The sequence below is a fragment of the Macaca mulatta genome, chromosome 15 (genome assembly GCF_049350105.2).
Source record: "Macaca mulatta isolate MMU2019108-1 chromosome 15, T2T-MMU8v2.0, whole genome shotgun sequence".
Lineage (NCBI taxonomy): Eukaryota > Metazoa > Chordata > Mammalia > Primates > Cercopithecidae > Macaca > Macaca mulatta.
This window is the reverse complement of record NC_133420.1, coordinates 74,619,913-74,692,001: the sequence shown is the minus strand read 5'-3', so window position 1 is coordinate 74,692,001 and position 72,089 is coordinate 74,619,913.

Genomic DNA, 72,089 nt, shown 5'->3' with positions numbered 1-72,089 from the left:
ATGTGCTGTTCTCAGATCTGGGCAGGGGTGGTTGAGGATGGGAAGGGACTTCCTTTGAACGTGTAAAACAATAGGACTACCTCCCCAGGTCATGTGATGTGTCCATTATGGATTTATTACATGGAATTTCTTTCCTCTTTCTTCTATTTTCATAGTGTCTATGGGGTTTTTAAAACATGGTCACAAATGCTCTGAACTGCTCTCACGAAGTGGTAGATTATGTATTGGAATCAGTATGTGCTTGTGATTACTTTGACAAGGACCAGAAAAGTTCAGTGGAAGTGACAATATGTGACTTCATAAAAGACCTGGACTGAAGTTCTGCCCTCTGCTGCTGAAATACTCATTCTTGCAAACCTGACAATCATATGAGAAGTCTTACTACTCTGAGATTGCCATGTTGTGAAGCAGTCCTCCTCACATGGAATGGCCAGATATAGAAACCCTGGTTGGTAATCCTAGATGAGTCCCTCACTCCCAACCCCCAACCACAGAGAAAGTTTCAGGCACATGAGTGAAGAAGACACCAGATGGATGTAACACAGAGCTCTTTATGAATCACTTCCAGACACGAATTTTCCTAGCTAAGGTCACAGACATTGCAGAGCAGAAACAGAAAATCTCTCCTATGCCCTGTTTTGGATTCCTGAACCATAGAATTCATGAACTTAATAAAATGATTGTTGTTTTATTTCACTACATTTGACATGGATCATTCCAAAGCAAAAGATAACTGGAAAAGACTCCATTTTTCCAGGCTCAGATTGCCATAATGGAGATGTGTTCATGAATAAAGTTCCTGGCACTCCACTCATAAAGCTGGTGAGAAAATAAGGGATTGTACTGCTGAGGTTAGGACAAAAAACTCATAGTGATGCCTCCCAGGAAGTTATGAAAAATCAAATACAACATTCCTAAATAGTTTGAAAAATTCAGTTGGGACAGGGTATCTTGTGAAAGTATTTATTGGGGAAGATAAGATCTTACAAGTGAGAATCCAGGAAGTAGATGATTTTAGAATAAAAAGAGATAATTGTGTGATGAAAACGGAGGTCACTTCATAAAAATTTTACAGATAGTACATCAAAAATGGGACCCATGTATATCCATACTCTGGTCAGTTTAAACCAACGAAGCTCAGAGTTATGGCTGCTCAGTTTTCTGGATCATATATCATCCCTCTGTATTTGAATTAAGCTTATAGAATAGGGGAAAGATGATGTATATTTCCATTTTTCCAGCAGATGGGCATAAGTGCTATATGCATTATTCTGAGGAAGAATATTTCAATTAACTATTGCAGCAATATTTCTGCATAACAGACCACTCTAAAACTAAGTGATTTTAAATGACAGTAATTTATTATCATGGGTCTGCTTTAGGCTGTGGAGGCTAGGGATAGCTTACCTGGCTGGTCTCTGCTTGACAATTTTGCTCCATGTATTTCTTATTCCTCACATGGAATTTGCTGCATTGTTGGGACACATTTTTCGGGTGATGAGAAAGGTGCATGAAGTTAAGCAGAAACCTGCAAGGTTTCTTAAGGCCACGTCTCAAAGGTTTCATGTTTTCCCTTCTACTCTACTCCATTGACAAGTTACATGGCCAAGCCCAATAATGCACCATGGAAAGGGTGTGTATGATGAGGGAGGTTAAGAATCAGGGCCACTAATTTGATCTACCACAGAAGAATTGCAATGTCTAACAGAGATCTAGTTTAGCAGATTAAATTCCAAAAACTGACAAGACGACTTGGTACAGGCATTTAGATAAAAGCTCAGCCATGTGGATATAAGCTGTGTTGTAGCAGTTTACATATGCCTAAATCACAGGAATATTTAGATTAAGCTTATTGCTGACCCTATTCTAGATTATCTGGTTCAAGGTTCAGATGCAAAACATTTTATTAAAGAAGCAGGTCAACAGTTAGGTGAAGATATGGCTGTAGGTGTGCACCCCTGATGCCACAACCGCCTCTGCAAAAGACAGATGTTCACCTAGCAATTTTCAACTCATTTTTATTCCACTAGATTTTATACTGAATCTTCTTCATATAAATAATGTATTTTTCTACAAACAAACTGATAAAAGTAACCTACCATAGTTAAAGTGAGTGTTGGACATCTATTTTTACTGTTTGTGCAGTAAAAATGGATTTGTGTCCATACCATACTCTAGTGTGACATTTTAAAACTTCTAGGTCTTATAAGTATGCTTGAAAAACATAGTTCCTTTCTCTCATTGAATCTTTCCTAATTATATGAGCACTTGCTATTGAATTCCTATTTCTCTTATAGCACATATCACATATTTTGGTATTTCAGTGTCTTACTTTTTAAAATATTGAGGTAAAATGTACATAGAAATGCACACGTATTAAGTGTGAAATTCTATGATTTTTGACAAATGTGTATAGATTTGTAACTATGCCTCAATGAAGATACAGAACATTTGCACTTATCTACTTGGAAATTTTCTTTGCACCCCTTCCAATCGTCATTCCCACACCAAGACAGTACTGTTCTGATTTCCATCACCATAGGTTGATTTTGCCAGTTAACCGAACTTTATTTAAATGCAATCATGGATTGCATATTTCTATGCCTAGTTTCTTTTGCGGATCAAAATATTTTTGAGATTCATATATGTTATTGCATATGTCAGTTGTTTATTTTTTGGACTGTTTATTTTTATTTAGATACTGAGTAGTATTTAATGGTGCGAATGTACCACAAGTTGAATATTCATACTACTGATGAGCATTTGGATGATTTATAGTTTGCAGCTATTATGAATGAAGTGGATATAAATATTTTTGTATATGTATTTTTCTGGACATATATTTTTACTTATGCTGGATAAATATCTAAACAAGCATTTTTTTTTGAGTCATGGGATGCATTCATGACACCAGCTACAAACTTTATTCTAGAGTTTTTGTATAATTGTGCACATCTATCAAGAAAATATCCTATTTATATCAGTTTCTTAACAGCTCTGATATTGGCATTAACAATCTTTTAAATATTAACCATTCTAGTAAAGTAGTGTCTCATTGTGATTTTAAATTTTTGTTTTACTGGAATTAATGATGTTGAGCACCTTTTCTAGTACTCATTGACCTTTCACATATTTTCTTTTGTGAAGTGTCTATACAAGCCATCTGTTTTCTTCTATTCTTTATCTTCATCTGTTTTCTTATTGTTTGTCTTTTTCTTATTGAATTGTAAGAGTTCCTTATATAATCTGGATAAAAGCCCTTTGTCAGATGTACATATTGAAAGTATTTTTCCCAATTATATGCACCACATTTTTAATTTTACTATTGCTCATATTTTCTTAATGGAAGTTTTAGTATCAATAGAATCCAATCCAGCATTCTCCAGATGTGTTTTGTTACCCATTTAAGAAATATTTGTCTATTTCAAGGTGGCAAGGAAAACCTAGGTCTTTTTCTAGAAGCTATGCATTTAGCTTTATGCTCGGTTTTCTTCTTCTTCTTCTTCTTTTTTTTTTTTTTTTCCTGTCCCTTTCCTGACAGCTTGTCCTGGAGAGGGCAGAGACCACATATACAGCAGTGGTCCCCAACCTTTTTGACACCAGGGACCAGTTTCATGGAAGACAATTTTTTTTTAAAATTTATTATTATTATACTTTAAGTTGTAGGGTACATGTGCATAACGTGCAGGTTTGTTACATATGTATACTTGTGCCATGTTGGTGTGCTGCACCCATCAACTCGTCATTTACATCAGGTATAACTCCCAATGCAATCCCTCCCCCCTCCCCCCTCCCCATGATAGGCCCCGGTCTTCTTCTTCTTAAATAAATTTTCTGGTGTGGTGTGAGGTAGCAGTCAAATGTATTTCTCTCCATGTATTTATTTTGGTACATCAGACTCATTTATTGAAAAGATTTTCTCAGCGTATTGTCTTGGCAACTGAGAGAAATCATTTGACAATATATATGTGAGTTTATTTCTGAATTTTTCTGTTATGATTTATTAATCTATTTGTCTATTTTAAAATCAATAAAATACTTGTTTGATAGATGTGGTTTTACATGAAGTCTTTAAATATGATAGAATACGTTCTCCAACTTTGTGCATTTTGAAGAATCTTGGATTCTTTTTGCATCTTCATATTAATCTGTACACCATGCTTGTCTATTTCTACAAAACATCTTTTATAAGTTTTATTTTGAATATATTGAATATATGAATAAATTGAGAGAGAACTGACATTTTAACAATATTGAGTCTTCCAATCAATGAATAGAGTATGCTTTTCCATTTATTTAGTTTTTTAAAAAAATTATGAGTTACTTTGTAGGTTTTGGATGGAAATCCTGATAAGTTATTCATAAATGGCTCATGTTTTCTGATATTATTGGAAATGACATTTAAAAATTTATTATTCAATTGTTTGTTGATAATATGTAAAAATATATTTAAAAATTGTGAATGTATAGATTACAGTCTTGTTAAGTTTACTTACCAGTTTTGGTAGTTCTATAGATTTCTTAGGATGTTCTAAGTAGCTAATTATGTAATCTGCTATAGAGACTATTTTAATTCTCTTTCATATTTACTTGTCTGTTATTTCTTTATCTTGCTTTACTTTCCTGGTTAGGACTTCCAAGACAATGTTTATTAGAAGTGGCAAGAGCAGAAATTCTTGAATTGGTTGAGTTTTGAATTTGCTCCAACTTTACATATTTGAGAAAGAGCTCATTTCATGTGTCAGTAGAACTTATTTATAGATTACTTGGTTTGTTAATTTTTTTTTTGTTTTTTTTTTAACTTAGTTCAGGGGTACATGTGTAGGATATGCAAGTTTGTTACATAAGTAAGCATGTGTCATGGTGGTTGCTGCACGGATAATCCCATCACCTTAGTATTAAGCCCAGCATTCATTAGCTATTCTTGCTGATGCTCTCTCTCCCCCTACCCCAGCCCAGACAGGCCCTAGTGTGTGTTACTACAGTGTAATACCATTATTCAACTATCCTTTATGCTATTGTCATATTGCCATGTGTGTTACAAATTTCATAACATGCTATTGTCTTAGTCTGTTTGACCTTCTATAACAAAATACCTTAAACTAGGGAGCTAATAAATAACATAAATTTCTCACTCTTCTGGAGAATGGGAAGTCAAAGATCAAGGCACTGGTAGATTTCCTGTCTGGTGAAGGCCTGCTTCTCCTATATGACACTCTTCCCATTGTGTCTCATATGGTAGAAGGGACAAACAAGCTCTCTGGCCTCTTTCGTAAGACACTAATCCTGTTAATGGTGGCCCTACCCTCATGACCTAATCACCTACTAAAAGCCCCACCTCTTAATGTTATTACACTAGGGATTAGGTTTCCACATATAATTTTTTGGAGGGTTGGGGGAATGGACATGCAGACCACAGCAGTTATTTTGTGCTTTAAACAAATCTTTCAATTAAGAGAATATATGCTCACATATTTGTCATTTTTTCCTCTATAAATTCAAATTTTTTCTGGGTTTTATTTTAAAAGGAACTGAGGAACTATTGAATATTTTAATGCAGGCCAGCTGGCAATGACTTTCTCAACTTTCACTTATTTATAAACATATGAGCCTAAAAATGCATAAAATGGACGAATTCTATAAGCTTACACATAATTAGTATTTTTTCTGAAGTCCTTGAAACTATTCACGTTAACTGTTTCAAAGTTCTTTTCTATAGTCTGTTTTTATTTATTTGTTTTCATTCTTGATTTGGCATTGCTTTTCTCTGCTTTTTCTCACATGCAGTAATTATTATATAATGGCCATTGCCAAAGCTATGTTGTAAGTAGTCTGAATTATGTCATCTTTTAAAAGTTTTTGAACTTTGTTCTGAAAAGAAATTAACATCCCAGGGGCTTTTTTTTTTTTTTTTTTTTTTTTCTCATTCTGGCAGACTTGGTTTTACTCTTTATAAGAGCAAGTATATTTTTCTTTTGTCTTTATTACTAATGTGTTCTGTGACCTAGGAAATGACACTTCTAAATTCTAACCTTTTCATGTCCCAGCTAAATGCACAAGGTGCTCATTAGGGTCTCTTTACTCTTGCAGAGCTGAAACTCCAGTATTTTCCAACACCGTGAGACCTCTGGTATCTTTTTCAGTCTTCATCTCTAACTATTACTCTGCTAGTTCTCACAGTATTTACTTACATGTTTGAAACCCAGACATTGGCAAAAGACATGTCACTAACCCCTCCGAAGTCTTCCATGCTTCTTACTCCTAGCAACTTTCCCTTCTCTAAAACCTTGCGTTCAAATTCCAGTAAGTTCAATATTTTCTTCCTTCGTTCAAGAAGATTGTGATTTTTTGGGGGGCTCTATTCCTCTTCTGTTGTAGAAAAGCAGGATGTTAGAAAACTAGGATGACTGTTTGCTTTTGTGTCTCTCAAGATTCAGACAGTCAGAACTGTCTGATGTGAAATATGTAAAAAGAGTTATCTTATACACTGTGTTCATGTTTACAGTTAGTAGGTGTGTATATCCAATATAAGTTATTTCATCATAGCCAGATTTGTTCATTAGTGGTTTCTTATAGTTTTAACTTGATTTACTTTTGACTTCATAGTTATAATATAAACTTTTTACCAAATGGGCATGCATTTTAGATATTTGTAAAAAATATTTTCCAAACAACAGGCGCTTAATAAATAGAAGCCCGGCATATTAGACAAAAGTCAAATGACTTTTGCTGTTCTTTGTCCAAGAGACTGTCTCAGACCCCTGAGCTTTAGCTTCTCAATACAGATTTTTAAACCACATGTAGGAGTCTTTGTTACTATAAAACATTTCTTCGTTTTGTTCCCTCTTGCCTTAATATCTTGACAATTTCTAGTATAATCTTCCTACTTGCCTCTTTAGTCCAGACGTCTCTCCACAGGGACAGATCGACTCTTCACTTGGCATATCACGTGATTACTGAAATGTACATTTTTTCAGGGTAACTACATTTTAGTGGGGATTATCAGAGAGAATAAGAATATTAACATTTACCCCTTGCATTTTTTGTTAGTCCTATAACAATATAGAGAGTTAGGCTGTATTGTTCCTCTTTTGCAAAGACAATCACAATAAATAATTTTCCTGGGAGATAGATACTGAACTGTTGGCACCTATCTTTTCTAACCCCCTCAACTGAATTTATTTAATTTCATCCGAACCTTAGTAATGTTATTTTAAAAATACAAATAATACTACCAGCCTTATGGGGTGTTTTAGAGCATTAACTATTATAATAAGTGCAAAGTTTCAGTCACATATTTGATTAGTTTCCTCCTTTCTAGAAAATTTTCTTGAGTGCCCAGTATATGCGTAGAGTGAGATTTGAATCAGTATTTCATCAGTGCCTCTTAATTTATAGCCTGCACTCTTTGCAAAGTACAATTTAAAACAATTTTTTTCCAGGTAATTCTTAAATGTTAGCATAGGATTAATTTTCTTGACTGTCATTCTCTGAGTCATTCAACACATTTTTTGGTAGTCACTCCAATTGGGTTAAAAGCTTTTCAGTTTCATTGGGTAAAATCACTATAATTCCAAACACCATTATTAATAGACACTTTAAAGACACTTATCAACTTTTTAACATATTGAGCCAGGTATCATTGTAAAAGAAGAGTCAGTTTCAAAGTTTAACAATTTTTGAATCTGCGACCACTATTTACATCTTACATCTATGCTCTTAAAAAATGGCAACCAAATTAAATGGAAGATTTATTATAAGGTCACTGTCATTGTATACATGTATTTCCATGTAACCTATGATAACTATTTCTTGTGTTCACTACCTCTGACTGTTTTAAGCGAAAGCACACAAGGAACGTGTTAAAGGTCAGCTCAATATTGCTATGGAGCATAATAACATTTATACCTTAAAGAATGTCTAACATTGCAACTGATTTTTTTCTAGAACTTTAGAACCTTTTTCATTATTCAAATATTACAGCCCTATTTGCTGAACGAAGGAATGAGTGAATAAATTGCATAGCTTCTTATTCTGCAAAAGCATGATAAATTGTAATTGAGGAGCGTCCACTTGTTCTACCAGCTTTGAGTTAATATAGATCTGACTTTGCTACTTACATAATCATAATTATATGATCATAGTTCCCAGGAATTATATCTATGTGAAATTATAAATAATAGTATTTTGGTGTAAAAATTTAGATTTTAGCCCAGAAAATAATATTAACAAATGAAGAAACCTATTAACCACTGCATTTAAAACTTCATGTTTAAATAAATGATCTATTAATAGATTAACATATTTTGCTGAAATGTAAGAAGGGTCACATAGTTTTCCAACGGGCTTATTTTAGACAATCAACATATATGAGAAAATCTGTGACAAAAAGGACAGCAAAATTACAAATAAATTAGAAAACTATACTTGTGAGCCTGGAAGTACATATCACATACCTGAGTCAGCATTAACTATCTGTACTTTTTATGAAAATAATTGTTATCTTTTGTAGCCTCAGAAAATTGTGTTAGATAATGTTTCTGCATTACTATTTAGTTTCTAAAACTTCCATGACTCAGAGAACACTTTCTCTATGCACTGTGAGCTACTTTGGATTATACAACTAACCAAATGGAGTTGGAAAGTATAATGAATTAGGTTTTCTCAGTTAGTGATATTCATTCTAAAATTTGCTTCTATTAATTTCTATTCAGTATCCCTTTCATATTCACCCAGAGATCATTTCTTAAAGTTCTAGAAAAAGGGGGCCCAGGTAAAAATTCATGATTTAGCTTAATAAAATATTCTTCAAATTTATCCTATGCATAAATAACATGCATAATTTTTGAGTTAACACCTCTTGGATTTTTTAAAATAAAACTAAGCCTAGAATTTAGACTTTTATGATTTATAATGAGTCTAGGTCATTCCACTGCTAATTCTTACCTCTAAAGCATCAGTGCCTTTTGCTATGTGCTCCTTGGGATTCATTTATTAAGAGGCTGAGATGTGAACATCTGTCCATGTTCCAACAGAACAAATCATTCCGAATAACCTTTCTAACCCAAAGTTCAATGGATGAGGCAGACCATGATTTATATTTGAGTGATTTTGTTTTGTTTTTGCAACAAAAGCCATTCTCTTACTGTACTCTCAACAACTGCCTGTATTGCATTAATCAGACCTTAATTAACAAGGAAGAAAGGTGATAATTTACATTTATTTCAGATTGACACATTGTACTTTATTTAGCAAATGAGACCTGTCAGGCACTGCCAGTGACGCTTAGATTGAAGACAGAGTGTCGAAAATATGTCTTCCACCTGCCTGTGCCTTTGTAGGAGGGAGCTTTCAGTATGTTTACACAGGGATCATTAGACGTACCTCATGCTAAGCTTTCATGAATCTTTGAATAAGAAATGCTCAAAGGTCATCAGGTATGAAATATTTTATAATAACACAGTGCCATAAGGCATGGGAAACTGTGATTTATTCTCCAAAGTAAACTCAAAGAGGATAAAGGAAAGAGAACTGCATAGGACTCAAAATAACTTCAGATGTATCAAAAACAGAAGAGAGGAGAGTTGAAGCTATGAGAATGGAAGCTGAGGAAAAGTTTATTTACTCAGCATCATTGTGCAATTTAAAGTAAGAGATGGAGGATGGAAGTAAATAGACGACCACTGTAACTGATCATCAACTTCTAAGAAAGAACAATAAGTGACTATCAAATGTCAGGAAGAGAGGAGAATTTAGGAATTATGAAAAACAGTCTTCTATGGGATGAAAACTGTTAAAGAAGATAAATAATTTCTCCCATTCTTTCTTTTGATTGGGCACATAGGTAAAGGTTGAATTTGAAATACAAGTTTAAGATAATTGAAAAGAGGCATATAGTTAAAGCCCATCTTCTGCTTTCATAAGCTTATTTTCATGACTTTCATTAGCATATATTTCAGACCACAGTTTAAGGCGGGCAGTGAGGGGAAGTCTTATAGGCTCCCTTCTTGCATGTCTGATGAGCCTGGATGCTTGAGCATCATCCAGAGCATACTGTGCCCATGCAGGCATCCACGTCTTTGCTCATGTGGTCTCCTCTGTTGAGAGGACCACTCCATCCACTCGATGTGGAAATTCTGTTATAAGCTTTAAAGTGTGTCTTGGATCTTCCCTCCTCTCTGGAGCCCAGTACCATTGCACTCCCAGGGTACTTTAAGTTATACTTATCCCACTGCTTATACACCTCTGCTTACCTGTAATTCCTATTCATCTTTATTTCCCCATCACTTAGTAGAATGTCTAGTGCAAGGAAAAAATTTTGGTAGTTGCTAGTCAAATTAGGTTAAATTTTTAATGAAAATTCATATTTTTGTAGCCAGTAAATAGTATCATTTTAGGGTGAAATCTTGTGTATTTGCTCTTTTAACTCTAGCAATTAACTGGTGCAGGGATATGCATGTCTACCATGGAATGTGCATTGTGACACTATTTATATAGTTTATGTGATGTGTATAAGTTTAAAATATTAATGTATGTAAACAGTATATTCTCAAAAATTCACCCCCATTTATACAGTTTTTGAAATGTATAGACTCTCTTCCTTTTTAAAATTAGTTTACATTTTCATTGACATAAATCATTAGAAGAAATTAAACTTTTTATTCACTCAAACCATAGTTTAAATGCTGAGTTTTCTCTTTTATAATATAAAAACTAACATATATTACTTTTGGTAAACTTTTTAAAGTTTTATTTTCTTTGTCTAGAGATTAAAAGTTAATAACACCTACCTCATTTTTTATTTCAAAAGGTAAAATAGATCCTCAAAGTCTCTAGCAAATTTTAATTATCTGATTAAATGTTTACTATCTTCTCATCACCTTTAATTAATACTCTGGCAAGCACACTAATTTATAGGTCAAGGGGCTGACATTTCCATCAATTAATGATGTTAAACAATCCTCTTAACCACTGTTAAACTCAGTTACCTCATTTAAAAGTATGAGTAATTTTGTTGAAATAGTAGCTGCCATTCTATGAAAGAGAAATAAAAGCTCTTTTGAGGAGAGGGAAATTTCCTGTTTGATATATGCTGTTGTTAAAATTATGCAGCCAAATGTAGATGGAAAATATGTTATAAGTCATGATAGGATCCATGATGCCAAATCTGCATAATCTCACAACACAGCACAGAATTAATAATGATGTGTCTTGAAGTGGAAGATATTTCTTATTGCTGAAGATCTGTGTAAAAACAACATTAAGTTTTATTACGTTAGGTATGCCAAAGAAAGCATATTATTCATGGATTAGAGTTTCAAATTCTGTTTCGTGTGTGACTCAATAGGAATTAGAAAATTCTCATTATTATGAATATCTTGTTTTATGGTTGTTCAATGGCAGAGCTGAAGGGGAAAGTGGGTTCCTGTCCATTTCCATGTCTTAAACTATTTCCTTTAAGGTAATAATTTTCAGATTTAAGAATCCATTTTCAAATTCTCTTGCAGATTTTAAGGTCTATTTTCCAATTGCTTGCTGATATCTTTACAGAGGTTTTTCTGCTAAACACAATACAGGCATATCTTGGAGATATTGCAGGTTCACTTCCAGATAATTGTACTAAAACAATTATCACGACAAGGCAAGTCACACACATTTTTGGGTTTCTCAGTGCATATAAAAGTTATGTTTACACTGTGCTCTATTAAGTGTGTGATAGTATTATGTATAAAAAACAATGTGCATACCTTAACTTGAAAAGACTTAATTACTATGAAAATGTTATCAATCATTTGAGCCTTCACCGAGTTGTAATCTCTTTGCCAGTGGAGGGTCTTACCACAATGTTAATAGCTGCTGACTGAATAGAGTGGTTGTTGAAAGCTGGTGTGGCTGTGACAATTTCTTAAAATAAGACAACAATGAAGTTTGCTGCATTTATGACTCTTTTACAAAATACTTCTCCGTAGCACATGATGCTTTTTGAGAGCATTTTACTCACAGAAATTCTTTCAAGATTGGAATCAATCCTCTCAAATCCTGCCACTGCTTTGTCAACTAAGTTCATGTAATATTCTAAATCCTTTGTTGTCATTTCAACAATGTTCACGGCATCTTCATCAGGAGTTGATTCCATTTCAAGAAACCACTTTATTTTCTCATCTATAAGAAGCAACTCCTCCTTTTTTATAGTTTTGTCATGAGATAACTTGTCTTAATGTTTATGTTTTGATTTCCTCCCATAAATCACTAATGCTCTTAATGGATTCTACAATGGTGAATCCTTTCCAGAAGGTTTTCAACTTAGTTTGCCCAGATTTGTCAGAGGAATGATTACCTGTGGCAGCTCTAGCCTTATGAAATTTATCTCATAAATAATAAGACTTGAAATTCAAAGTTACTCCTGGATCCATGGACTACAGAATAGATATTGTGTTAGTGCATAAAAACATTACTGTCCATGTACATATTCATCAGAGCTCTTGAGTAACCAGGTGCATTGTCAATCAGCAGTGATATTTTGAAAGGGATATACATTATTTTCTGAGCAGTAGGTCTCAAAAGTAGGCTTAAAATATTTAGTAAACCATGCAGTAAATAGATGTGCTAATCCAGTTTTGTTGTTCCACCTATAGAGCACAGGCAGAGTAGATTTAGCATAATTATTTAGGGCTCTATGATTTCCAGAATGGTAAGTGAGCACTGGCTTCAACTTTAAGTCAGCAGATACATTAGCTCCTAACAAGAGTCTTTTGAAACCAAGCATTGATTCCTTCTCTCTAGCTATGAAAGCCTTATATGGCATCATCTTCCAGTACAAGGTTGTTTTGTCTACATTAAAAATCTGTTATTTAGTGTAACCACCTTTGTCAATGATCTAGATCTTCCAGATAACTTGCTGCAGCTGCTACATCAGCACTTGCTGCTTCCCCTAGAACTTTTATGTTATGAAGAGAGCATCTTTCCTTAAACTTCATGACTGAACTCTGCTAGCTTCAAATTGTCTTATGTAGCTTTGTCATCTCTATCAGCCTTCATAGAATTAAAAACTGAAGGCCTTCTCTGAATTAGGCCTTGGCTTAAGGGGATGTTGTGGCTGGTTTGGTCTTCAACCCAGACAAGAAAAACTTTCTCAATATGACCAATAGGGCTGTTTCATATTTTTTGTCATCTGTGTATTCACTGGAGCATCACTTTTAATTTTCTTCAAGAACTTTTTATTTCATCCAGAGCATTGCTAATTTTTGGTGTTGGAAGCTGAGATTTCAGCCTTTCTCAGCTTTGACAGGATTTCCTCACTAAGCTTATCGTTTCTAGATTTTGATTTAAGCGAGAGATATGTAAGTAACAGTCTTATTTTCACTTGAAAAATTAGAGACCATTGTAGGGTTCTAAACTGGCATAATTTCAACATTATTTGTTCTCACAGAATAGGGAGGTTCAAGGAGAAGAAGAGATGGGGGAAAGTTTGGTTGGTGGAACAGTAAGAACACACATATTTATCAATTAGGTTATTTATCTTATATGGGCACAGTTACTGGTGCCCTAAAAACAATTAAAATAGTTAAATCAAAAATCACTGATTATAGATCACCATAACATATTTAGAAGAATAAAAAAGTTTAAATATTGTATCAGCAAAATATGACATAAAGACATGAAGTGGGCATATGATGTTGGGAAAAAATGCCCCCAATAGACTTGTTCCATGCAGTGCTGTTACAAGCCCTCAGTATCTGTAAAGTGCAATATAGTGAAGCTCAATGAATAAGGTAAACCTATGTGTTACACATTCTGTCATGGTATCCTCCTGCCCCCCATCTCGTTGTTGTTCTGTATACTCATTTCCTATTCTCTTGGTTACAAATGTCTTCTAAAATTTGTTTCATTTCACTCTATTTCCAAAATCCATAGTATCTCTTTCTGGAATGTTGATTGCAGGCCTCTGTTTTATATTCAATGCCTACATGGTTGTCGATGATTATAACATATACTTGCTACCTCTGGACCTTCACTAAAAATATCCTTTCCACATAACTTATTCATAGAAATATTTCCCAAAACTATAAGCCTTACTGTGGCTTTCCATTGCTTGGAGGATTAACTTTAATTTCTTCAGTCCAGTACACAAGATGGTTCAAAAATAGTCTAGTAATTTCTGATTCTGAAAATTTAGAAAATACTTCCCATAGAGCATATCTAGGATGCCTGGACAACATGTAAGGTGTATATGTTTGAGAACCTCAGAGAGATAACAACATATTAAAGAATTCCTGAGCCTTTCTTGGAAGAAGACAAAAATCCAGGGAGATGAGCCTGGAACGTGTCTTGGAAATACATTCATATTGTGGCAAAAAGTTATGCTGTTTGAGAGTCTGAACAGTACTTTTGACAGACCCATGAGTATATAAGCACAGAGTTGGAATTCAGGGCCTAATATGGTTCTACTAACACATCTGTGCTTTGAGGAGGAATTCCAAAGAGCTTTTCCACAGAAATAAGTCTCAGTGATAAGAAGGCAAGTCCTCAAAGAGTTCAATTATTCTGTGATTGAAATTCAACTAAAGTGAGCTCAGACTCTTGTTGTCCTCAGAAGCCTGGCAATTGCAAATGTAAGTCATGTGTAGAGGAAGAAGATATCTTTGTGGTCCTCCAACTATTTCAGCAAATAATTTTTAAAGCATAATTTCTGAGAGCCAATAAAATATGACAAGAAATATAAATAGATTAAACAACTTGACTAACGAGGAAGCAAGAGAGAAAATAGGGATTCAGACAGTGGATATACTGACACAAGCATTAAAATTCTGTGTAGTCGTGTACTATATAAAGACATTTTGGTCAACAGTGGATCACATGTACAATGGTGGTCCCATAAGATTATAACAGAGCTAAAATATTTCTATTGCCTAGTGATGTAGATCTTTCAGTGAGACAAGATGTGGAGGTAGAATTCAGTGATATTGATTGTTCTAGCCCTGTGTAGGCATAGGCTAATGTGTGTGTTTCTGTCTTAGTTTTTAGCAAACATTTTTAAAAGAATAAAATTTGAAAAAAATTAAAAATAGAAAACAGTCTTACAGAATAAGATATACAGAAAGAAAACATTTTTTTACAGCTGTATAACATGTTTGTGTTTTGTGTTACTGTAAGAGTCAAAAGTTTAAAAAATAAGTTTATAAAGTTAAAAAATTACAGTTTCTAAGGTTAATTTATTAAAGAAAGAGAAGTACTTTTTCAATTTAGTGTAGCCTAAGTGTATGGTGTTTATAGAGTTTACAGAAGTGTACAGTCATGCCCTAGACCTTCATATTCATTCACCTCTCAGTGACTTGCCCAGAGCAACTTCCAGTCCTGCAACTCCATTCATGTTAAGTGCACTGTAAGTGTGCTACTTTTTAAATCTATTATACCGTATTTTAGTGTAACTTTTCTATGTTTAGATTCACAAAATCATACAATTGTGTTACAATTGCTTACAGTATTCAGTAGAGTAATTTGCAATATAGCCTATAAAATATAGTTCATACAATAAAACCTAGGGGTATAGTATATTCCATTTAGGGTTTGTGTAAGTACACTCCTTGATGTTCGCTCAAAAACAGAATTGCATACTGATGCATTTCTCAGAATGCATTCCTGTCATTAAGCAATTCATGACTGTACATGAAGATTATATTCAAGGAGATTAAAAATAACAAATAATTTTGATAAAGAACTAAAAGCTACAAAAAGAACATGAAAATGTAAAACAATGTAAAACATAGTTTATAATATTAAAGATAGTTGAGTTACACAAGTAGATGTTTGTTCAAAAATAAATGAGTTATCCACAGTGAAGTCAAAAATAGATTAAAAATATCAAAATAGATATGACATTTTTAGAATATAAATGAGTAAATATCATTAGAATATAAATGAATATAATTGAGTATAAAGTTCTCAATTTTATATATATATGTGTATATATATATATGCTATTGAAATCTCAAAAATAGAGAAGAAAAAGAATGGGGGAAAATTCTATATACAGAAGTAATGTTTGGAAATTTTCTCATACTTTTGAAATCATTCAGCCATACATTCAAATGGTCTTATAAACTCCATGTTTTATAGCCCATGGGTTAAATATCAAATCATAATGGATAGAAGAAGGTATTTTTTACCTAAAGAATGATAAAAATTCCACAAATAAAAATTTGCAGGGTAAAGAAAAAATCATGCTTAGAAAGATTCTTATAGGCTTAAGTGTACATATTAAAGAACAAAAAGACTGACAATTTTAGTAACTAAACATCTTCAAGAAATTAGAAAAATAACATTAAACTATAATATATCTAAAGAAAGTTGGAATAGAGGACATAGAACAAAAAGTAGAAACATAAAACAAAAACTGGAGAGGATCAGCAAAGAAAAATATATTTTAAAATATTAATATAATTGGTAAATTGCTGGCAATCTAAATTAAGAAAAAGGAAAGAAAATACAAAGAGCCTAAGCATAAAAAGGTAACACTACTAGACAACTGAAGCCTCAAAAAAGATAGCCAAAAGATATTATGGACAACTTTATGACCATTTCTTGAAAGTGTTATAGCAATGAAAAAAATTCTTAATAGACTAAAACTGTGGAAACTTACATGAAAATAGAAAATCAAAATAATTCTATAACAATGAAATTGAATATATAATTAACCTTTCCACATATACTTTACACATATATTTTTATATACATATATATTTTCACATAGCAACAGTAAGAAATTGGAAAAGGAAATAAAAAGGATATGTTTTAATAGTATAAATAATATTAAATGTATTGGAATAAATTCAATGAAATATATACAAGACCTCAACAAAGAAAATTGTAAAAAAAATGTTGAAAGTAAAATATGCCTTAATAAATGTAATAAATGTCATGTTCATGAATTGGAAGATTAAATATTGAAAAGTCTAAATTATCCCAATCCAATTCTAACAGTTTTTGTTTTTCCTTTGTAGAAATTATTTATAAAATGTATGTAGAAACGAAAGGTTCAAAAATAGCAAAGACACTTGAACAACAGGTAGGAAGGACTTGTTCTACCAGCTATTGATCTATTATATTATTACTCTAATTAAGACGCCGAGATTGTCATTGATATTGAAAAATAGATCAGAAGCAATGAATTAAAAATCCAGGTAAGACCCATATTTTTGTGGACAATATTGTTTATAGAGTTGGCACTGCAAAACAATATAAAAACATGAGTCTTTTATAGAAATTGTGTTAGTACATTGGCATTTCTATACCAAAACAATGAAATCTGACACCTAAGACATGTAACTCATTTTTCTGTGATACTTAATTTTCCCCTGATTTAACCTGTCTTAACCTGTCTTGGCCGTATCTTGTTGATGAGGCAAACTACTTATATAAACAATAGCTACTCCATAAGCTATAAGCTGGCCACAGGTTTTTAGAGTCTGCTCTTCAATATTTGGTTATATTTTTTTCTCTCAGGTTTTTGAAATTTAACTACAAGAATATGTCAGTTAGCAAGTGCTTTGCTCCTAATTATACTCCATTAATTAACTCCTGGAAAGAAAACTTAATCTGGTTCAATTTAAAAGTTGTTTTCCTACTCATGTTCCATATATAGATGCCTCAAAATTTCTAAAGTGTAAATTGGCATAATGCTGTAATTCTTCTGGTAGGATTTATATCAATTTTCTTTAGACTCAATCTTAATTACATTTGAATACCAAAATCTATATTTTGTTTCTAATTGTAGCAGAAAGGTTTACCTAAGTTAAAATATATCTGATCATTAAAAATATGTATGGAATTCAAATAGAAATTTCAATTTAATTGCTTTCTTATTGTTAAAAATATAAATATTACAAGTTCAGATGTCTAAAAATGGTTAAACCAGAAAGTTCAACACAAAGAAATGAAAGATAAAACAATTGAATAATTGGACTCACAATAAACTGGGGGTGTTTAATATAAATGCCTTAGGTAATATGCCATACACATTTGAAAAATGAAAAATGATAACAAGGTCTGAAGTTTCCAGTTATAGAAGCATTAAAATATGAAGCCATTAGTCAGAATGAATCATATTCCTATTTTATCTTCATATTGAAGTATTCAATATATTCTAGTAATTCAATATTTATCTCACATTTAATAATCTTCAGGAAATTGCCAACATGATCTTTGCAATGTACCAATTTCTCTTTCACCTCTATGTTTCACTTCTTAAATTCTGAAAATCAACAAGTCTTGTTTACTATTCTAAAATATTAGCATTTCAGCAAGATTTAAATGTTCAATCTTAATTGATTCAAAAGGTCTCTAGCCACCTCCCACCCATTTCCAAGGTGCCTTTTTGCCAACTATGGGTAGATCTTATCCCATTTTAATTCTTGGCCCTAAAATTTCTAATTAGCAGAGTATTGCATGGTATTTGAGTGCTGCTGATTAGCATCTAAGAGACTATACCCAATAACATTCCCAGTGTGTATTAATCCAAATTTTGATAGATTATTCTTTTCTTATTTTACAGAAACCAGCCATTTTTCCATATTAATTTGGTCTCAGTGAGAACAACATAATTGTCATTCATCTCCCTATAGAAGTTACATATTTCTAAAGTGGTTCAAATCTACTAAAAGCCAACTCACCACTAGGAATTAAATTAAAATGGACCCACAGACATACGACATTACGTTTGCTGAGATGATTTAAATCAGTGGGCCACAAAATAAAAATTGTATGCTCCCCAAACCAAAGCCTCTCCTTCAAAACATATTGTTGTTTTTGTTGTTGCTGTTGTTTTCCCATTTTGTCACAGTTCTTAAGTAGTAGAAAAGCAAGTTGATAGGAATCACTTTATCTTGTAGTTTCATTTTCATACCACAGAGCTTCAGTTTCCTTCTAGGCAAAAGTCATCAGTGTAGTAACAGATGCATCTTTTTCTGCCCTAGGATCTTAGAATCAATGGGATTATCAAGATGGAGATTACCTTAGCAATGAGTGAGCACTATTTTGTGCATAAAGGCATTGAGATTCATATAAGAATTGACTTGAGGTCCGCTGTCTAGTTACTTTAATATATAAAGGTTTATTCTAGCTAATCTGTGCCATTTCCAGTCAGCTCTTTGTTTTTCCTTGTTTTCTCTTACATATTTGCTTTTCTCACACCTAGGTAAAATAACTGCTTTTTGGGGTAATGTAGCAGTTCTCCTTATGTCTGCCTCATCCATACTTTCTCCAACAACATGTGCTGAGTGGGCAGTTGAAAGTGTGAGGCTGCCCTAGGCTCCAGTTTATTGGTCTAAAGTTGAGCAGCTAAGTCAAAATGAATCAGTCACAATCTCTATGGTGTGAATTAGAAAATGTGAGATGGGGACTTTTAAAACATACCAACTCATCAGGCCCTTCTAGAGATCAATTAAAGCAGGAATCACAGGGTGAGGACCACACTGTAACTCTCCACTTGTTTCTCATGGTCAGGATTTGGAGCCATTGATCCAGATTATAGTTATTTTATACCTATTTTCATAGGCTGTCTATATTCTGGTTGCATATATGTGAATTTGTATGTATATTCCTATTATGTACTTATAGACCTGTGGTCACATTCACGTATATGACTCCAAAAGCATAATCTTTGGCCCTTACCTCAATTTAAACAATTCTACAATATCTTTCACTAGCCTGAATAAACAGTTTTGATTTAGTGTTCATGTTCCTCCAGCCTTCAGTAATCTTCATTCCACCATAGTACTCCATATAATATTGTCATGTGTCAACTAAATGCTAATTTTTTAAAAATTATGTTTCTGTTGTATAAAATATAATTAGAAATCCAAGTAGTAAATTAACCCTTAAAATAATGCATAATTTGTCATGTATAAAACTTTTCTGATAAAAATATATCTCTATAAAATGATAAGCACTATTTTGATTAATTGGTTAAATTGACCTTTTCCTTTAATTAACTTTTTCTATATTAAATTTATTAAAAATACTCCAGAATTTAATTAATGTTTAACATGGAAAATTGTTTGGTAATTGACTTAATTTTTTTACTAATTGGTTACATATTAAATCCTCATTTTCATAGAACACTGCTCATTACTAAGAATAATAATTCTAGTCAAGAAAATATTCATCACTTTGGTAGAGGTTTTTTTTCCTAAATTAATAACACAAAAGTTAATTTTTATTGAATTACTTCTGGTTAGGGATATTAACTTAATCAGGCAAACTTCTTATCTTCTCTAGCTTACAGTTTAATGCAGTGGTTTGTAATATATCACACAATGCAGTAAGCATTCTACACATATACATGTTTGTGTGTGCATGTGTGTATATATACACACATATACATATTTACACAAGTGTTTTATTTGAACAGAGATAATTACTATTCGTAAATGCCCATTGGTTAATTGCTTAATAATCGTATTTAGTGACTCAAAGTAAAACACTTGCGCATTGTGTTTTACAATATTAAGAGGTAAGTTATAACCAAATCCTATGCTGACAAGGAACACCTTCCTTGATGAACTCTAATAAGACCTACAAAAATAATAATTCAAACACCAATTATTCATGTTTTATAGAAATGTTTGCCTACACATAGCCTGGGTAATAATCAACCTGAACGTTTATATTGTTAGAGGCATGTCAATCCTAACTAAGGAGACAGTTCTCTGATTTTATGTCACTATATATATAGAAATGATACATTCTAGTCTATTTATGAAAATATTGTTAGCTTCATATTAATTTAATAAACCTATAGTCTTTTAAAATATTGTAAGTTTATGTTTTCACTGAGAACTCTTACTGATTCCAAGTTTTTATTCGTGAGGTTCCTTATAGTTTGATTAAAATAATTTGTTACAAACCTGTCACATTCAGTTCTTCATGATCCACCACAAATAGAAGTTCTCACCATCTCAAATGTAATGGTGCAGATAAGTTGTAAATATAATTATGATATGCACTTATATAAGGAGAGGAGAAAAAAATCCAGCCTCTTATTTGTGTACCATGTCCTTTAAGATTATATCTAGTATTGCAGCTTGGACCCCTTGACTGTCACTTCATTGCCAGGAAATTTTTGGCAGTGCTTTGAACTATTTTCATCAAAGACAGAAGAGTGTGGTGACATGGGAGTTAAAAGACTAGATAGTCTCAATAAGAAGGGTGTGATCCAGTGAACTAGGCAACTTGAAAAGTACAGTAAGCTATGAATTAAAAACTTCTATTAGTTTTGGAAACTTGAAAGGTATTTTTGAATTTATGGAAAGCAATATTTTATGAACTCAGACAGTAAAAGCCAAATTGCCATAAAGTGAGGAGTAATAGGGTACAGGGTACAGTCAATTGTAGACAGGGTATCAATGTTGAGGACTTGTGTTGAACCACTGACCTTTGTGGCTGGAAATGTCATCAGAAATACTATGTTAAAGGAAAAATCTGCATGACAGCTCTGGATCACAAAATGGAAAGCCAAGCGGAGTCTGGCCACGGGCGGCATTGAGAAGAGTAAGGTTGTTGAGACTTGGGGACCAGCATAGGGTTAAAATAGAGACACAACTGACCTTGATGCTTCTTGAAGTATTTGTACTTGTTCTATGATCTTAAGTCTTCAATATTAAAATAAATTGATTTGTCTAGTTCTAGTTCTATGTAATGTTCAGAGTTAAAATGACTAGCAAAGCCTCTTAAGTGTATCAAAATCCAAAATAGAATTCAGCCAAAATTTTCTCTTGCTCCAGGAATAGGCTTTTAAACTAAGACTCAGTTACCTCATCACCCTTAGGGAAGTTTTGAGTTGAATAATTTTGAAAATCCAGAAGATAGCCTCACCTAAACTGAGTTTTGTTTTGTTTTGTTTTGTTGGGAGGGGTGGTAAGATAGTAAAACAATGTCTCCGGAAATCCTGAGTTTGGCTAGCATAGTGTAGTGAATATGTTTCTTCGTAATGTTGTGAATTTCAAAGTCAAAAAAACAAAAGCATGCCCTAAATTACTTTCAATTTTGAATAAGTTTTTTGAGACGGTCTCGCTCTTACTCTTTCGCCCAGGCTGGAGTGCAGTGGCCTGATCTTGGCTCACTGCAACCTCTGCCTCCCTGGTTGAAGCAATTCTTCTGCCTCAGCCTCCTGAGTAGCTGGATCTACAGGCACGTGCCACCATTCCTGGCTAAATTTTGTATTTTTAGTAGAGAAGGGGTTTCACCATATTAACCAGGCTGCTCTCAAACTCCTGACCTTGTGATTCACGCGTCTCAGCCCCCCAAAGTGCTGAGATTACAGGCGTGTGAGCCACTACACGTGGCTGAATAACTTCTTAAATACTTTTAAAAAAAATTCTTCTAATTCTTACTGTGGACAGTTCTTATGACCCTGGAAACTGAGTGAAATGTTCAGTGTGGAATTGCCTGCATTTTCATGAAATTTCTTCAACTATGTTTTTAGAACAGTAATTTTATAATAGTAATTTGTCAATAAATTTGTGTTGATTAATCACCTGATTTCAAATTATTTTCCTAACTTTTAATACCTTTTAAAACCTAAAATTTTAAAAATAATTCATATAAAACCTCAACATCCAGAACTACAAATTGTTAACGTTTTGACACTTTTGATTTCTCTATCTCCATCTTTGTATATTTTGAATTACTTATAAGTTACAGATCTTGAGAAACTTTCTTCCCTAATTCAGCATGCATCTCTTTCTAAATACAACCCCCCTTTTTTTTTATTCCAGAATCTAGTCAAGGTTCACATATTGCTTCAAATTCTTTGTCTCTAGTTTCTTCTAACCAAGAGAGTCCCCCCTGCCTCTTTGTTTTTCCTCATCTTTACTTTTTAAAGGATATGGATTAGTTGACATAAAATGTTCCGATTTTTCTTTAGGTTTTTTGATTTCTAATTAGATTGTTTTCTCTATAAGAATACTACATGAACCATGTTGTGTAGTTCTGATTGCTTCTTACTAGTCATTAATAATGTCATGTTTATTAGACATGATGTTAAGTCGCTTGGTTAGTGTAATCATTACCAAATCTCTTCAACTGTCTCACATTAAGAAATGTGAATATCTTGTCCTGATCCTCTCCACCCCCATAATATTTCATAAAATGGTTTTAAAGCCCTTGCTGATTATGTATTTAAGCCATCAGTGCATTAGTGGTTACGAAGTGATTTAAAAATTCTGTCTTTTCTTTCACATTAATTATTTGGCAATCTCCTCTATACAAATATTTTCTTCCCACTGTCCCTTTGTCCCTGACCTCCAATAATTACTTACACAGGAAATAGCAGCTGGGGCTGGCCAAATAGAAAATGTAATGAGGGTAAAATCTTTCTCTAGCACTTGGTTTTCTTTTCTAGATATTTTTCCCCCACGAGGTCTTCTCAAATATTCCTTCCACTTGAGGACCCAATGCCTTTATGCATTCTCTTATTCTTTCCTAAATATTATAGTGACTAAGACTTAGTAGCTAGTTTAAGACTTTAAACAGACAACTCATTCTCTTTGAACAGAGGTTTTTCATCAGTTTGAGGTATCCTTCATTGAGCTGTAAGAATTTCAAAAGATAACAGTAGAGTGTGATACATGGTTAAAGTTTAAGAAATTTCCATTAGCAAATGTAAAGCACTAGGAAGAGATCAGTATCAGGTTCCTTCCTGCACTACATTTTCTACTGTTCTTGTGTTTTAGGAGTATTTATGATTATTTAGCTAATGTTATTTATTCATAACATAACTAGTTTTTATGCTTATATACCTTTACCTCATTTTTGGCAGAGCATAAAATGTATTTTATATATATCATATTTCAAAACATATGGTTATTGAATAGAAGAAATTACCACATAAAATAAACTCTTGCATAAAGTTGCACGTTTATAAGGTCTTTGTTAATTGTCTTTGTTAACATTTTCTTTGTTAATTGTGTTGCTTCTATCTTATTTAGAATAATTTAAAAATTTTATTTTAATGTCGAATATCACAATATCTATTGGGGTTTAAAGGTGATCATCGCCCACAGGTTTAAAACAGAGATTGATGGAGTTAGAAAAAATGGAAATTAAAATGTGGATGACATTATGCACACTAAGTCGGTTTGCACTGTGGCCAGATAGGCTTCCTTCCCCACCCTCACTAAGTATGTACATTGGAAAAATCCAGCTAAGAGAGAACAGGACTTTCAGCAGAAAGATTCCTTCAGGTATCAGTGGGACTTTTAACTCATATTTGAGCTTGAAGAGCAGTGACAGAGAAATAAACATAGATTTGACTCTACAAACCAGACCCTGAGCCCTGAGGAAGAACCGGGTTAGTGGGAAATGAAAAATGGCAAGAGGAGCAGCCCAGAGTAAACCCCAGAGGGAGGGAGTGAAACTACATAGGCCCAGTGCTTTTTGCTGTCCTCAGAGGGGAGTAAAGAGGGGGATTACAAGAGAGGGAAGAACATGTACAAAGAAGAAAGAACCTGCAAAGCAGAGAGAGAGAGTTACAGTTGTTCCAAGGCTATTGAAAAAAATTCTAGATGGGAATTGATTGGTGGTTGCTGTGAAGTTATTGAAAAATGGTCAGATTTTGGATGTATTTTAAACTTCAAGTCACTAGAATCTGCTGATGGATAGAGTAAGGAATATAAGACTATAAGAGAAAGTCTAGGATGACGCTGATGAGGTTTTGGGCACATGCTAGGTTGGAATTTCTTTGCTATGATTATGTGCCAAACTGTATTTTCTGCACATATCACAATGTTTTATATTGCTTATCACTCTTTTAAAATAAGTTCTAATTTTATTAAAGGCACATCTTTTCTTATTTTTTAAATGAAAATGATATTACATGACTTTGTCAGAAAGGTCAATCACAAGCATTTTGTCTCTTCATCCCACAAGATTACTACCCTGATGGTATCAGTTTTTCTACTATTTTAAGGTATTTTTTCTAGGATATTTTTAAAATTACATTTAAAAATGTTAAAACATTACATTTTTTAAAATAATGAAATTATATTTCATTTACTCATTTTAGTAACCCTTGATTTCCTGTTATGGTAGTTGAAGATTTAGCTTTCAATCCGTCCTCACACTCCTGCTTTCCCTTTTCTCAGCCTTTTGAGTAAGGTGTCTTTAAACTCATTAATAGATAAATAGAAGATATTTTCATGGTGATGACTATGTAAATACAATTCATTTCTAAAGGACATATTGTGCTATGTTTACCTTTCTTTTCCCATTGCCTCCCTTCATCACTACACACTGGACTTAATAATTGTTTAATTTACATTAGTTTCCTATACATGTATGAACATTTTCCTCCAAAGGCATTGATCTGTCAATAAGAAGGGTTCCTATTCCTTCTCCTTGAAATATTTTTGCCCATGTTTTCCAGTCCATATCGTTGAAGTCTAGGCTTGAAACAAAGATGTTATTTGTGTATTTCTCTCACCTCTCTTACTTGTTTTATTCCCACTTTCTGGACCTTATCTCTTCCTTTTGAGGTTTTCTGCATACACATTTTCTAATACAGTGTTTCTGAAACTTTAGTGTGCATTGGAATCACATGGAGATCTTTTTAAAACACAGTTTGCTAGGTTTAAACCCCAGTTTCTGATTTAGTGTACCTGGGATAAGGAGAGTGAATTTGCCTTTTCAACAAATTCTCACGTGCTGCTGCTAATTCGGGAAATATGCTTTAAAAACTATTCCAGGGCACAAGGGACATAAAATTTTGAGAGCTTCCATGTCTTTCTATTTTAGCTAGTATGATAAATTGCACTGTTGCCTAAAAGCCCTCATGCCTGCTTTATCCAAGACTTTTGGGGGTTTTGTTTGTTTGCTTGCTTGCTTGCTTGCTTGTCGTGTAACTGCAATTCTTTCCACTAGAAGTGGAGTTCACTTCCCAATTTTACTGGTAAAGGGTTTGGTAATGTTCCTTGCTTAGGCCATGGTGTTTTAAGAGATGGAACTCAAGCAAATGATTTATACTTGCTTGCAGGATGAGTTTCTCTTATGTTTTCCCCTTCAACAACAACAACAACAACAAAGAAAGTAAGAAAGAAAAAAGCCTTAGGTAGTGTTGTCATCTGAAAAATGAGAGACATCTGAGGCAAACCCAGCTGAGCCTAGCATATAGAAGCTTAACCACAGATAATCTGCAGAAGCATGGGTGAAAAATATATGCTTGTTTATATAAGCCACTGAATTATGGTGTAGCGTAACAGGGCATTACTGTGAACGTAGCTAAATAATAGAAAGCCTGGGAAAGAAACATTTTCTCTCAGAATGTTCATTTGTTTAAGAGCTTACATTTTTTCCCTTTATGGAACATTTTAGAGAATTCCCTTCAAATGATTTCTCTGAATTTTGCAATGATGAACACGGTGAAGGATCTTTTCTCATTTATTGTGCTGACTTCATGATTGGCCCTTTAGAGATACAAATTCTTAATCTCCCAGAATTTTCATATATTGCTATTATATTTTCTTCATAATCACCCAGTTCTGTTTTATTTGCTTTTCCTAGAACTCCTATAATCTAGATGTTAAACGTTCTGGATTGAGTTATCTTTTCTCTCATATTTTTTATTTATTTCTGGAATATTCCGTTGTCTTTATCTTCTAAACTTGCCAGTGAATTAAAAATAATAGATGGTTTTATCCCTGAATTCTCAGTACTCCTGGTTCTTCTTTGAACATTTCTTTTAGAGTCATATTTTCATTTTACAACGGCATTTTCATCTCACAACTGCATTTTATCTCTTCTTTCTTTTTTGTTTTTTTTTTTAATTTTTTTTTATTATACTTTAAGTTCTAGGGTACATGTGCACGACGTGCAGAATTGTTACATATGTATACAAGTGCCATGTTGGTGTGCTGCACCCATTAACTGGTCATTTACATTAGGTATTTTTCCTAATCTATCCCTCCCCCCCGCCCACCCCACAACAGGCCCCAGTGTGTGATGTTCCCCTTCCTGTGTCCAAGTGTTCTCATTGTTCAATTCCCACCTATGAGTGAGAACATGTGATGTTTGGTTTTCTGTTCTTGCGATAGTTTGCTGAGAATGATGGTTTCCAGCTGCATCCATGTCCCTACAAAGGACAAGAACTCATCCTTTTTTGTGGCTGCATAGTATTCCATGGTGCATATGAGCCACATTTTCTTTTTTTTTTTTTTTTGAGATGGACTCTTGCTCTGTCACCCAGGCTGGAGTGAAGTGGCCGGATCTCAGCTCACTGCAAGCTCTGCCTCCCGGGTTTATGCCATTCTCCCGCCTCAGCCTCCCGAGTAGCTGGGACTACAGGCGCCTGCCACCTCGCCCGGCTAGTTTTTTTGTTTTTTTTTTTTTTTGTATTTTTTAGTAGAGACGGGATTTCCCCGTATTAGCCAGGATGGTCTCGATCTCCTGACCTCGTGATCCGCCCGTGTCGGCCTCCCAAAGTGCTGGGATTACAGGCTTGAGCCACCACGCCCGGCTAAGCCACATTTTCTTAATCGAGTCTGACATTGATGGACATTTGGGTTGGTTCCAAGTCTTTTCTATTGTGAATAGTGCCACAGTAAACATACGTGTGCATGTGTCTTTATAGCAGCATGATTTATAATTCTTTGTGTATATACCCAGTAATGGGATGGCTGGGTCAAATGGTATTTCTAGTTCTAGATCCTTGAGGAATCGTCACACTGTTTTCCACAATGGTTGAACTAGCTTACAGTCTCACCAATAGTGTAAAAATGTTCCTATTTCTCCACATCCTCTCCGGCACCTTCTTTCTGAGAATAATGAGGATCTGTCTACAGTAGCTATATATCTACTTTTTGTCTACTTTTTGTTTTGAGGTTTTCTTTACACCATTTTTTACTTATTTATTTTGGGATCTCCTTTTTCATAAGTTGGTTATTTTTCCTACTGGAGGGCTTACTTGGACTATATGGTCTTTGTAGCAGTGAAGCTTTGCTATAGGAGAGCAGGTTGTTAACTTAGGGTTTTGTTTGAGAACACTCAAAATTAATAGGAGTCTATTTTTTCTGGATTTTTTTTTTTTTTAAATTTCCTAGTGTCACTTAGTTTCTTGTCAAAGAATCTTTCAGGCCAACTCCTGGGTATGTGTTGGTCAGATCAGGTATTATTGAGGGGAATTTATGCCTGGCTGCCAGGATTCTGGGAAGGTTAGAGAAAGATCAATTAACATGTGTCAGTTCAACATGTAGTTGTTCAATTTATTTCTCTATTTTCAGCTCTATTCCTCAATTCTGCCGTCAATTGAGCATGAGTCTGGGGTCTCCCCAGCTCAATTGTCTCAAAGAGGAGGAGGAGAATGCCTTAGCTGTCCTTTGCCCTCCTAGGCATTTATATTACTATTTCCTTGATCGTTAAGTCTGTAATCATGTCTCCCCACATGCTTTCTGCCTTCTAACAACCAGAAATAACTTGCCTGTTGTTTTCTGTTCTCTTGTTTTCTATCCTTGGGTTTATAGTAATTTATCATCACTTTCGTGAATTCAGGGGTGGGAGATGAGAGGAATGGGGAGGGGTAAATGAGCATCCATGTTCAAGTAGAGGTATAATTCGTTAACTGTGTTAGCTGAACTCCATGAAGAGAGGATGTGTAGCTACCTTATTCACAGCTCTATACCCATGATCTAGCAGAGTGCCAGGCACATAGTTAGCACTCATTAAATATGTGCTGAATGAATGCTTCAAAAAGAAATATGTAATATTTAGATATCTGTTTGACAGAGTCCGTGGATTTCCAATTCAAAGGAGAAAATGCAGAGATGTTGTGGGAAGCAGGCAAGACCATTATTTTGACCCACCATAATGGCACGGATAGACAGACAATTACTATTTAAAAATTCAGTTCTATTAGCCTTGTTCTTAGTTAATATATTTTGCAGGCACTCTTTTTTTTTTTTTTTTTTTTTTTTTTTTTGAGCCTGAGTCTCACTCTGTCGCCCAGGCTGGAGTGCAGTGGAGCAATCTCAGCTCACTGTAAGCTCTGCCTCACGGGTTCATGCCATTCTCCTGCCTCAGCCTCCCGAGTAGCTGGGACTACAGGCGCCTGTCACCACGCCCGGCTAATTGTTTTGTATTTTTAGTAGAGACGGGGTTTCACCGTGTTTGCCAGGATGGTCTCGATCTCCTGACCTTGTGATCCACCTGCCTTGGCCTCCCAAAGTGCTGGGATTACAGGCGTGGGCCACCGCGCCCAGCCTGCAGGCACTCTTTACACTTAATTTTTTTTTCCCCCAGGGAAAACACCCTTCTCTACTTCAAGGATATATGGATCACATTCCTGGGCCATTGCTAAGTATTATGAAGTGATTCTTTATTTTGTAAAACAATGGAAGGTCAAATAAATAATTTTTCTTTTTCAAATATTTGTGGTGTTTTGTCATGGTAAATTGAGAGGTTATGCTCCATATCACCTGGCATGTAAAATATGATCTGCTTAATTCTTAAAAGATAGTTATCTTCTATTTGAACAAATACACTGTCTAGTAGCCTTGTACCTTGCGTTCTTGAAAAACAAACATACACAAGTGTGATTGTGAAATACTTTGGGAAAGAATACATAAAGCAGAGACAGATCTAAATATTCTTTTAGTAAGATTAGAATTTCTCAGCATGTTTTATCTGGCACTTATACGAAAATATTGCTATGATGAATGTGCATGTATCAGAAAAGGTAAGTTACATTAACTTAACTCTCTATTGTTTTTAAGGAAATTCTAAATCCTAATTTGGTTTAGGCCTTTAAACTAATGTCCATATAACCCAGCATGACTTATAAAATCTGTGATTATAGGCATCTGTTTATTAGTGTTTATATATCAAAACATTTATATGAGCAGGCAAATATTCTTCAGATAAATCATACCCTTCCTAAGTATTTTCCTCCAGAGAAGGTCACTAGTTTGAGAGTAAAAGTACATATATATGTTTGTGTGCTTGTGTGTGTGTGTGTCTCTGTGTGTATAACATACAGGTTTAAAATGAAAATTCCTTGGCTATAGAAAATATATTTACATGTATATAATAAATTGCTACAGTGTTACAAAAGCCCATACTTTCTTATTACCTGGGAAATACAAAAATTCCCTTTCTACTTCCATCTATACAATTCAGCTTGAAATAAAATCCCATGTATAAAAGAAAGAGAATAGAAGTCCTATTTTTATGAGAAAGCAATTCCAAAGCCACGATGTGTCTATTTTGCTTCTAAAAACTCTACTTAGGTGCAAGGACGTAGAAGACACACTCTGTAGTTTGCCCATTAGCTTGTGCTGTATATATAGAATCAAAATTAGTATGGCTAACATCTTGTGACTATGGCCATTCTTAATGACTCTTGCAATGCTTATGGATAAAACTGATTCTCAATTATCACTCTAGTAATTGGGGCTGCAATTTTAGCATAAGCGAACACCATGGGAGGCCCAGAACTTCACTGTGGCACAGAACCCCAAAGCCTTCTCACGCTGTCCTTTCTCTTATAACTTGACCTTCATTTGATTCCAAAAACTTGTTCTGATTTGATCAAATTTCTCTGTGCCTGGAGAAGTTGTCATTAATGTACGTTAATTTACCATCATCTTCTGTGTATCTTTCCTTCCGTTCTGGACAATCAGCCCCTTTCTCCCTTTTAGTTTTCCATGATACGATCTTTAGTCACACTCCTCCTGCAGCAGCCTTTTCAAGATATTATTCCTAATGGATACATATGCTCAAGTATGTAGACCTGCCATTCTATATGATAAATATCAGCGCCACACTTTGTTTTCCTTGTACTCTGTCTATAGACTCTAAGTCCTATAATTGCAGGAGCTTTGTGTATCCTCTAAATGATGTATCCCCAGAACCTAATGTAGTGTGTAGAACATAGTAGGCATTCATTACATATTTGTTGTGTGAATAAATGCAATTGTTTGTGATTCTATTACATTTTGAACTTCCATGTGCCAAGGTCTGTTTCTTTAGTCCAGCTACTAAGGTATTTGTCTGAGAAATGCATCAGGATCTGAGTTGTGTTGCATCATAAGAGGAAATCATTTATAATGATTATTGTTGTTCTTAACAGCAATAACCACAAAAGTGCTTATAAACGCTTAATTGTCTGTGGAGATATATGTGGTAGTGTATGAAAAAAGGAAAAAGACCCAAATTTACAGAGCTTGACAGGTACCTCAGTTGTAGACTCAGACATGATAGAACATAAGAAAGGCAGAATTCAGGCCATTTTGATGTAAAATTAAGAAAAATAAGATTGCCAATTTTTGTATCTCAAATGATTTTTTTAAATAAGCTAATTTTATGAAAAAAATCAAAAGTTTTTATGTGTAGTTAATTTTTCCTTACCAAAATAATAGAAAAATCCAAATAACATACAGATGATCAACACAGTTCATGCACACAAACATACTCTTGTTCATACATGCAGTTTTTAGAAATGCCTGTACCTAAGTAGTAACCATCAGTAACTTTCTAACTGAGATCCTCTTGATAATAAAAGAGAGTTAATAGCTTAAGAAAATCTTTGTTCTTATTGACTGAGGAAAAACATGCTTCATGTGTCATTACCAGGTATTTAGGAAATTCAAGCATATAAACACTAAGCTACAATAATATCCCCGTTAAACCGATGAGAGATATCTGTTATTAAAACAAAAAAAGATTATTGTAGTTGACAGTAGATTTGCTGACATCATCCTAAATATTTGAATTTGCTAATAATTGTCCTCTACACAATTGTAGTACAAGTTCATCCTTAAGATGCATATGTTTTGCTAATGTTAAGATTAGCTGATTAATATTGATGGCAGCTCAGGCCAGTGGCTAATGTCTGACATCTGTTTGGGAAATCAGTGTTCCCATTCAGAAAGCTGGCATTTCTGTCGAGGTTAGAATGAGGGGTTAGTGTGTAAGGAATTATGATTAGGGTTGTATGTATGGTTAAGGTTAGGAATAGGGACATGATCTATCTCATTTCTGTTCGTCTCAATGTATTTCTGGTGTCAAGTTGCTTGCTCTATTCTGTGTTAACAAAGAGGTCTTCCCCTCTTGTTCCCTTGTGGCACATTCACTGTGGCACATTATTTCATGTGCTCCATTCTGTGTTAATGGACTGATTGATCTCATTTTCTTATCTGTGTTAGTCCTTACTTTGTCCTTAAAGAATCTCTTCATTTGGGATAGAAGCATTCTTTTTGTTCAACTTGTTTATTTGAGTCACAGGTGGACACTTTAACTGATTGAAAGTGGGAAATTAATTTTTACCTCATCCTTTTCCAGTGCCACCTTAACCTTAATATTAATACTAAAACCACATCAAAGGGAACTGTGTTTCAGTTTGGGGAGGGAAAGGTATAGATATATGGATTTGTCTCCCAAAATTAAAATTTTAATAAGTGAAAAATTGTAAACCAAAAAAGTCATAGTCCTTTAATTTTTTTCTAACACAGTTATCATTTACTTTATTTTTCTCTAGTGGGCTTTAGTATTAATCAGTGTATAGGGGAGGTAGAAAGAGTTTTCCTATAACTTATACAAAGGGAAGCATTGAACATTTATTATAGCAAAAGACTGCTAAAGTGAGGTAACCACAGAGACTCAGAAAATCAATCAACCTGAAAAGGAAAGAACACTAGGACCTCTCAGTATACTGAATGAATGCACAATTAAAGTTTGTTTTCCTTTTATTTCCATTTTGCTTTAACTGAAACATCAAGTGGAAAACCATGAAAACCTTGAAAATTGAAGAAAACTTCTAAAGAACATTTGAGGATCTTACTATATTGATGTACATTTATTGCTTATTTGATATTGTTAATGAAGTTCTTTAAGCCATTATGTCAAAGGCTTCAAGACATTTTGTTCAGTAAATGAAAAGTGAAACTTTAACACACTCTTGTAAGAATTTGGTTAAAAACTTTTAAAAAATACAGTTTTTTAGGTAAAAGTTTCCATCAACCTCAAAAAGCTTTTAATTTAGTACACATTTCCTGTCTGTTGGGGGTAAGCAAAACTAAATGAGAAGAAAATTGAAATTATCGATGTATATCCCCTATTAAATGTAAGTTGGGGCTAGGGTGGTATATTCTTTTATTACTATTATTTTATTACTATTAATTTTTAGACAGAGTTTTTTTATTTCAAAATGATATCCCAGTTTGCCAACTTCTAGATTGAGCAAAGTGCTGCTTAAATTTTTTGTGCCTAAGACTCCATATCTTTAAAATGGGTGCAGCAAAATAGGGATAATCAATGAAATATTGCATGTAGCATGTTTGGACATACCTGATACATAGTAAGTACACAATACATATTATTTAGTATTAGTAAGAGTACTAATATTATCTAGCATGATACCCAGCTAGCATTGGACCTTTTCTGTCTTCAAATTAATGAATGAAGAAAATATATATATTGTCTTCATAAGAATAAGATTCAGGGACATTATAGTAATGTAAACTTTACCAAATATGAGAGTACCCTAATTTAGGACAAGGGATTAGATGGATTAACACTTTTTTCCTGGATTTCTTATTATAAGAGAAGAGATTAACATATTTGTCTTGCAAAATATTTTTCTTAAAATGAAATTGAATGAATTTAGCATTTCCTCATTGGTGCTCACTTCAACCCCAGGAACGTTACAGAGTTGGTTCACGTTTTCCCACAGAGTTGTTCAATGCTTTCCTCATCTAATAACACTAAACATTGGATTGCAGGAATTATCACCCTCTTACATAGACTACTGTCTGAGTAAAACATTTGTTCTCAGTTTACTTGGTTTTTTTGGGAAGTAATGATGCAGTCATTCTGATTTGTAGATGTCTTCTTGTATATCTCATGGCCAAGATATAATAGAGACTCCAAGAAGGCCTGACTTACTCCTGATGGGAGCATTAATAACCAGTACAGGCACTGTGGTAACTTGTAGATTGTTTAGTCCTCCTTTTGTCTAGAACCCTTATAAGGCAGATCTCATTATTGTCATTTCTTCGTCAAAGAAACTCAGATCTGCCTTGGTTATATCACTTTATTTAGATCTAGTCACAAAGACAGTCAGCTCTCAAACCTTTGTTTTTTTTCTGACATTTCTGAAAAAAATGACCTTTCACATCTCCATTTAGTTGCTGTTACCTTCTGCCTTATTCTGGATACCATAGTGTAAACACATATTCTTTAAAAGAATGTATGAGACCTTAGAAATTCACCAACAGTTTAAAAAAACACTCTTTAAGAAGTAAAATTATTGTGGTTAATTAGTCTCCTGTATACTAAATAGAATTCCAATTCAGATTCGGGGTATTAAATATAACATTTTATTTAATCCTCAATTATGAGGTAGGTGTTATTATTGCCATGTAAATTAATACATATCATATACCTTCCTAGTCACATATGAAATGACTTGTTAATTCATAGAAATTGAATTTGCATATGTCAAAAGGTCTGCTCCAACTTTATGAATGCTATTTAAGATTGGGTTAGAATTTTTGGTAGTCATGGCATATTATTACCTCTAATTCAGCTGTTACTAATAAAAACACATCAGTTTCAGATGCGCTATTCAGTGAACATTCTAATATCTGGTACCTATGTGATTAAGGACCTAAAGGCTAGATTCTTAAGAAATAATTTATTAGATCATTGCTCTTGTGTAAATCTTCCCTTAAGAGAGATTCATACTCAGTCTATAGTAATTCACTTCTGGGACCCTAAAGTTAGTTGCTTGGCTCTGCTGTCAGATAAAGGTAGTATCAAATAACAACATGATACAAGCAAGAAAGCAAAATAAAGAGAAAGAAGGAAATTCAGCAGTTTGATATTTTGATTGATAGTTGCAGGGTCTATGCCAATAAAAATTATTATTTAGATAGCATTAATGTAGTTATTGACTCAAGCAATATGTTCATGCATGCAATATTTTATTTTGGTATTCTTTACCATTTTAAAAATAATGATAAACAATGGATATACTCTTTCTCTGAAAGAAAATAGCAAGATAAAGCAGTTTTGACATGCAGTTTGAGTAAATATATCTAAAATACGTAATGAGAATGGGAGCTTTCACATCTGCTATATTCATTATCAAAAGGTTATTCTAGATCTTTTATTTAATCTAGTAATATCATTATCTAGCAAAGACAGTAATTTAGTAATGCTTTAAATTTAAAAGAGAAATTACTTGAATTATGGCAGCAAATGGATATATTTAAAACTGAGGGCGAAATGAAGCATATATCAAAAAAACCAACAAATGAGAGAAGATAAAGATAATCAATATACTCAGACAGAAAAGTATGCTTAGTACACAGCAGTGAGCAGTTTCTGAGGTTTCTGGTGCAAGAGAATTACCTCTTTCAATAAAATGAGTCAATTGTAACCAAATTATGAAATAATCTCTTACTATTTGATTTTTTGATACATGAAATTATTTTTGCTGCAGATTTTAATATAACAATATATTATAGTCATAGAGCACTTTCCTAATTTAGTAATTGAAAGCTTGTGTAAAAATGTTTCTCGGTTTTTGTTTTTTTCTTATATTGGCCATGAAAACATTCTTTTGAGGAGGATTTTATTTTCCGTTGCCAAGTTTCAGTAAATATAATTTAGTTGAATTTAATAAAACTAGATGCATAAGATGAGGTAGGTAATTCAACCGTCAGACGAACTGTAGTTAGTTAAGGTATGCAACGGTTTTTGTTTTTCTTCCAGGCAAGTGTCAGTTAAACAGCATTCATTTCCTTCAAAATACTCCCTCACCTCAGCCCCTCAAAAGAATTTCAATGCTATTTTTAAAAATATTTTGAATTACTGGTCGTAAAGGAGTTTTAAAACATTCCTGTGAAGTGCTTTAGAGCTTCACCCAGTAGTGTCAGGAGTATTCATTCTTACTTAAACGAGAACGGAAAACAGGACTGGCTATAGCAGATGCCAGCTTCAAAGATTCAAGTGCAGAGGAAATCAGAGAAAAGAACAGGCAGAACAGACGGTTAAAAGTAAGTTAGTTTTTCTGAAATTAGTGCAAATTGTTTCAATAGCTATTTGTATTTTAACAGCATAATTTAACAATTTATATTTTGAGAGTATATCCGTGAAAATAAGTCCCAAAGTGAGAAAGCATTTGTGTGTGTGTATATATATATATGAATATTAATTTTCAGAACTCAATCTTTAAGACTAATAACAATCATCCTAGATGCAAAAATCTAAAAGAAAAAAAAAAAAGAAGTTTCCCAATGTTAATTATCTTTGTTTTCTGATTTTATATATTTAAGAAAACTATTGAAACATCTGAATCTTCACTAAACCCTGTAGAGAATGGCTGTCTCTAGGCAAGTGTTCTAATTATATAATTTTCATTTATATAGTGTTTCTTGTTGCTTGAAAAGCTCCTTTCTAATCTAGCAGAATATGTTAGAACAAACGATCCCAGTAACTGAGAATTCTATTGCATCAGGATCTGTTATTTATATATATATTTTTCTTTTTGAGCTTACGGTGGGCAGTGTACACAGCTGACCCATTTTTCTGTCTTTGCGTATGTATTTTTAAATTCTAGTCATTGTGCAGTGAGAATTTGCAGGTGTTTCTCAGAGAACTTTTTCCCCTCTAGCTGGATGTGGAAAGGACAATGCAATTAATAACAGATGGCACGGGATGACCACGTCCTTGAGAGAACGCCTTATTGGCACCTCCTGCTAATTGTATCACATATAACACAACTAAAAGCATAATAAATCTGAACTGGGGGACATTTTATGCAAGAGCTCTTCTCCTTTTCCAGACGGTAAATTGCTCAGCTCTTGAAATATCTATAACCTTGTGACACTCAACTTGCATTAGCTTAATTGCCTTTTTTCCATCTCCCTCCCCCTTCTACCCTCCCTTTCTCTCTGTCTCCTTCTCTCTTCTTTTTTCTCACCCTCTCACTATCTCTTTCTTGCTGTCTCGTATTTTTCCCTCTAGGTATGAGGAAACAATTTGGCATTTGTTTTTCTACCTAGTTTAGTGCTGCGTCTAATACAGCTGTGTTTCCTAGCTTGTATAGAATTTTGTCAGGATTTGATCTGGTGGCATCAATGAGAAATTATTCTTTGAATGAGCCTTTTTTTTTTTTTTTTTTTTTTGGACAGAGTCTTACTCTGTCATCAGGCTGGAGTGAAGTGGTGTGATCTTGGCTCACTGGCTTACTGCAATCTCTGCCTCCCGGGTTGAAGTGATTCTCCTGCTTCCGCCTCCCAAGTAGCTGGGGCAACAGGCACGTGCCACCATGCCTAGCTATTTTATGTATATTTAGTAGAGACAGGATTTCACCATGTTGGCCAGGATGGTCTCGATCTCTTGACCTCATAATCCACCCGCCTCGGCCTCCTAAAGTGCTGGGATTACAGGTGTGAGTCACCATGGCAGGCCTCTTTTAAAGGGCTTTAAAACACTTTCCTTAACATTTGTGTTGAGAAAGAAAGTGCCTATCTAATTGCTGATGTAATTTAATAAATCTGTAAAAAAAAAAAAAAAAAGGGGGGCTCTCACTAAGTGTAAACTCATGGGAGCTTCGGATGGACATACACAATAACACACGTATGTATGTAAACAAACACATCCATCCACATACATGCACAGGACTTTTTTCTTTTTTTGTACAATGGCAATGTAATTCACCATATTCTGTAGCATTGAAAAGGATTGCATTTTCTTCCATTTCATAACTTGGTTTAGTATTATTAACAATTTGTAAAGTAAAAGTATTAGGCCAGAAATGGAGCCACCTAGCAATTATCATTTTTCTTTCCTCCATGAAAATGCTATAGTGAGTAGCATGAATTTCATAGTAAGTTCCTACACATCTATTTTCATTTTTGGAGGTTTGCCTATAAATGAGCAAACAAAAAGTAATTTAAATTACATTTGGAGTTAAAAACAAATACATCAGAATCATGAAGTATGTGTTGAAGTTTTGTCTTGGCTGGCTAGCTCTGTGTGTGTGTGTGTGTGTGTGCACGTGGATGTTTGTGGGTGTGCACGTGTGCATGTGTGCACACTGACACATTCTTTCCTTAGCTACGTAGACGTCTATTTCTTTCCAGTGATTTATCTTCATTGGTGAGAGTAACCTTAGTATTTCTGTCAGTTGGATGAACCAATGCTAAAATGAGACAAAGAATAGCTCATTCAAGAAATGATATAATTTAAAAGCAAGCAGTCATATTTTTAGATCTTCATGGTATATTCCTAAATCTCCTACTGACCAATACTTTGGGCAAAAACTCCTAGGGCAGTTCAGGACCTGGGACATACCTGAAATTGGGTATAATGGAAAGCGAATAATTCTCATGATTGTGAACTTGCTTATTTGGGCTCTGGTGGCACAAGAAGCATTGTTAGGAGTTGTTTGTTAAGTGTATAGACCCCAATAGTAGGTTTGTGACAGATCAAAGTTAACATTATTATTAGTAGTATGAATTTCAAAAGTACTTAAGTCACAACCTGCATTTAGCTAATGAATGACCTTAGTAAGTCCTACTACTTTTATGAGCACCTTTATCTTCCTTTACAAAGTGAGGAATCAGAACTAGAATGAGTAATATTCTAATAGTACTGCCTTGAAGACTAGGGGTTCTGTAGACTCCCACTGTAGATTGGGGAGAGGTGGAAGGATGAGACTATAGTGCTACAAGCCACTATTCTCAGAGCAATTTTGGTATCATTCGTTGTGTTTATATGTTTCATATAGGATTTGCTTGGAGCAATCTTTTGAATGTATGTCTTCTTGGGTAAAATCATTCAAAAATAATTAGATTGCATAATTGCTAAGGTTTCTTTCAGCTAGAAATTCTATGATATATATACCAGCATGCCTCCTAATTAATATGATCTAATTCTAATGTTCTTAATGAATGAAACCTGGCATTTAGAACCAATATCTCTGCTCTTTCTACTTGTTTCGCCATTGATTTAAATAATGTACAGTACATGGATAAACATTAGTAAACTCCTTTGCATTAAATGTATATTTGTGATTAAATATTTAAAATATACATTACTTTATGTTTCTAGATTTTGAAGAATAACAGTTATTTTTACAGGAGGCAGAATCTTAAAGCTCAAGTAAATATGGATCTTATTTATTATTATTTTTTTAATTTCATGACTGTCCCTTCATCCCCATATATTTACCGTTCACTATCTTGAGGTCAGTGCAGCCAGAAGGTTGTTTGGTAGAAACATGAAGATAGTTTTACCACTTTTAGAACAAGGAATAAAATAAAACAACGAATAAAAGTATTAATTAGAGTGATATTCGGTGTTTATCTCATTTGTGTTCCTATCAGAATCAGCTATTTTCTAGGAGCAGATTCTTCTTTCTGGTTCAATAGTCAAATCAAGATGTTTATCCTGTATACAGAGAAAAAAAGGCTAATGTGATAGAAAATCTACTCATTTTCATATATCACTGCACAATAACTTATCCAATTTCTGACTTAATCTTACTTTTGCTGTGAGGATTAGAACAAGTGAATGCATTTGAAAAATATAAAGCCTTGAATAAATGTAATAGTCTCATCATAGGTGGGAACCATCTCTTATTCATCTTTGAAGCCTCATCACTTAACATGTTTTCTAGTTTATAGTCAATGCTTTGTAAATATTTGATGAATACATAAGTAAATTGATGAATAAATAATAATATACCTAATTCTATATTTGGGCCAGTGCATAAGATAAGGTAAATGCTATGTAATGATGAGTTTATATTCTCTGAATTGTTTATAAAAAACATAATAAAAATCAATAAAAAATCAGCATATACTGCTTCTCTATGTATTACCTTATGTGATTGTAACAACTGAAAAAAAAAAAAAAAGAAAAAAGACGAAACCAAAGCTGATGCTTACAAACATGGCTGATTGCTTTCCTGTGTACAAATGTTAATCAGATACCATCAGTTAAAGGGGATGGGCAGAAAAGAAAGTGAGAGAAAAGGATTCAGAAATCAATTGTGCTCTCCTATGGTTGTATTAACTTTTCTTCTCTGGAACTAATTGTGAGTTTTGCCACTCATTTTGAACCCAAATTTATCTCAAGTCCACACACACCAGGTGATATCTCACTTATATTATTGTAAATTATTTACATCACAAATTCTAGGTCATGAAGCAGAGGTGATGGAATATTTTTACATAAAAATGTTGGGATGTTGGGATCATGTTTTATTTTAAGCCTCCTACACTGATTATTTTATTCTCAGTGTATGTCCTACATTAGCTTCTGAATTTGGATATTAGTGCGATGAATGGGATCATTACATAGCAAGTGTTCCATCTTTCCTGTTTAATGCTATACTTCAAACCCTCGGGAATTGCTGATATATTGGAATATATTCAGGATTGAGTATTACATTTTGTATTTACATATGATTTCAGGTAACTTATTTGAAATTCCTTAGATCTTTGTTCTCTTTCAAAATAGCAGTGACAATAGCAAGTACTAACCTATCATTTAGAGTTGGAAATCATAATGTTTGGCCGTAGGGAATTGGTAAGTGGAAATACATTAGATTTGAAATTTATCTGAACTGGATTCAATTCTTGGATTTTCCAGTTACTACATGATTTTGAAACAGTTTCTCATACTCTAGATTGCTTATTTATAAAATACCACAATGAACTCACTGGATCATTTAGAAGATTAGACATAATAAAAACAGAGTGCATAGTATAGTATCTGACTATATTCATTCAAAACTGCCTCTTTCATTACTATTATAATACTACTACTCATTAACAAAGTGAAAGTATTAGTTTTTAGATCACTGTTCTCTAGCAGAGGGGAGAGATTTTGCCGGTCCGTAGTTCCCGGAGACATTTGTTGATGCTTAGAGATATTTTTGGTTGTCATGAATTGAGGGGGAAGTTACTACAGGAATATAGTGTGTAGAGTCCAGGGATGCTGCTGAACAACCTGTATCACACAGCACAGTCTCCCACAACAAAGAAACATTTGGCTTAAAGTTTCAATAGTGCTTACATTGAGAAACACTGATTTAAATTATTTTGAGTCAAACCACTCTCTTGCAACAACAACAACAAAAAAATGTATTTTAAGTTGTAATTCAAATTATCTGCTTCAGATTCCAAGAATTGAAGCTAGGAAGCATCTATACCGAATGACTACAATATCCTATTCCTTATGTTTAACTTGGTCTTAGGCTATAGGAAATGGGTTCTGCCCTTAATATAACTTAGAAATACGTGAAATTTTTCAGTTATTTAAGGCATATTGTATCTGAATTTTAATTACCTCCTCATCAAATTGGCTAAGTAGTTAAGAAGTGAAGCTCCAATTGACCTGAATTAGTTATTCTGTGGTCTGTGTTTTGTACCACCTTTTGACTTTGCTATTTTCAGGAAATGAGAGGGATTATGGAGAATCAATGCTGTAGTGGATGGCTAAAAGCATAATTACTTTAGCTTAGCACAACTTTCTTTGTAACATTAGTTTTAAGTTTATGCTATTTACTGTATAAACTCAAAGATTTTATTCATACCAGTGCAACTTGGAATGCAGTCAAGGGTAATATAAATGATTAATTTAGGTTGGTATGCAGATGAAACAAAGATCGAATATAATCTTAATTGGCAAGAGGATTTTGTTCTTTTTTTTTTTTTTGCCTTTTTATTTTTTTATTTTTTTTTTAAATTTATTTATTATTATTATACTTTAAGTTGTAGGGTACATGTGCATAACGTGCAGGTTTGTTACATATGTATACTTGTGCCATGTTGCTGTGCTGCACCCATCAACTCGTCATTTACATCAGGTATAACTCCCAATGCAATCCCTCCCCCCTCCCCCCTCCCCATGATAGGCCCCGGTGTGTGATGTTCCCCTTCCTGAGTCCAAGTGATCTCATTGTTCAGTTCCCACCTATGAGTGAGAACATGCGGTGTTTGGTTTTCTGTTCTTGTGATAGTTTGCTAAGAATGATGGTTTCCAGCTGCATCCATGTCTTTTTTTTAATAGACTGATTAAAAAGTGTCTTTATGTTGTCACTGAGTTTCTATACCTTGTCAATGCCCCAAAGATTGCAGACTTTAAATACAAGAAGACAGAGATAACAGACATGGGGAAAAAAAAAAAAAGAAGAATCTCTGACAATCATTTACTTATTCAACTTTATTCAAAACTCAACACTCTTCAAAATATTCATGTATTATACAAACAAAAGTATTTTTTCCCATAGAGAAAAAACATAACATTTTATAATTGAAACTTGTGTGTTGTAGAGGTGATGGGATATATATTAACAAGGATAGACATGGTTCTGGTTGCCCACAGCCCTACATGTGGACCCAAAGACAAAGTTCTTGATTTACAACCTTTTATTTTTTTTTTCTCCCAAAATAGGTAGTAGTATTTTTAGAAACAAAGGATGGCACACACATTTCAATCAGCACTTTCCCCTTGAGCCCTCAGTACAATCTGTACAATCTCCTTTCTTTCCCTATTTCACTTCACTACCATTAGGGCCCTTGTCTGCTACGGGAGGAGTATAAATAATAAGCCTCAACAAAAGACAAAACAGTTGGATCAAACAGGCAAATTCTCTGAAGGAGGCAAGAGGGATTAGCAATGTCATATTGACAAGCTGCACTAGAGGGCAAGAGAGAGAAGAATTGTAGCTTCAGCTACAATTCAACAGAAAATAGAGAAGGTAAACTTGAACAATCACCCTTGGAAAATTAGTAGAATCTGTTTAAAAGTTGCTTTCAGATATCCAGCATTTATTTAGGAAGTAAATGACTCCACAAAATCAGTAAAAAATATTTTCATATCTATTCCTGAAGAGAATTCATTGGTTTGCATGAAGAAGCCTTTTTTATTTTTTTTAAAGGAAAAGCAAAATTTATTTTTGTGAGAACAAATACACAAGGAAAATATTATGTAGCTTCAATAGGGTAAATAATCTTTCAAAAAAAAAAGCACACAAGGTAGACAATTTCTTGACCTTTCTGCAATCTGTTAGTCAGTTGGATGTCTCCCTCTTCCTCTGATGATATTTAGAGCTGGGGAATCAATGTGGTGGCAGTGTCTTTGAGTCAAGTACTGTCATGTTCTGGTCACCATGTTTATCATTATAACAAATATGAATTCAAGTGGATAACAAGGCGACATCCTAGTGGAAACTGTAGCACTTGGTTATTTATCTGTCATCAGTCTACTGAACTAGCAATGAGGAGGAGATGAACTATCACCTGCTAGATTCCTAATTCATCTGTTTGTTTAAAACTGCACTGTGGAGATCAACAAGAGACCACTTCCTTAAAAAACTTCACAATGTTTCTGTTTAATAAGGGATAGCTGTAAAGTGTTCTTGTGTTTGGGATCAGAGCTAGGAACCAAGTTTTGAGCAATTTCTAATGGTTTAAATAAATCAAATGTATTATAAATGTAAAATCTAAACATATTGTAGACCCTGAATTGACTTGTAGAAGTAAACCTATTATAAATGTATTAATTTCAATGTAAAATGTGTGAAAATAAAGAATATTATATTGAAATTTAGGGGATATAAAGAACTTATCAAAGAAATTTTATTACTCTTAAGGAATGCTTCAGGGGAAATGAGCTTTTATGATAACATGTAAAAGGAAAAATAATTAGAAAGGGGATTATTAAACAACAGAAATTCCATATTTAGAAGAGACATATTAGAGTTTCAAAATCTATTAACAGAGATCATTATATATGAAGGAAAACATTTAAACAGCTATTTTTTTCCTATTTTCTGAACATTTTATCTCCCATTTGAAATAGATGGGTAAACTATTCACTCATATTGTGTACAATAGACAATATAAATTTAAGAGCCTTCAAGTTATATGAACCAAGTTGACATGAAAAAAAAAAGCGTTAATACAGTTGGAAGCATATTGCATACTTTTCTAAACATGGCTAACTTAGACCTGATGGTTCTACAAAACAAAGCTGACTTCTTGGAATGAATGAACAAAACTTGCCATGATGCAGAACGGGAGAGTGGTTGCCTAAGGAACTGGAAAATCCAAGTTGTCTCTCTTCATTTAAAAGGACCCCCTTTCTCTTGTGGAAATGTCATCCTGCAGTTTATAATGAAAACTTGAGGAAACCCTGAGGGAGACCTGGTGCTTTTAGTAAATGATGCAAGCCCCATTGACTTACAGTAAAAATCAGCTTGTGGGGCTATTTACTGCTCCCTTTGGCATCCAGGCTCCCTCCTTCCTTCATGAAAAAAAAGAGAGACAGAGGCATATTAGGGCTGTGGCAGAGGGAATGAAAAGCACTGGGATTCCTAGAAGATTTATGCCTCCCTGAGAATGGGCTAACATGGGTAAACCAGGATGAGAAATGGCCTCCGATGCCGTCCGAGGCAGGGGAGACAGATGATCAAGCTAAATAAAAATAAAAAAAAAACAGAAAAAAGTTGATTTGGAAAGTTGGTTGATGAAAACATTTCAGTAGATTAGATATTTTGTATTAAATTCCATACAACCAAACATTACACATACATAATTTTTTTACATAAATGTTCCTTCTCATTGTTTCAAAACAAATGCTATGAAGTTCACCCCTGATTTTTGCAATCAAATACTTTCTATCTGGCATTTGGCAACAAAACACAACAAACAAGGAAACTAGAAACATAATTTTAAACACTTCTTAATAATATAGAAAAGCAAGATTTTACCCCCAAAAATCCATAACTCCATATTTTAAGAGAAGTTGTTGCCTCGATTGACCAAGGCTATGACTTTTTCAGAAAGAAATGTAATTGTCTTTTTTTTTTTTTTTTTTCGGTCCCATGGCAGGAGGTTAAGACTTGTATTACTTCACCAATAGAAGATTTCTCACAAATTCAAGTACTCAGAGTATGTAGTGTTTTTAGGGAGGAACCACTTATTCTGAAGTTCATATATTCTCAGGATTTCTGGGGTAAATATTTGCCTACAAAAGTTAGTTAACACACATGCAATACAAATGTAACTTACGTACCAAAACACTTAACCTTTTAAAAGTAAAATAAAAAAGAATAAAAATTCAAAAATCATTTAAGGCAGCTGCCATATACTATATTACAAAAGTAAATATTAAATCATATATTAAAAGGTTGTTTCTCTCCTTGAAAGAGAAATATGGGAGAGGAGAAAGATAAAAGCCAGGAGAAGAAATGGAGAACATTTCACCATATGTTTACAAAACAAAATGCTGTATTCAGGCAAGTTAATTGGTAGAGGATGCATCAGCTGTGCTTGCAAAGGGCACTAATATGTAACTGAACTGTCAGCCATTGTGCTCACTGGAAAGGGGTACTATCCTACCCTTATTCAATCTGTAAAGTGATATAGCGGTGCCTCCTGCAGGTCTGGAGACACAGAGTCCACATACACAAGGAATGTCAAAACATGGATCAATTATATTTCTGGCCAGAAAGGTCAAGTGTTGAACTTAACCAGCTGAGTTAAAACAAGTCACTTGTCAAATCTGTCCTAGGGACATGAAGCCAGAGTCTTGTATCTCAGTGGCAGCCATAGCTTGGATTTGGGACACTGGAAGAGTGGAACTGAAATACTATATTTCAAAACTAAAGTATTTAACAGTAAGATGGACTTGGAAAGTAAGTGTAAAACAATTTCAATGAATGATAAAGAATACCACTTTTATTTATTTTATCTAAAATACTAAGAAGTATATTTCATATTTGATCCTCCCTTATTTTTTGTGGTATAGTAACTAAATGGCTTTGTGATTGGAACTTCAGGTACATCATCACACTTAATTCTCACAGAAAAATAATGTAAATCTCATCTACAATTTATAACAGAGATAGCCGAGGCTTGCAAAGGCTGATGAAATTTTTAGCTGTCATAGCTAGTATATGGTATAGCCAGAACGTAAAACAGTTCTGCTACTTTAGTCCACAATTTTTGTACCAAACTAATATGAACTTCATCATTTTATATATTTTAAGCCATTGCTCTGTTTTGTTTTGCACTTAATTAATTGTTTAATGTGTTTGAATCTTTAATTTCACCAATGTTAATAGGTTGAAAGTTAATTATGTAGAATTAGATTTTTTTCTTTGATCAGCAAAACAAACAAGAGACTTTAATTCACACTCTGATCAATTGGTTTCAAGAATGAAAAAACAAATTCTTTTTTGCAAAATCAGACAAATGTAATGTTTCTGTTGGAATAAATATGTCATGAAGCTAATAAGCTCAAATATAATTAAGATTTTTCTTCAAGATTAGACTTGCTGGAGTAACATTATTTACAAGATATAAATATAATCACATTGCCTATAAACAGCCTAATAATTAAAGAAGAGTTTTTGGTTATTACATTTATTTTAAAATGAGAATTTTTTTTTTTTTAAATGTCCAACACCAAGAAAGAGGCTAACTTGATTCTTGGTGGAATGGAATTTAGGAAGGGTTATAAGAGATGTGTTAAGATTCCTACTATCCTGCGCTTTCTGCACTTCTTCATTTATTTTTCTTTTTCTATAAAGTGAAAATGTGAGAACACTTACAAGCGAAGTAACATTGTTGAGTACTTATTATGTGCCAGGTGTTTTTCATCTATTGCTTTCTTTAAGCTCAGACAAAATCAGCATTACTTTCTCCCTAGCACTAAGGAAACTGAGCCTGAAGAGATCCACTGACATACCTAAAACATACATTTGGGAAATGGTAGAACAGTTATTTAAACCTAGAACCCTGGCTTTAGAAGTTTCATTTTCTCATTACTCCAGGGTGTTTATGGAGATGCAAAATGCATCCCGAACTTCATCAGTTTTCCTTTTCTGGGACTCACAAAATGTATGTTTCAATAATATAAAAGAGAAATTTAAAAGTTGGAGAAATAGCAATTATGTACACTTTAGACTTTATTAGTTAATATGCAAATTCAATAGCTAACATGCTATAAAATATTGCATATTTGTAAGTTTAATTCAATTCTCTTTTTTACCGTGACTCCATTTTGATATCAGTAGAGTTGAAATGGGAGAGTTCCCTGACCCCCCTCGCAGGACATACAACAGGAGTGTGGCTTATCTTGAGAGCTACAAACCCCTGATGGGAGAGGGAGCATGCAGATGGGCAGGTGCAGGAGCCAGGACTAGGGCTTTGGCCACTGGCCCCACAGTAGTGTCTAGGGGTGGATGTCTAAGACTCCTGAAGCCCCAGTGGGTATGTTACAGTGCTCCTTTAGCTCTACCATCTGCAGACAGCTTAAGTGTTAACCAGATCAGTGCCCTCTTGGTACCTGGATTCTTGTCTGGCATCCAGGAAGAATCAGTGTTAACCAGATCAGTGCCCTCTTGGTACCTGGATTCTTGTCTGGCATCCAGGAAGAATCAGGTCACCTGGACAAATTGAAGGATGGTAAATGCGAGGGATTTTATTGCTGGATGGAGATGATTCTCAGTGGGATGGATGGGGAGCTGGAAAGGGGATGGAGTGGGAAGATGACCTTCCCCTGGGGTTCACTCATCCTGCAGCCAATCTTCTTTCCACCCATCGACAGCCAAACTCCTCTTGATGTTCAGATGCTCCTCTTCTCTCCTCCTCTGCCATGCTGCTCTTCTGCTCCTCTGCTCTTCTGCTCATGGAACCTAAGGTTTGGGCTTTATATGGGTACATCATATGGGGGTGTGGTGGGCCAAAAGGGAACATTTGGGCTTGAAAATAGAAATGCCTGTTCCCATTTAGGGCCATGGGTTTCCAGGCTTTAGGGTGGGGCCTTTGCTGGTGAACTGCTCTCTTCCACCTGGAACTTTTTCCTGCCTCCTATCTGTATCAGTGTAAACAATTAAAAAAAAAAATTACATTTTTTTTGTAAAAAATACTGTAAATTCTTTTTTAATGTCAATATTCTTACTTCTCTTTCCCCAGCCATTTATGTATATCTAAGATTTCTGTGAACACAGTTATATTCTTCTATGGAAGATACCTTTCTTAAAAACTATAAAGAAAAACTCTTATGTATTTACTTACTTTTAGCCTAAGGATAGAGAAGCCAATTTAGGAATAATGTGATGGTTAAGAGATAAAAGTAAAAAATAAAAACATCATGCTAGTGCTGTTATAATATGTAATTAGTGTGGTCTAAGACTGTATTTTTCAAAATTTTAAAGGTATGTTTTATGGAATATTATTTGAGCTGTCCTGACATCTTCAAATTACACACACACACACACACATGCATGCACACACACACACACACACACAAAATTTTTGCTTAAAAATTGTCTTGTAAACCGCTGCTGTTTTTGAATTATAAAATTTCACATTAACCTGTTAAATGCCATGTCAAACCTAAGAGTAAATAATCTTTTTTTTTTTTACCAAGGGTCTCCCCAAATTTATTTGGCCAAAAATCCTGTCTTTCATTTTATGCCTACTAATAACGTCTAGAAATAGAACTCAAAATTCACATTGGGAAACTATTCTAAACATATATTCAAAGCCAAAAGAAAGAGATTTACTGTACCCAATTTGGAAGGACAATGAGAATAACGATAGGTTAGGTTAGAGGAACTTGAAATACTGTAGGCAAGCAATGATGAGGATTGGAATTAAGGCCACAAAATGGGATAGATTCAAGAGATGCCCATGATAGGGCTTTGAACTGATCTGATTTAGTGACTATCCAATGAAAAATAAGGAGTCACATATATCAGGTCTGGTTTGAGTGATTGGTTAAACTGTGGTATTATAACTTGCCAAATGGAGGTCTGGAAGAAAAATTGTCAGAGTAAGAATGTGAGTTCACTTTTGAACTGTTGGCTTCGAAATATTTGGGATTCATCCAGGTCATTTTTTCCAATAGGAGCTAGAAATAGAGGTTTAGAGCATAAGAAATAAAGAACAAAAGCCTCAGAAAAGATATAAATGTCAAAGTCATTGTGTGATATGAAGCTCCCAGGATATGGATGAGACCGTAGATGACTTAATCTTCAACTGGTAGGGATCCAATTACTTTATTAAGTGTACTAAGTAGAGCAAGATGTTGAAAATGTACACTATATTTTGCTACTATAAATCCTGTTTTTGAAAAAACTAAAAGATAAGTAAATACAAATAAAATTACCAACATATTAAATGTTTTCAGTATTACCTGTGGCAAGGGGCTCATGATGCTGAAACTACAGTCTCCCACAGAGAAATAGGCAGAATTTAAAAAAGTTAGCTGATAAAGATGTTTTTAATCTTCTCTATGGGTTCATGCCAACAAATATTACATTAAGCTTATGAATACATTAATCAAGAAAAGAGGTGTTGAGTAATGATTCACTCAGAACTTAAATAATCCTGTGATCTATTTGAAGCAGCCTGACACCATTATAGGATATGGTAAATGTGTTTCCTGTTAAACATTTGCTCAGTTCATTTACAGTAATTCCGTATTCCTTCTTAACAATTCACCTTTGTATCAAACTTGTGTGTTTATATGGAATTTAATAATCAGTGATGCCCACTGATTAATGGCATCTTGAAAAGGTTTGTGTGCTGCCAGGCTAACTGAACCTTGAGTTGGTATCCTTTCTCATTTCTAGAGGATAATAACAGTATTGGCTAATGGGGGTAAAAGCACCTACTCTGTGCCATATTTTAGTAGAAACTTAGCACATGGAATCTGTCAAATCATCCTTGTAAAATAGGTTTTTTAAATTGTTCTTTAAATACCTAGAAACTGAAGCTGTGTGGGAGTTAATGTTTAAAGTTACAAAATCAGTAAGAGTCAGAGCTCAATTTTGATTATGGGGTTGAATGATTCTACAGTCTGTAATTTTTCCATTGCTTCATGCTTCCTACATATGGAAGATTAGAAAACAAAATATTGGAAGAGGAATTATCCCTTTCCATGTCAACTAATTACATCCCACAGAGAGGTTTACATGTAAACCTTCATACTCTATTTTCCTTTATTTTTGTAATAGCAATAAACACAAACTAATACACGTGAGTAAGATTGTTGTTTTTGAGCTTCACTTTCTTCCAGAAAAACCACTTGAGTAATGGTGGGCTTTGATAAATACTATGGAAGTTAAGGAAGGAATTGATAACAAAAAATGTATAAGGAATGCCAGACAATTGTTCCAACTTAGGAACTGGTTTTGATCCCTATAGGAAAACACTGGTGCTGCCTTTTCCAGAAAAATCTTATTATAGTATTTTTTTAAATAAGAGAAGTTGAGAATACATTTAATATTCCATAAAACTGCTTTGATTTTAGAAACAATCAGAGAAGGAAGGCATCAATTATTAGATCATTTATTCAAAATATTTTAAGCAAATTAAGCATTGATTTCTTTATCATATATGATGAGTTGTTGAACTTAAGAGAGGATCTGGATATCAGAGAAATGTGCAACTCTTTGCCCATGAAAAGTTATTTATTCTAGTTCTTTTAATTTGCTTTACCCCATGAAATTTATTATGGCTTCCATGTCAGTATGGTGTGGGGTTAACTTTTTAAATTTATATTTAAAATAATTGAATATTATCTTAGAGCCCCGATATTCATAAAAATTTACCTCAAAATTTGTTGTTGTCAGTATCTTACAGTCACTCACATTGATCTATTTTTCTTCAAATACATGTTTAAAATGAATTCTCACAGATAAGTAAGGTAAGCAGAATTGAAAACAAATTTAGCCAAAGGAAAGAAGAAATGTGAAAATATTTACATGAAGTTGCCTTAAATGGTACTGACACGCATTAAGAAATGTGGTATATAAAAGAAACTTTCCTTATCTCTAGGTGGAATATCCATAGTCATTCTAAATGTTTTTTGATAAGTTTTGACATTTTGAAATGAAAGTTATTTTAACAAAAACCACATTCAAGAAAGATGCTTAAACATTTTCAATGATGCCTAATGTAGTGAATATATTGTTTCTCTTACAGATAGAGATTTTACCAAATGACAGTTTTAGTATGTCATGAAAAAATACTAAGAATTATAGTATGAATTAAATGTTTGCATTTTAGAGGTAGAAGAGAATAATGAAACATAGTATGCAAATACATCCTTCAATTAAATAAAACTGTCATCTCTAATGCTTTTATTAATGCCTTACCAAGTTTGTTTCCATTCACTGTAGTTGGTTATAACCAAAGAGATAACTGTTTACAATCTTCTTTGAGTAAAAATCAGAAATGTAAGCATTCATACAGTAAATTATTTTCAGGAATATATTACTGATCAATGATTGCTATTTTAACTCAAAATTCATTTTGAAGGGACAAAATAACAATGCTTAGCACTTTTATAATGTTTTTCGTCTTCAAATAATTCACTTAATTAATTCTAATCTTTACAACACCTCTAAGAGGTGGCAAATTGGCTAGAACTGTTTCCCCATACTGATATAATTATTATGATGTGCATGTATATTAAAATCACAGTATTTTACTTCTTAAATTTGTTTGTAGTTTCAGATAATATAAATCATCTCACATTCAGTTAGTTAAAAAAATAATGTTGTAAAATGAAAACAGATTCGAAATAATGTTTGGTAATACTTTAGGAGAAATTCCATACAGACTTTAGCTTTGGATTTTCCCTTTTGTGGAGGGGAACATATTTGAAGTTGTGGAGCATGTGGAGCATGATGGGTCCAGGACCCGAGGGACCCTAGATTCTAGCCTTAGTTTTTTCATTAACTCCCTGTCTGACCTTGAAACTTATTTTTCTCAGCTACAAGGTAGTGATAATGTTACCTGCCTGGCATTTATCACGGGGATGTTTGATGGTTCAATGTAACAATGTATGTGAAAACATTTTATTACCTTAAAGTATTTTTCAATATAATTGATATATTTTTATAAAATGAAAGACAACTAATATAAAATATATTCCTATGGACATAAATAGAGATGTAGGAGATTGCATTTTAGTTTATTGATTCAGCATTTTACAAATGTATTTATTGAGTGTCTAGTATTACAGAGAGCACACACAGTTGACATATGAAGAGCGTATGTGGAGTGGATGGGTTGTATATGGTGAAGCTAGATGTAGATATTCATTATGAGTCCATTGGGGCTGGCATATCCCAGAATTTTTCTTAATTTTTCCATTCAAAGAAGAAAGCTAGGGACTGATACTCCTCTGAATGGATATTATTTATTAATGGGGAGAAATATATGGGTCTTATCATTTTCATCATGTTTAACTGTAACAAGTTAAAATTCATCACAATGAAGATTTCAGAGTATAGTGTTGTGCAGTGATATATGTGGTATCATTTCAGGACCTCTGTCTACTGGCATGAGCCCCTTCCATTTTCACTTGAAATGCACCTTTTGAGAGGTATTGCCTTAGTTAAAAATCTTTTGTCCTCCTTAGGGTAGAATGGCTTCTAGCTTAGGCATTTCCATCTTCATTTATCTTTTGGTTTTTCCTACTTCCTTGTGGATTACTCCTTCTGAGGCTCCTTTATTGGTTATTCCTTATCTGATAGACCTCTAAAATTGAGAAGCTCCAGAACTCAGTACTCAGGCCCTTTTTCTGTCTACATTGACTACCTTGGTGCTCATAGTCATTGCTGTGACTGCAATGCTGTAAACACTCAAATACAATAATCAATTTTATATCTCTTGCATACACTTCTCCCATGATCTCCAGAATCATGTTTTTAATACTTATTCATCATTTCAGCTTGGATAAATCTCATATGCATCTCAACCTTCAGAGGTTTAAGCACTAATCCTGACTCTCTCCTGTGTTCACTCCATTCCTCCTAGTTTTCCTCTTTGCAGTCAGTAAATGGCAACTCCGCTCTTCCAGTTACTGAAACAAAGGCCCCAGAATCCCTCTTGATTTCTCTCAGTCACAAATGCTCCACATCTCCTGTTGGCTCTGTTTTCAAAATATATCTACAATTCAGCCACCTCACATCACATCTACCAAGCACATCCTAGCCAAAACCACTATGTGTTCATCCCATCCCAGCAGTTCCAGACTGTTATTCTTACTCCTACCTTTGCCATTATAGAGATTATTCTCAACATATGATATAGATCTGTGGTTCTCAAACTTCACATGAATCAGAATTACCCAGAAGTTTGTTAAAACAGATTGTTGGGCTCTACCCTCAGAATTTGTGATTCAGTAAGTGGGCCACAGAATTGGCACTTCAAAAAAGTTACTGAGTGAATTGAATGTCAATGCTCTAGGGACCACCCATTGAGAATCAGTCATGTAGGGCTTCACTACTCATGGTATGGTCCACTGACCAAACATATCAGCATGACTTGAGCTTTTCAGAAATGTAGAATTTTAGGCTCCACTTCAGACCAACTGAATCACAATCTGATTATTAATAGGATTCCAGGTGATCCTTCTAAACATGACAGTCTCAGAAACACAGATAAAAAAGTATATTCTTCTTTACAGTGAAGAGAAATATTCTTCTTTTACATTTCAAGTCACATTATGTTCTTCCTTTACTCAAAATAGATTTCCTTCTCAATCAGGGTAAAACCCTAAATCCTTACCATGGCTTAGAATGTCTTGCATAACTTAGGCTTCCTGCAAAACCCTCTGATTTCTCCTCCTACGATTCATCTGCTGATTCTCTGTTCTCCTACCCGCTTGGTCAACTTGCTCTTCCTTGAACTCAACCATGTTCTGACTCAGGGCTTTGTCACTGCCTTTTTTCCTCAGTCTAAAATGCTCTTTCCCCAAAAGCCATAGGATTTATCCCCTCACTTCCTTGGGCTCCATTCAGGAGTCATCTTAGCAATGAAGACTTTTTTCCCCTAAAATATTTGGTAACAGTCCCCCTTCCCAACCTGACACTCCATGTACTTCTTAACCTGCTTTAATTTTCAGTCTGTAATATATTACCCTCTGAAATACTACATATTTGTTTACTAGCTTATTTTGTTTCTAGAAGACAATTTCTTTTGGCAGAAGTACTTTGACACTTGTTTTACCTTTTGTTTGACTCTTTTGTTCACTTTTGTGTGTCCAATGCCTACAACAGTGCTAGGCATATAATAGTAGTCAAATATTTGTTGAATTTATAAATATGAATGAGCTTTGAAAATCTTTTCTTAGGGTTGGATTTTTAATGGGAAGACATAAGAGTATGCCAGTATGAAAGTATTGAGAAGAAAAACAAGTAAGGTGGTTTCAGGTCTAAAATTTAACAGCAAGAAAAGGACAACCAGAAGTCAGACTTCTTCTCCATCACAATTTCTTTAGGTTTTTATTAATGAGAAAATTAAATTGTAACTACATATAGATGTTATGTATAAGATATATTTCCTCCAGTTTTATCTTCTATCCAAGGATGATAGACCAAAATGATGAAAAGTTGCTAATGTATTTACTGTCTCCTTAAAATAAATGACCACAAATGATCTCAGTTATGAGATCATTTCTTCACTGTAAAGAATAATATTTTTATCTGTGTTTCTGAGACTGTCATATTTAGAAGGATCACCTGGAATCATATTAATATTCAGATTGTGATTTAGTGGGTCTGAAGTGGAGCCTAAAATTCTACATTTCTGAAAATTCTTTGTTTTTGGCTAAAGAATTTTAAATTAATTGTGATAAGGTCCAACAGTGTGTACAGTTGGCAAGGGGTAGCCAGTGGGAAAATACTGGGATTAGTGTTGGGACTGTTTTTATTTAATGCCTTTGCTAATGATCTGGAAGAAACAGTGAGAATCTCATTAATTAAATTCACTGGTTTACTAAATTAAGAAGTATCAGTGATACCAAGGAAGAAAAAATGCAGAAGGACATACAGGAGTCAGACAAAGTGGAGACAAATGAATTAGAGTTCCATCTATAAAAAAATTCAGATTGAAATATTTAAGACATATTTAAGCAATTCTTTATGCTGTTAATATTCATTCGATGATGTTAGCATTGATAATGTTGATGAAGACATTTTACTTTGATTTCTGACTAATCTGTGTTAAGAGTGGGTCAACTGCTGTCATTTTATGCAAGAACCCATCATGTTGGACACTATGTGTAATAAGGGAAAAATCTTATTTCTAAACTATAATTAAATCTACATTTACATATGTCCAGTGGTATTAAATAGCGATGGTTCACATGAGGAAGCAAGTGAAGCAAATTATTCCTATGGGAAGGGATTTTGAGGGCAGCATTTAGACAATGGATCACAGTTAGAAGGACAGATGGTTCTGACCTCAAGACATCTTTCAGGTTATATTCTGCCCCAGCCTCCACGGATTTATTTCTGAATCCCAGTGTAAAATTTTCGCAGTATTCATTAAATCGATTAGGTCAAATCTTATATATTCAGCAATCAATGGTCAGATATTGGCAATTTCTCATGGCTGAACTAATGTGCTGTTTGGTATAAGAAATTTGAAGTCACAAGGTAATAGCTACCGTGCTTCTCCAGGTACTCATTTCTACTTACAAGAGACCCTCCCAGCTTCAGTTCAGACATCAGGAACTGCTGGTGAGCAGCAAATGCAGTGCTCATTTCTGCTAAGCACTGAAACTTCTAGTAAGAGTTAGCAGCTGGAAGAAGACAGAAGGAAAATAAATTTCAAGAAGTGCCCTAAGGTTGTGTGTAGTGGCTCATTCCTGTAATCACAGCTACTGGGGAGGCTGAGACAGGAGGATCACTTGAGCCCAGGATTTCGTGGCTGCAGTGAGTTATGATGGTGCCACAGTACTCCAGCCTGGGTGACAAAGTGAGATACCATCTCTTAAAAGGAAAAAGAAGTGCCTTAGAAGACTAACTTATAGATGAAAAAGACTTAAGGATTCCTTAAAGTATTTAAGTATTAAGGATTTAAGGATTTAAGGATTCCTTAAGTATTTCAGGTAATTTTTAGTACTGATGATATTTGGGGTCTATTTATAATAGTATTTATAATTCTTATTTTCATGTGTATATTTTGCCCCAGGCTGTCATAAGGTTGAAAATATAGTTATGCATAGGAACAAAAGCAAGGTAGAAATACGGTCTGAAGGACTTCAGGAATTCTGTGATTTGGTTTAAGACTGTAATTACCGTGCTTCTTCTGCCTGATCTCCTGTAAAATGTATCTATGGCAGCAGGTAATATTCTCAGGCAAAATACTGCTTAATTCTGAACTATAGAAAGATCTGTGGTTCTCAAACTATAGAAAGTTCAGAATTCAGGTAGAATCATAATATTGTTGGTGTTGATGTTATTGCGTACATATATGGGAACATTTAGGAAAATACACTGTTGGAGCTCTTTTGGACTAGCACGATTATAAAACCATGTGTTCTCTATCAGGTGAGCCAGTAGAGCTTTCTGGCTTCTAGCATTCTGCAGCCTTAGATGGAATGATGCACAGGAGAAATGAGTGCAAATATGCACACCAGCATTCCATTTAGAGTGTCCCTGTTTTGTACCATGTGTGAGGGACATCAGGCAACACACTGTATCACTCTGATTCTCAGCTGCCTAACCTGTAAAATGACAGAATTGCACCAGATGCCGTGAATTGCAGTTTTTCCAATCATAATATTCTATTGCACTATATACTGATACTTTTAGTGGAATATTACATGTCCTCTATTGGAATATTACATGTCCTCTACATTGATTCACCAGAGAGTAGTTTTATAAGTGAAATAATAAAAACTTCAGCTACAAATTACTAATAACAATAACAAATAGCGAGTATTTAATAATGAGTGGTTACTATGTGCCAGTAGTCATGCTAAGGATTATCATGTATCTTCTGAGATTTCTTTGAGCAGTGTTTAAAGGAATCAGAGAAGACACAAACAAATGGAAAAACATCCCATGTTCATGAATAGAAAGAATCAGTATCATTAAAATAGCTACACTGCCCAAAGCAATTTATAGATTCAATGCTGTTCTTATCAAGCTACCAATGACACTCTTCACAGAACTAGAAACAACTATTTTAAAATTCACATGGAACCATAAAAGAGCCTGAAAAGCCAAAGCAATCCTACGCATAAAGAACAAAGCTAGAGGCATGACATTACCTGACTTCAAACAATACTAAAAGGCTTACAATAACCAAAACAGCATGGTACTGGTACACAAACAGGCACATAGCCCAGAAATAAGGCCACACATCTATGATCATCTGATCTTCAGCCAAGCTGACAAAAACAAGCAATGGAGAAAAGACTCCCTATTCAATAAATGGTTCTGAGACAGCTAACTAGCCATATGCAGAATGTTGAAGCTGGACCCCTTATACCTTACACAAAAATCAATTTAAGATGGATTAAAGACATAAATGTAAAATCCCAAACTATAAAATTCCTGGAAGACAACCAAGGCAATACCATCCTGGACATATTAATGGAAATGAGCAAAGATTTCATGGCAAAGATACCAAAAGCAATCACAGGAAAAGCAAAGATTGACAAGTGAGATCAAATTAAGAGCTTCTGACAGCGAAAGAAACTATCAACAGAGTAAAGAGACAACCTACAGAATGGGAGAAAACTTTTGCCAACTATGCATCTGACAAAGGTTTTATATCCAGCATCTATAAGAAACTTAAATTTACAAGAGAAAAACAACTCCATTAAAAAGTGGGCAAAGGACATGAACAGACAAACTTCTCAAAAGAAGACATATATGCGGCCAACAAGCAAATAAAAAAAGCTCAATGTCACTGGTCATTGGAGAAATGCACACCGAAACCACAATGAGATACCATCTCACACCAGTCAGAATGGCTATTATTAAAAAGTCCAAAAATAACATGTTGGCAAGGTTGTAGGCAAAAAACCAGAATTCTTATTTACTGTTGGTGGGAGCGTAAATTAGTTCAACCATTGTGGGGGAATGCAGTTTGGTGATTCCTTAAAGAGCTAAAAACAGAACTGCATTCAACCCAGCAATCCCATTACTGGGTATACAACCAGAGGAATAGGAATCATTTTACTATAAAGACACATTCATGCGAATGTTCATTGCAGTATTATTCACAAAAGCAAAGACATGGAATCAACCTAAATGCCCATCAATGTCCGATTGGATAAAGAAAATGTGGTACATATACACCATGGAAAACTAGGCAGGGATAAAAAAAGAACGACATTCTGTATTTTATGGGAACACGGATGGAGCTAGAGGCTATTATCCTTTGCAATCTGATGCAGGAACAGAAAACCAAATACCACGTGTTCTCATTTATAAGTGGCAGCTAAATGATAAGAACTTATGTCCACCAAAAAGGAAACAACAGACCCTGGAGTCTGCTTAAAGGGGGAGCAATGGAGGAGGGAGTGGAACAGAAAAGATAACTATTGGACACTGGGCTTAATACCGGGATAATTAATAATCTGTACAACAAACACCTGTGACACATATTTACCTATGAAATAAACCTTCACATGTACCCCCAAGCCCAAAATAAAAGTTAAAAATAGTTTATGAATTGTTTGATTTGATTTAAATCTTAAATATTGTTAGGGTTCATTTAGTTCTCTTAATAAATTGTAGAGTAACATGGTCTTAAAGATCATGGCTGGGAGGGTTAGAATTAGAACTCAGAGCTCCCGAATCCTTTTGAAATTTTTATCATTCCCCTGCCTGATTGCAAACACTGCCTTTTTCTGTCATAGAGAGATGCTTTCCTACCTGTGTTATAATGGAAAATGCAACGAATAAAATAGAAATAAGGAAGAAATGTAATTGTAACACATAATTACAGTCTGTGATTTTTAAATGCATGTTCATAAATTGAAGCAGTAAGGTAAGATGGCTTTTCTTCTTGCACAACCAGAAAGATGCCATCAATACAATGCACTCTATCTTTTTCTACATATCTAAAAAAAATAGAATGTAGATTAACTTTATCAAGATCCCCTATTGCTAGTCTATCTAAAAACACTGCCTAAAAGGTCAGTTACAGCGCTATCTCCCTGGCTTTACATCGTGTTTAATTTTATGATGAACACCTAAGAGAAGCATGATATATTAAAGCACTTTCTCCATTCTTTTAAAACATCAAAACATAGTGTTTGGACCATTGATTTTTGTCCAAGTATCCTCTCTTTAGTATTTCAGAAACTTTATTCAGAAAAAGTAATTGGTAGTTCCAGCCTCTTTATTCTCACAGCTGCCAAACTTCTCTAATCTGGAGTAGTCAACCATCCTTAACAGGTGATTAATAGCAAGGCAAAAAGTGCTATTGGACACCTGGAGAGTGAAGTTAAGTGCAACGTATTGAGCAGCTGAGAATATTTCTTGACAGATTTTGTTTTAGGTAAAAATGTGATTACATTTTCTTTCAGAGATTTCTTAAAACATATATTGTAAGGGAAAGAAAATCCATATGGTATTGATTTATTTAAATGTTTCAAAAATTAGATATTAGGAAAGCCTCTTGTATTTATATTTTTCTTAGAGAGGGAACATTTTATTTCACCAAGAATAAAAAGAAAAAAAAGCCTGAAATTCATGTTTAGTTCCAAATTTAAAGTCAGAATTGACATGGTTTTAAAAACATGACCAAACAAAAATAAGTTTGTAGTTTCAAAGAATAATGTAAGCTTTAGAAGGAAGCAGGCAAGCTGTTTCTCTGGAAGACTCCTTATTCCCTTAGTCAAAACAGAGCAGCAAACAAATAAACAGTAGTAGCACCAAATGGTAGTTCTGTATAAAACTCTACTGAATTTACAGCTTTAGTGATACAAGACTGGGTATCAATTCATGGTTTCTTTTTCTTTATATGCAACAAAACAAAAGAACTCTGTTAACAGGGGTAATGAATTGTGTGGGCTGTAATTGCTATCCTGTCGGTAACTGTTACTTGCTTACAATGCTTCAGTGTTAGCTGGAATTAGGTTGTACTCTGCAGCCTACTAATCCATACTTATTACTAAACAGAGGGGAAAGGGGGCTATTACCACCTTCCAGAGGTGTTGTTAAAAAGCATCTTTACCCTGGATGCACATCTAAAGTATTACCTGGCTTTACCCAGTTTTGAATAATTTTTGTAACTACTCAAAAAAAATACAAATGCTTAAATCTCACAATATGAGGTATATGGTTATCTTATATAAATAATATTTAGGGATTTGTTATACATCTCAGATATGGCCCTGAGAATTTAGAAACACTGATTTGTTTCTCATTCGATTTCTTTATCTTTATTACCTTGACCTTTGCTCTCAACACTTTTCTAATCAAAACCTGTTACTTTTTTTAAAATCTCCAGCTTTATCGAGGTATAACTGACAAATAAAATGGATATATTCAGCGTATGCAATGTGATGATTTGATATATGTATACACTGTAAATTATCACAATCAAATTAATTGGCATATTCGTCACCTCACATAGTTGCCGTGTGTGTGCACACAAGTGTAATAAGGAATGATCTTCCTAGAAGTATTCATGACAGTATTATTAGCTATAGTCACCATGCTGTATATTAGATCCTCAGAAGTATTCATCTAAGTGAAAGTTTTTGTGTACCCTTTAACCAATATCTCTTCATTTCCCCTACTTCAGGCCGCTGGTAGCCACTGTTATACTTTCCGCTTCTATGAGTTTTACTTTTTTAGTTTCTACATATAAGTGAGATTTTACAGTATTCGTCTTTCTGTATCTGGCTTACTTCACTAAACATAGTGTCTGCTAGGTTCATCCATGTTGTCACAAATGGTAGGACTTTCTTCTTTCAATGGCTTAATAATATTCTATTGTGTATACACACGTATACACACATCACATTTTCTTTACTCAGTTGTTGATGGACTTAGATTATTTCTATATCTTGATTATTATACATAATCCTGCAGTGAATATGGGAACACTGATATCTCTTCAAAATACTGATTTAATTTCTTTATTTCTTTTGTGTATGCATATAGAAGTGGAAATGCTGGATCATATGGTAGTTCTATTTTTAATTTTTGAGGAACCTTCACACTTCATGCCCTTCATACTTCATACCCTTCATACCCACCAAGAGTGTGCAAGGATTCCCTCTTCTCCACATACCCACCAACACATATATCTTACCTTTTTGATCGTAGCCATGCCAACAAGTGTGGGTTATGGGTTTCATGTGTTTTTCTCTGATGATTAGTGATGTTGAACACATTTTGATAAACTGGGCATTTTTATGTCTTCTCTGGAAAAATGTCTATTCAAGTCTTGATCATTTTTGAAAAATGGGTTTATTAGTTTTCCTTGCCTTCAAGTTGTATGAGTTTCATACATACTTTGGATATTACTCTTTTATGAGTTATATGATGTACAAATATATTATCCCATTACATAGCTTGTCTCTTCACTCTGTTGATTGTTTCATTAGCTGTGTAGAAGGTTTTCAGTTTGAGGTAATGCCACTTGTCTATTTTTGCATGTGCTGCATGTGTTTTTTATGTCATATCCAAATAAATATTGCCAAGACCTATGTCAATTAGTTTTTTCCCCCTATGTTTTCTTCTAGGAGTTTTAGAGTTTCAGATCTTACATTTAAGCCTTTTATCCATTTTGATCTTATTTTTAAACTATGTGGTGTAAAATAAAGGTCAAATGTTATTATTTTGCCTATGAATATTCACTTGTCCCAATACCATTTACAGAAGAGATTTTCCTCTGCCCTTTGTTTATTCTTGGTGCTCTCATCAAAGATTAGTTGACTGAATATAGTTGAGTTTATTTCTTGGCTCTCTATTTTGTGTCACTGGTCTATTTGTCTGTTATTATGCCAGTACCATACTGTTATGATTACAATAACTTTGTACTATAGTTTGAAATCAGGAAGAATGATACCTTCAGCTTTCTTCTTATGTTCTTCCAAATTGCTTTGGCTATTCAGTATCTTTTATGGTTCCATGTACATTTTAGGATCTTCCTTTCTAGTTCTGTGAAAATCGCCATTGGAAATGTGATAGGAATTTTGTTGGACTTACAGATTACTTTAGAGAGTGTGGTCATTTTATAATATCAATACTTCCTGTCCATAAGCATGGAATATCTTTCCATTTACTTGTATCTTTAATTTTTTTCATCAATGTTTCCTATTTTTCAGTATATAGATTTTTCACCTCATTTGGTTAAATGTATTCCTAAATATTTTTTCCTGCTATTGCAAATGAGGTTATTGTCTTATTTTTTCAAATAGTTATTAGTGTTAGAAATGCTACTGATTTTTGTATATAAATTTTGCATCCTGCAAATTTACTGAATATATTTATTCTAACAGTTTTATGGGAGAGACCAGGATTTTCTGTATATAAGATCGTGTCACCTGCCAACAGAGATAATTTAACAAATTTTCTGATATGCATGCCCTTTATTTCTTTTCTTACCCAATTTCTGAATAGGACTTCTAGCTCCATGTTGAGTGGAAGTGACAAGGGTAGTTACCCTTGTCTTGTTCCTGATCTTAGAGGAACAATTCTTGCCTTCCAGTAAAAAAAAAAATCACTTGATCATGGGGTATGATCTTTTTAGCATGCTGTTGACTTTTGTTTGACAGTGTTTTGTTAAAAAGTTTGTGTCTATGTTCATCAGGAATATAGCCTGTAATTTTCTTTTAATATCATTTTTATATGACTTCAATATCAGTATAATGCTGGCCTTGCAGTTTGCAAGTTTTCCCTCCTCTTAAATTTTTTTGGAAGAGCTTTGGAAGGATTGGTGTTAATTCTTTTTTAAATGCTTGGTAGAGTTCACTTGAGAAGCCATCAGATCCTGAAGTTTTTGGTGTTGGAAAGTTGTAAATTACTGAGTGAATCTCCTTACTTGTTTTTAGTCTGTTTAGATTTTCTGTTTTTTCATGATTCAATCTTGGTAAATTGTAAATTTCTGTGAAGTTATACATTTTTTTCTAAGTTATCCTATTAGCATATAGTTGCTCATGGTAGTCTCTTATGATTCTTTGTATTTCCTTTTTCTTTCTTTTTTTAAAATTATTATTATACTTTAAGTTCTAGGGTACATGTGCATAACGTGCAGGTTTGTTACATATGTACACTTGTGCCATGTTGGTGTGCTGCACCCATCAACTCGTCATTTACATCAGGTATAACTCCCAATGCAATCCCTCCCCCCATCCCCCTCCTCATAATAGGCCCCGGTGTGATGTTCCCCTTCCCGAGTCCATGTGATCTCATTGTTCAGTTCCCACCTATAAGTGAGAACATGCAGTGTTTGGTTTTCTGTTCTTGCGATAGTTTGCTGAGAATGATGGTTTCCAGCTGCATCCATGTCCCTACAAAGGACACAAACTCATCCTTTTTCATGGCTGCATAGTATTCCATGGTGTATATGTGCCACATTTTCTTAATCCAGTCTGTCACTGATGGACATTTGGGTTGATTCCAAGTCTTTGCTATTGTGAATAGTGCTGCAATGAACATATGTGTGCATGTGTCTTTATAGCAGCATGATTTGTAATCCTTTGGGTATATACCCAGTAATGGGATGGCTGGGTCATATGGTACTTCTAGTTCTAGATCTTTGAGGAATCGCCATACTGTTTTCCATAATGGTTGAACTAGTTTACAGTCTCACCAACAGTGTAAAAGTGTTCCTATTTCTCCACATCCTCTCCAGCACCTGTTGTTTCCTGACTTTTTAATGACTGCCATTCTAACTGGTGTGAGATGATATCTCATTGTGGTTTTGATTTGCATTTCTCTGATGGCCAGTGATAACAAGCATTTATCATGTGTCTGTTGGCTGTATGCATGTCTAGGTAATACCATTCAGGACATAGGCATGGGCAAGGACTTCATGTCTAAAACACCAAAAGCAATGGCAACAAAAGCCAAAATTGACAAATGGGATCCCATTAAACTAAAGAGCTTCTGCACAGCAAAAGAAACTACCATCAGAGTGAACAGGCAACCTACAGAATGGGAGAAAATTTTTGCAATCTACTCATCTGACAAAGGGCTAATATCCAGAACCTACAAAGAACTCAAACAAATTTACAAGAAAAAAACAACCCCATCAAAAAGTGAGCAAGGGATATGAATAGACATTTCTCAAATGAAGATTCTTTGTATTTCTATAGTATCAGTTGTAGTGTTTCCCCTTTTACTTGTAATTTCATTTCATTCCATTAGTATAGCTAAATGTTTGCCAATTTTGTTCATCTTGTCAAAAAACTAGTTCTTAGTTTTCTTGCTCTTTTCTATTGTACTTCTCATCTCTATTTCACTTATTTCTGCTCTGATTGTTATTTTCTTCCTTGTGTTGACTTCAGTCTTAGTTCTTTTTTTTTCTAGTTCCTTGAGGTGTCAATTTGGCTTGTTTGAGATCTTTCTTTTTTTTTTAATGTATGCATTTATTATTATAAGCTTCCCTCTAAATATGGCTTTTAATGCATCCCATAAATTTTGATATGTTCCTTTTCCATTTTTGTTTCTCTTAAGATGCTTTTTTTTTTTTTTTATGTCCCTATTGATTTTTTCTTTAACCCATTGGTTGTTCAGGACCATTAATGTTTTATTTCCACAGATTTTTGAATTCTTCAATTTTCTTCTTGTTATTGATTTTTTTTTAACTTTAAGTTCCGGGATACATGCACAGAGTGGTTTGCTGCACCTATCAACCCATCACCTAGGTTTTAAGCCCTGCATGCATTAGCTATTTATCCTCATGCTCTCCCTCCTCTGGCTCCACACCCCCAACAGGCCCTGGTGTGTGTTGTTCCCCTCCCTGTGTCCATGTATTCTCATTGTTCGATTCCCACCTATGAGTGACAATATATGGTGTTTGGTTTACTGTTCCTGTGTTAGTTTGCTGAGGATGATGGCTTCCAGCTTCATCCATGTGCCTGCAATGGACATGTTCTCATTCCTTTTTGTGGCTGCATAGTATTCCATGGTGTATGTGAACCACATTTTCTTTATCCAGTCCATCACTGATGGGCATTTGGATTGGTTCCATGTCTCTGCTATTGTAAGTAGTGCTGCATAAACATATGCGTACATGTATCTTTATAATAGAATTATTTATATTCCTTTAGATATATACCCAAAATGCAATTGCTGGGTCAATTGGTATTTCTGTGGCGATTCTGAGGAATCGCCACACTGTCTTCCACAATGATTGAACTAATTTACATTTCCACCAACAAATTTTCTTGTAAATTTGTTTGAGTTCTTTGTAGGTTCTGGATATTAGCCCTTTGTCAGATGAGTAGATTGCAAAAATTTTCTCCCTATTTCTCCACAGCCTCAGCAGCATCTGTTGTTTCTTGACTTTTTAATAAATGCCATTCTGACTGGTATGAGATGGTATCTCATTGTGGTTTTGATTGGCATTTCGCTAATGACCAACGATGTTGAGCTTTTTTTCATATTTTTGGCTGCATAAATGTCTTCTTTTGAGAAGCGCCTGTTTATATCCTTTGCTCACTTTCTGATGGGGTTGTTTGTGTGTGTGTGTGTGTGTGTGTGTGTGTGTGTGTTTTGTAAATTTGTTTTAGTTGCTTGTAAATTCTAGATATTAGCCCTTTGTCAGATGGATAGATTACAAAAATTTTCTCCGATTCTGTAGATTGCCAGTTAACTCTAATGACAGTTTCTTTTGCAGTGCAGAAGCTCTTTAGTTTAATCAGATACCAGTTGTGAATTTCAACTTTTGCTGCAATTGCTTTTGGTGATTTCATCATAAAATCTTTGTCCATGTGTATGTTCTGAACGGCATTGCCTAGGTTTTCTTCCAGGATTTTTATAGTTTTGGGTTTTACTTTTAAGTCTTTAATCCATCTGGAGTTAATTTTTGTATAAGGTGTAAGGAAGGGGTCCAGTTTCAGTTTTCTGCATATCGCTAGACAGTTTTCCCAGCACCATTTGCTAAATAGGGAATTCTTTCCCCATTGCTTGTTTTTTTCAGATTTGTCGAAGATCAGATGGTTGTAGATGTGTGGTCTTATTTTTGAGGTCTCTATTATGTTCCATTGGTTTATATGTCTCTTTGGGTACCAGTACCATGGTGTTTTGGTTACTGTAGCCTTGTAGTATAGTTTGAAGTCAGGTTTTGTGATGCTTCCAGCTTTGTTCTTTTTTCTTATGATTGTCTTGGCTATGTGGGCTATTTTTTGGTTCCATATGAATTTTAAAGTAGTTTTTTCTAATTCTGTGAAGAATGTAAATGGTAGTTTGATGGGAATAGCATTGAATCTGTAAATTACTTTGGACAATAGGGCCATTTTCATAATATTGATTCTTCTTATCCATGAGCATGGAAGTTTTTTCCATTTGTTTGTGTCCTCTCTTATCTCCTTGAGCAGTGGTTTATAGTTCTTTTTGAAGAGGACCTTCACGTCTCTTGTTGGCTGTATTCCTACATATTTTATTCTCTGTAGAAATTGTGAATGGGATTTCATTCATGATTTAGCTCTCTGCTTGTCTATTGTGGGTGTAAAGGAATAATTGAGATTTCTGCATACTGAATTTGTATCCTGAGACTGCCGAAATTGCTTATCAGATTAAGGAGTTTTTCGGCTAAGACGATAGGGTTTTCTAAATATAGGATCATGTTGTCTGCAAACAGAGAAAATGTGACTTCCTCTCTACTTATTTGAGTATCTTTTATTTCTCTCTCTTTCCTGATTGCCATGGCCAGAACTTCCAATAGTATGTTGAATAGGAGTGATGAGAGAGGACATCCTTATCTTGTGCCAGTTTCCAAGTGGAATACTTACAGCTTTTGATCATTCAGTATAATATTGGCTGTGGGTTTGTCATAAATAAATCTTTTTTTTTTTTTTTTAGCTATGTTCCATCAATATCTAGTTTATTGAGACTTTAACATGAAGGTATGTTGAATTTTACTGAAGACTCTTTTCTGCATCTGTTGAGATAATCATGGTTTTTGTCATTGGTGCAGTTTATGTAGTGGATTACATTTATTGATTTGCATATGTTGAACCAGTCTTGCATCCCAGGGATGGAGCCGACTTGATCGTAATGGATAAGCTTTTTGATGTGCTGCTGGATTCGATTTGCCAGTATGTTATTCAGTGTTTTTGCATCGAAGTTCATCAGGGATATTGGCCTTCAGTTTTCTTTTTTTATTGTGTCTCTGCCAGGTTTTGGTATCAGGATGATGCTAGCCTCATAAAACGAGTTAGAGAGAAGTCCCTGCTTTTCAATTGTTTGGAATAGTTTCAGCAGGAATGGTACCAGCTCCTCTTTGTACCTCTAGTATAATTTGGCTGTGAATCCATCTGGTCTTGGCCTATTTTTTTTTTTTTTTTTTTTTTTCGGTTGGTAGGCTATTTATTACTGCCTTACTTTCAGAACTTGTTATTGGTCTATTCAGGGATTCCACTTCTTTCTGGTTTAGTCTTGGGAGGGTGGATGTGTCCTGAAATTTATTCATTTTTCTAGATTTTCTAGTTTATTTGCATAGAGGTGTTCATAGTATTCTCTGATGCTAGTTTGTATTTCTGTGGGGTCAGTGTTAATATCCTCTTTATCATTTTTTATTGTGTCTATTTGATTCTTCTTCTTTATTTATTTTTATTTATTTATTTATTTATTTATTTATTTATTTATTTATTTGAAACAGAGTCTCACTCTGTCACCCGGGCTGGAGTGCAGTGGTGTGATTTCAGCTCACTGGAACCTCCACCCACTGAGTTCAAGTGATTCTCTTGCCTCAGCCTTCTGAGTAGTTAGGATTACAGGCATCTGCCACCACGCCCAGCTAGTTTTTGTATTTTTAGTAGAGACAGGGTTTCATCATCTTGACCAGCTGGTCTTAAACTCCTGACCTCGTGATCCATGCGCCTCTGCCTCCCAAAGTGCTGGGATGACAGGTGTGAGCCATCACACCCAGCCAATTCTTCTCTCTTTTCTTCTTTATTAGTCTAGTTAGTGATCTATTTTATTTTATTTTATTTTATTTTCAAAAAGACAGCTCCTGGATTCATTAATTTTTTGAAGGGATTTTCATGTCTCGTCTCCTTCATTTCTGCTCTGATCTTAGTTACTTCCTGTCTTCTGATAGCTTTTGGATTTATTTGCTCTTGCTTCTGCAGTTCTTTTCATTGTGATTTGAGATCTTTCTAGATTTCTGATGTGTACATTTAGTGTGGACATTTCCCTCTTAACACTTCTTTAGCTATGTCCCAGAGATTCTGGTACGTTTTCTCTTTGTTCTTGTTGGTTTTAAAGAACTTCTTGATTTCTGCCATAATTTTATTATTTACTCAGGAGTTCATTTAGGAGCAGGTTCTTCAATTTCCACGTGGTTCGGTAGTTTTAAGTGAGTTTCTTAATCCTGAGTTCTAATTTGATTGCAATGTGGTCTGAGAGACTGTTATAATTTCACTTATTTTGCATTTGCTGAGGAGTGTTTTACTTCCAATTATGTGGTCAATTTTAGAGTAAATGCCATGTGGCACTCAGAATAATTGTATATTCTGTTGTTTCGGTGTAAAGAGTTCTATAGATATCTATTAGGTCCACATGATCCAGAGGTGAGTTCATGTGCTGAATAACCTTGTTAATTTTCTGTCTTGTTAATGTGTCTAATGTTGACAGTGGGGTGTTAAAGTCTCACGCTACTATTCTGTGGGAGTCTTCTGCTTTCCATTTGCTTAGTAAATTTTCCTCCATCACTTTATTTTGAGCCCATGTGTGCTTTGTACATGAGATGGGTCTCTTAAATAGAGCACAGCTTGAATCTTGACTCTTCATTCAATTTGCCAGTCTGTGTCTTTTAATTGGGACATTTAGCCATTTACATTTAAGGTTAGTATTTTTATGGGTGAATATGATCTGTCATCATGATGCTATCTGGTTATTTTGCACACTAGTTGATGCTGTTTCTTCATAGTGTCATTGGTCTTCATAGTGTCATGTGTTTTGCAGTGGCTGGTACCAGTTTTTCCTTTCTATACTTAGTGCTTCCTTCAGGAGCTATTGCAAGGCATGCCTGGTGGTGACAAATTCCCTCAGCATTAGCATGTCTGAAATTGATTTAATTTCTCCTTCACTTACGAAGCTTAGTTTGGCCAGATATGAATTCTGGGTTGAAAATTATTTTCTTTAAGATTGTTAAATACTGGTCCCCATTCTCTTCTGGACTGTAGGGTTTTGCAGATAGATACACTGTTAGTCTGATGGGCTTCCCTTTGTAGGAGACCTGGCCTTTCTTTCTGGGTTCCCTTAACATTTTTTCCTTCATGTCAACCTTGTAGAATTTGATGATTATGTGTCTTGGTGTTGATGTTCTTATGGAGTATCTTTGCTGGATTCTCTGTATTTCCTGAATTTTCATGTTGGCCTGTCTTGCTAGGTTTGGGATGTTCTCCTGGATATTATCCCGAAGTATATTTTCCAACTTGGTTCCATTCCCCCTGTCTTTTTCAAGTACTCCAGTCAGTTTTACTTTGGCCTTTTTACATAGTCCCGTATTTTTCAGATTTTTCGTACATTCCTTTTCATTCTTTTTTCTCTCATGTTGCCTGTCTGCCTTATTTCAGCAAGATAGTCTTCCACCTCTGATATTCTTTTTCTGCTTGATTGATTCAGCCATTGATACTTGTGTATGCTTCACAAAGTTCTCATGCTGCATTTTCCAGCTCCATCAGGTCATTTATGTTCCTCTCTAAACTGGCTATTCCAGTTAGCAGCTTCTCTAACCTTTTATCAAGGTTCTTAACCTCTTTGCATTGCATTAGAACATGCTCCTTTACCTCAGTGAAGTTTGATATTACCCACCTTCTGAAGCCTACTTCTGTCAATTCATCTATCTCATCCTCCATCCTGTTCTGTGGCTTTGATGGAGAGGTGTTGCAATTATTTGAAGGAGAAGCAGCACTCTGGCCTTTTGGGCTTTCAGTGTTTTTGTGTTGATTCCTCCTCATCTTCATGCATTTGTCTAGTTTTTATCTTTGAGGCTGCTGACCCTTGGATGAGGTTTTTGTGGGGACTTTTTTTTTTTTATGCTATTGTTGTTGCTTTCTGTTTGTGTGTTATTCTTGCAATAGTCAGGTCCCTCTTCCGTAGGGCTGCTGTGGTTTGCTGGGGGTTCACTTCAGACCCTATTCATCTGGTTCACTCCTGCTCCCGGAGATATCACTTGAAGAGGCTGGATAAAAGGAAATATGGGTTCCTGCTCCTTCCTCTGGGATCCCTGACCTTGAGAGACACCAACCTGTGCCAGTAGGAACATTCCTGTATAGGGTATGTGACAACCCCTGTTTGGGGCACCTCACCCAGTTGGGTGGCATGGGAAGCAAGACCCATTTAATGAGGCACTTGGGCTGTTCCTTGGTGGAGGGTGTGGTAAATCCACTTGTCTGGACTGCTGGGATTCCTCAGAGCTAGCAAGAGAAAAGACTAAATCTGCTGGTCCATGGAGACTATGTCCACCCCTGCTCCTAGGGGCTCAGGCCCAGGGAGATCAGAGTTCATTCCCTGAGCCCCTGGCTAAAGATGGAGTTCCTGCAGAGACACCCTGTAGCCAGTGTTGGCTACTGCCTTCCCTCAAGGAGCTCAGATGGCTTAGACAGCAGGCAGCTGCAGCAGTGGTGATGGCTGCTCCCCCTCCCCACAAGTACTTTGCAGGCTTAGGTTGATTCTGACTGTTGAGAATCTGCGCAGCTCCATGGTTGCAACCCAAAGCTCTGGTGGCATGGGATAATGAGTGAGATCTTCCAATCCATGGGTTGCACAGTTCCTTGGTAAAAGCACAGTTTCCGAGGCTGAGTAGCACACTCACTCACCTCCTCACTTGGGTGCCCTGTGTGGTTCTCAGGTGGGCTGCCACACCACACTGCCCTTCCTTCCTCTCCGTAGGTCACACCAGCTGTCTAGTCAGCCCTAATGACAGAACCTGGATACCTCGGTTGCCGGTGCAGGATTCGCATGCTGTTTTGGATCTTTTCAATGGGAGCCTCCAATTGCCACTGCTTCTAGTTGGCTTGGCCCCACCCCACTCCCTATTATTGATTTCTAGTTTCATACCATTGTGCTCAGAAAAGATACTTGATATGATTTTAATTTTCTTAATTTTGTAAAAACTTCTTTCCTGGCCCAACATATGATTTCTCCTAGAGAAAGGTAGGTATGTGCTTGAGAAGAATATGTCCTCTGCTGCTGTTGAATGAAATGTTCTCTATATATCTGTTAGGTTCATAGTGGTATTTAAGTCTGGTTTTTTTTTTTTTTTTGGCATTTATTTTCTATCTGCATGATCTCCCCATTGTTGAAAGTAGACTATTAAGCTCCTATAGTATATTTTATTGCCATGTCTCCCTTCAGCTCAGTTAATATTTGCCTTATATATATATGTTCTCTGATATTGGATGTATATATACACACACACACACACACGTACACACATATACATATAGTTGTTATAATCTCTTAACACATTTTTAGTATAGATTGGCCTTATTTTTCTTTTTTCACAGATTTTTCCTGAAAATCTATTTTGGCTGATATAAATATTGCCACTCTCTTTTGGTTACCATTTACATGGAAGATATTTCTCATCCCTTCACTTTCAGTATATATATGCCCTTAAAGGTGAATCTGAGTTGCTTGTAGCAACACCATTTTGGATCTTGTTTTTTAATCTATTCAGCTACTCTGCGTCTTTTGATTAGAGAATTTAATTTCTTTACATTTAAAGTAATTATTAATAGGTAGAGACTTTTTATCATTTTGTTATTTTTTTCATTGTTTTTATTTCCTTTGATTTGTTATCTTTTGTTGTATTCCTTTGTAACTTGTTGTTTTTATTCTAGTGTTATGTTTTGACTCCTTTTTCTCTACAGTTTTTTCTATCCACTGAAGGTTTTTCGTGTGCATGTGTAGTTACCATGAGGCTTAAATAAAACATGTTGTAGTTAAAACATTCTATTTTAAGCTGATAACAAGTTATCCATTTAAACTCTATAATTTTACTTCTCCCCAATACAAATTATATAATATTAATGTCACTCTTTACATCTTTTTGTATTTTGTGTCCATTAAAAATTCATGTTATTATAGTTATTTTTAATATTTCTGCTTTTAGCTTTTGTAC